At 44.9% G+C, this 72,089-nt stretch overlaps 1 long non-coding RNA gene across 3 annotated transcripts; it reads left to right on the plus strand.

Annotated features, from left to right (window-relative positions):
- The first annotated feature begins 23,629 nt into the window (after nucleotides 1–23,629).
- Nucleotides 23,630–35,417, plus strand: LOC142590695 (uncharacterized). Of its 3 annotated transcripts, none has more exons than XR_012830222.1 (4): nucleotides 23,630–23,989; nucleotides 24,747–24,860; nucleotides 27,231–27,324; nucleotides 33,963–35,417. It is a non-coding gene; the product is annotated as an uncharacterized LOC142590695 (long non-coding RNA). The 3 variants fall into 3 exon arrangements; XR_012830223.1 differs by having other exon boundaries at nucleotides 27,231–27,316; XR_012830221.1 differs by lacking the exon at nucleotides 33,963–35,417 and adding an exon at nucleotides 29,468–29,500.
- Nucleotides 35,418–72,089: the final 36,672 nt, after the last annotated feature.

The raw sequence follows: 72,089 nt of genomic DNA on the forward strand, positions 1-72,089 counted from the left end.
CTCCTCGGTGTTATCTTTTACGGGTACTACCCGCGCAAGCAACACTCCCCTGTTACCACTCTCGGCAATCGCCCGTCGCATTTTCGACAAGCGTGAGTACCTAAATAAGGTATATGCTGTTGCACGGCCATACAAAGCGTCACAAACTTGTCCCACTAAAATTCAGTACAGGCAAAACTAACCATGGGCGGCTTGCTTTTATGCGAAGCATATTACTAGAGCTCAACCCAGCTCCTCAGGCGCGGCGGTGTCGCCTTCAATACCACGTGAGACCGCGACGTCACGACCGAGGAGAAACGGGGCTCCAACTCGCGCCGTCGCTCGCAGCGTCGCCCCCGCATCGGACGCGGTGAGCGTCGAGCAACGCACACGTTCGGCGCGACAACGAAATGTGCGCCTGAGCAAGCGCCGCACGCCTGAGCCGACGCCGACGACACCGGCTTTTCTGCGACACGAGCTCCTTAACGCTGTCGCGTTAAAATAAAGGCTAGTATGCTTCGCATCCTGGGCTTAACCTTAGCTAAGCCACAGCCATTTTTTTGCTAACAGCTTCACAACCCCAGGCGCTGCGAGCATGCCTCAAAAGTATCCGAAAAGGTTACGAAATGGATTGCAATACTTCTTGGTGTCAGAGAATGCGTCAGGAACTTCTCACAGTAAGATTCAGTACACGCGAAACTAACTGCAGCAAACAGCCGAGCTGCTTTTTGCTAACTGCGCCACAACACCGAGTGCGGCCACTATGCTTGAAAAGCACCCCAACAAGTAGCGAAATTAGGTACAATAATGTCTAGGGTCAGAGAAAGTGCCAAAACTTGTCCCGGTAAGATTCAGTACACGTGAAACTGCGTCACACGGCAGAGGTGCTTTTTGTCACAAAGCCAGGTGCGGCGACCGTGCCCCAAAACTACCGAAATAAGTTATAATAAAGCTTGGGCTCATAGAAAGAGTCGCAAACATATCTCAGTACGAGTATAATTAACCCAAGTTAACTAGGCTTGCACGTCGGAGCTGTTTTTGGCTAACTGCGTCACTATATAGGATCAGTTCTGTGCAGTAAGTATAAATTTACTTGCAGCGCTGCGCAGACTGTCAAACAACATGTGTCACCTCGCTGTAGTTCAGTAGTACAGCGGTGCCGTGTCGAAATGCAGACGGAACATAAGAAAAAAAAACGCGGGGAGACCAAAAAACGGGCTACATCCAAAAGAGACGGGCCGCCGAGCAGGCGAGCTTCACATGCGCAGCCGGCTTCGCTCGCTCCTGCGGGTTGTCTGGCGCATGACGTATGCACGCGCGTCTGGCGGGCCGCTAGCTTGTTGCTAGGCCACGCAAGTAAAGTAAGTTGCAAAGTATAAGTTCATTTACATGCAAATTTTTTTTTAGTTTTAGTGGGAAAGAATAAAAAAAATAAGGCGTTGTCTGTAAGTTCATTTCGCATTCTTTTTTTCTGATGCTCGCGTCAACTAACGGATGGAGTTGAAACTAGGGGTGACGTGTTTCCTGTTGCCAGTTTTTGCCGAGTGTCCTCTCTTGTTTAATTTCTTTCTCTATGACTGAGGCACCAGATGTTCCCTCGCTCACTTCCGTGACTGCCGACTCCTCAGGTGACATCGACGGCGTTGTGGCGTCCTGCACTTTCACGACGGCGGTGGCATCGCCAGCTGCGTCAGTCTTTGGTGTGTGTGCGGCGCTGCCCCTTCGACGACTGGTACTTTAACGATCTCTCATAGAAGCCGTCTATCAATTAAACGTGACATTTTTTCTGGTGGAGGTGCGGGGTAATCTCGACCCATGCAACAGACCCCTCCTAGCAGCAGTAACGCTAGACCGATACCGGAGCTCGGGCCAATACACAGCGGCAGCCGGAGAGTCCTGACACTGGCCCCTGAGTTTGAGCCTTTACCTCTGAGGACAATGAAAACGACGGTATGTACTACGTTTTCTCACTCAATACAAAACACAATTTATTAAACAGAATTTACCAAAAATCCTTAATAATTACACTGACACTTCTAATTTTTCTCGCAGGGAATTGAACATGTTTTGTTCACATGTAAACATATGTATTTAATATATAATGATTCTAATCGTGTGGTGCCCTTTCATGATTCTTTGTCTTAATCTTATCAAATATTCTTGAATGTTGTTGTTTCTGTATCCTAAGACAGTTATCCTGTCAATAGGCTTATATTTGAAAATGTTACAATTGTTTTTGTTGGATGTTTGATGTTATATGTTTGATGTTTTAAAGTACTCTCTGTTATCACCCCGCCATGTACAACGCCTCTTGGGTCCAGTCAAGCTGCTTATGGCAGCTTTTAGCCCAGGAGGACGTTTGTAGTGTGTGTTAGAAGAATTATTAAAGTTGAAGTTGAGGGCAGGTGTTGGTGCTACATCCCATACTACCACAACTAAGACTGCGACGGCTGCTCGGTGCCTCCTCAGTACACGCTGCAAAAACCACGTGTGCAAGTCCCTTCCATGGCGACCTTCTTGAAGACGTGGAAGACTGGCTGGCTGATTTCGAGCGCCTAGCGGAGTTCAATGGATGGGACGACGAATCGAAGCTCCAAAACGTCAACTTCAGCCTTGTGGACGGTGCTCGCATGTGGTTCCAGAATCGCGAAAGTGTTCTAACATCATGGCGTGAGTTCTGTCGCAGCCTCTTGGACACCTACGTCAGCTCAGTTCGTCGGGATCGAGCAGAATGGGCCCTCCAATCTCACATTCAGAAACCCAATGAGAGTGCGGCTATGTACGTGGAAGATAAGGTGTGTCTATTGAGGCAAGCTGACCGTACCATGTATGAAGACAAGAGGCTGCGTCACTTGATGCGAGGCGTGAAAGAGCAGATTTTTGGTGGACTCGTTCGTAGCCCGCCCAAAACTGTTGCAGAGATTTTCACTGAAGCCGTCACCATGGAGAAGGCCCTGCACCAGCGCTCGCACCAGTACAATCAGAAAGTGAATCATCTCTCCTCTGCTACCAATGGACTATAAATTCTCACGACTGGCTTCGAGTCGCTTCGCGAGGTTATCCGATCGGTAGTTCGCGGTGAGCTGCGACAGCTACATCAGGTAAAGCAGCCTTCAGGCAACTTAATAGCAGCGTCGTGCGCGACGAAGTGCAGCATGCGCTCGGCTTATCACGTTGCGCAGCATCAATTCAGGCCGGTCCACTATATCAGGCCACTCCACCACTTCAGGCGTTCACAACTTCAACTGAACCATGACGCTTAACATACGCTGACGTAAACGTTTAAGAGGCACCGCACCGTCGCCGGTGACACCGCCTACCATGAGCGAATACCAGCGTGCGGCTTACGCCGGCTCATTCGGGCGGCCTATACCTGCTACAGCACCGCTACCTGCCATCGCCCCGTTATGCCATGCTTCAGTCAGCGCATGTGGTTAATTATTTTGCAGAGGCTCGACCAGCCGTACGTAAATCGGACATTTCGCGCATGCCCTACCGACGACCGCTCTGTTACCACTCTGGTGAGGCGGGTCATGTATACCGAGAGTGCCAGTACCTCCGCCTAGGACTCCAGGGGTTTCCTGTTCATTCCCCCCGGCGCAGTTCGGAACAACGGCCACCTGAGATTGCATATTTTATCTGGCGACAGCGTGCGCCACCTTCGTCATCAAGGCGCCAGTCGGTATCGCCGTCACCACGACCATTCTATTCGAGAGGTACAAGTCGGATGTCGCAAGGACGATCTCCGAGCCCTCGCCTGCAAAACTAACGCCAGCGACCTTTCGAAAGGAGGCCGCTGACACTCCACGTGCTCAAGACCTCCAATCGACACGACCTCTGGACCGACGGAGACTTGACGACACGGGTGTCTCAGGCTGGTGATAACATTTCAATGAACCTACCTGTGCTGATTGACGGTAGAAATGCTAGTGCTTTTATAGATAATGGCGGTGACTACTCGAGTATCAGCACAAATTTTTACGACTTGGACAGAGGCGTACGTACGGACAGCTGGCGGACATGTCGTCAAACCACTTGGTGTGTGCACTTCTCGCGTACAAATTCAAAATTCTGCATTTCCGATCCGTTCCCTTGTTCTGCGAGAATGCTCCCGTGCATTGATACTTGGAATCGACTTTCTTCGAGAGTATGGTGTCATCATCGATCTCCGCCGACGCTGTATATCGTTCTCTATAAAGAAAGCGGCGATGCGAGACGCCCGGCGCCATAAAGCCGCCCTTTGAATTTCCGATGACAGCGCCACGATACGACCTCGTGCTAGTGTTATGATTCCGGCAACATCCGAGGGCACATGCGAAGGCGCAGTGTCCGCAGAGTGCAACGTCTCCCTTCTACTTACCCTTGGAATTAGCGTGTCTCGGGCAATCATTGATGTTAGGGACGGCCACGCTGACATCTTGATCACCAATTTCACAAATGAACACCGACATTACTTCCGTGGCACTGCTGTCGCTTATGCTGAAGCTTTGGAGAACGTCATTGAGTGTTTCGCTTGCGAAAAAAGCGGCAGCGATGAAGAAAGCGGTCAAAATATAGATATCAACAACGAGCTGTCGGAGGAAAATAATGAGGCACTGCAAGCACTGTTGTTTGAATTCAAGGACTGCTTCGCTCGATCGTCTAAAGCCAGTCAGACACTGATCACGCAGCACAGGATAATTACTTACGACGATGCACCGCGTATTCACCAGCAACCGTACCGTGTTTCGCAGAAAGAACGCGAAGGAATTCGACAAGTCAAGGAGATGATTGGTGATGGCGTCATCCAACCTTCAAACCCTCCGTGTTCGTCTTCGGTTGCCCTGTTAAAGAAGAAGGGCGGCACTCTTCACTTCTGTGCTGATCACAGAAAACTGAATGACGTCACAAGGAAAGACGTCTATCCGTTGCCGCGCATAGATGACTCTCTCGCTCGGCTACGGCGAGCCAAGTATTTTTCCTCCCTTGACTTTAAAATTGTCTACTGGCAGATTGAGGTAGACAAGCCCGACCGAGAGAAAACAGCCTCTGTCACCCCGTATGGATTTTACGAGTTTCGAGTACTTCCGTTCGGGTTGTGCTCTGCTCCAGCAACATTCTAGCGGATGACGGACACTGTGCTAGACGACCTAAAATGGCAGACCTGCCTCGTCTACCTGGATGATGTGGTCGTAATTTAAGACAGCTTCTCAGGCCATCTTACGCGACTGCGGCAAGTGCTCAATGTAATCCGATCGTCCAACCTTAACTTAAAGCCTCAGAAATGTCACTTCGGTTATGTAGAACTGAAGTTCCAAGGGCATGTCTTGAGCGCTGAAGGCGTCCATACCGATTCCGAGAAAACTTCCGCTGTAGCTGCTTTCCCGACTCCTACCGACAAGAAAAGCGCTCGACGTTTCCCGGGACTCTGCGCATACTACCGGCGTTTTATACGCAATTTTTCTAAAATTGCCGAACCACTTATTCGTTTTACAAGAGATGACTCACCGTTCATCTGAAGCTCCGAGCAGAGAGTGGCTTTCACTGAGCTTCGACACCGCCTGGCATCGCCCCCTGTTCTTTGGCATTTCGACGAGGAAGCCGAAACGGAAATTCCTACCGACGCCAGTAACGTCGGTCTGGGTGCGGTGCTCGTACAGCGGCAGGAGAACGGTGATAGCGTCATAGCTTAAGCCAGTCGCACCCTATCCTGACCGCGTTCCAATTACACTACCACAGAGAAAGAGTGTCTTGCCGTCGCATGGGCACTTGCAAAGTGGCGACCTTATCTCTATGGCCGCCCATTCCGGGTCGTGACGGATCATCACACGTTATGCTGGCTGGCAAACCTAAGAGACCCTTCAGGTCGACTGGCACTTCGGAGCTTGCACTTGCAGGAATACGACATGACCATCGTGTACAAGTCAGACCGCACACACAAAGATGACATATTGTCGCACGCGCCTGTTGAACCTGCCGATCAACGCCCCGAAGAAGACAGCGCTTTTCTAGGCGCCATAAGCGAGGCAGACGTATCTACACAGCAGTGAGCAGATCGTGAATTGCGACTTATCGTTAAACACCTAGAAGGCAGCAACGCACGTCTACCCCGTGAAATTGCTCGCGTATTGTCGTCGTTTCGTTTGCGACAGGGAGTCTTATACGAGAAGCATTCTGCTGTCAGCAACAAAACCTATCTTTTGGTCGTACGAGCAGAGCTTCGTAACGAAATCTCGTTCGTATGCCACGACGAGCCTGCGTCCGGCCACTTGGGTTTCACTCGAACCTATGGTAGGGTACCGAAATCCTACTACTGGCCGAAACTCGCCAATTGTCTTTAAAGGTACGTCTAAGCCTCCCGTGAATGCCGGCGCCGCAAGTCACCCAATATGAAATCTGCAGGATCGCTGAATCTTATCAAGACGCCTCGAGGGCCTTTCGATCAAGTCGGCATGCCCCTCCTGGGCCCGTTTATCAACTTACTTATCAAAATCACTTTATTTCAGGGAATTTCCTGCGGAGACAGAGACTAAAGGCGGAAATAGCCTGACTGGGCCCCTGCCCCCGTTCAGTTCATACAGCATTTACGTGTACAATAACATATACAGTAAGGTGCACATTATATTAAAATTACAGTTGCACTCAATGTACATCTGATGAAGGAAAAAAAGTGACTTCTACTACATCAGATAAGTATGAAATGTATACATGTGTACACAGATCACGCAGATAGATGTACATATAGAAAAGGTCACACAGGATTCATGTGTTAAATAGCTAGTAGACCCTTTATCATGTTAAAGATGTGTAGAGAACGATTATGTACCAGTACATTGTGCTTACAAAACAGAAAAAAAAACAGAAAACCAGGAATGTCATGGACATAGTAGAAAGTAATGTAAAACAGTCTACAATACACAGGCTGTTCAGACAAGGAACGTTTTGTACATTCTTTTAAGTTTACCACGGCTGTCTGCGCAATTTATTATGTCTTTCTGTTTATTTAGAATTTGTATAGCTTGATACGTTACCGATTGTTTCCCGTAATTTGTCCTAATCTTCGGAAGCGTCCTCCTATGCTGCCTAAACCCGTACTTATGTTCAACCACCATATCACTGTCTTTGTATATGTTTGTGGTGTCTATATGTTGCACTAATTTATAGAGATAAATTTGATTGGCCATTAGCATGTTGTGTTTCATAAATAACTCCCTGGTACGTAATCACGGATATCTCCTGCATAATTTTCAAAAATACGTAGCACGCGCTTTTGTAGTACCATTAATCTATTATAGTTGCACTGAGTGGTGCTGCCCCATACTAGCGAAAAGTAGGTAATCTTAGAATATACTAGAGTGTAATAAAGAGTTTTTTTTAGCCGAAGAAGTATTAATGTAGAAATCTCTTTAATAGATGCTATTGATCGAGCTATATCGACTACCGAATGGTCGACGTGACATGACCATACCAAAGACTCTTGGAACCAAACGCCTAGGAATTTTACTTCAGGTGTTTGCTGAATAATCTCGGTTCTATACGTAATATGCATGTCATGTAGGTCGCGTTTATTTGGAGGAGAAAAAATTATGTATTTAGTTTTAGCGGCATTTATTTGAAGACAATTATCATTTAGCCATTTGGATAGGTTTTGTAGATAATGATTAGTGTTTTCTTTAAGTTCACGTTTGGTCCGTGAATAAAAAATACGTTTATCGTGTTGTCAAGGGTGTTGTCAACCTGAGTTATGTCATTAATGTATAACAAAAACTTATAACTTGTTCTTCCGTTGTCTAAACAAGTGGATCATCATCGCCACAGATTATTTAAACCGCTATGCTGAAACCAAGGCTCTTTCTAAGGTGCAGCTTCTGAGGTTGCACAGTTTTTCGTACGGAACATCGTACTACGTCATGACGTCCCAACATATGTCATCACAGATCGACGGGTGGCGTTTACGGCAAGACTGCTTAAAGAAGTTTTTCAACTGAGTTACGACACGCACCGAAAGACGGCTGCATATCATCCGCAAACAGATGGCTTGACTGAAAGGCTTAACAAAACGACAACCGACATGCTGTCGATGTACATAGACGTGCAGCATAAGACGTGGGACGAGGTACTACCGTACCTCACGTTTGCGTGCAATACCGCTACGCAAGAGACCACACGCTTCATGCCATTTCCTCTTGCTTACGGTCGTGAAGATCAGACGATGTTAGAAGCCATGCTACCGTGTGACAATTCTGACAGTCTTTATGAACACAGCGAGACGTTTGTGGAGCGTGCCGAGGAAGCACGTGAACTGGGTGGTGTGAATATCAGGAAACAAAACTGTATTGACGCGTAACACTAAAACCTCTGCTGCCGACATGTTGACTACCAACCGGGTGACCAAGTGTTAGTTTGGACCCCCGTCCACCGTAAAGGCCTTTCGGAAAACTTCTTAGTCGGTACTTCGGCCCTTACAATGTTCTTCGGCGAGCGAGTGACCTCAACTATGAAGTTCTTCTGGACGGCATCCAGCCAGCACGCCGCCGACAACCGTGGCCCGAGGTTGTGCCCGTCGTGCGGTTAAAACCATATTGCACACCATAATATTCATGGTGTTCGGACCATTGCGTTTTCCTGGGACAAGTCTTTCTTCTCGTCAACAATTTGTTTAGCATCGAGTCGATGCTCTTATGGGAGGAGGGGCAATGCCACGCGCTGGCGCCATGCGCTTGGGCCACTTAATCCCAGAAGAAGACGAGGACAGGCTGGCTCACGAGCTCACGTCCTGGTATTTGATCGGTGCTGCGCTGCCCCTTCGATGACTCGTACTTTGACGGCCTCTGTTAGAAGTCGTCTACTAAATAAACGCTACAATATGAAGTATTTGCTAAAATAATATCTAATAGATTAGGGGCAACACTGGACTTTAGTCAACCAAGGGAACAGGCTGGCTTCAGGAAGGGATAATCTTCAATGGATCACATGCATGCCATTAATCAGGTTATCGGGAAATCAGCATAGTACAATAAGCCACTTTATATGGGTTTCATAGATTACTAAAAAAGCATTTGATTAGGTAGAGATACCAGCAGTCATAGAGGCATTGCGTAATCAAGGATACAGACCGCTTACGTAAATACCCTGGAAAATATCTAGAGCCACGTATGTATAAAGAAAGGGGTCAGAAAATGAGACACAATCTCTCCAAAGCTATTCATTGCGTGGTTGGAAGAAGTATTCAAGCTATTAAACTGGGAAGGCTTAGGAGTAAGGATCGATGGCGAATACTTCAGCAACTGTCGGTTTGCCCGATGACATTATTCTATTCCGCAACACTGCAGACGAGCTACAACAAATGAATGAGGACCTTAGCAGGGAGAGTGTAAGAGTGGCGTTGAATGTTATTTTGCAGAAGACGAAGATGATGAATAACCGGCCAAGGAAACAAGATTGAGGATCGTGCGTCAGCCTCTGGAGTTTGTGAAGGAGTAAGAAGTAAGAAGCCAATCAATGAGTTAGCGGTAAGAGGGAAACTAGAGGAATTCCGGATCAAGCTACAGAACAGGTATTCGGCTTTAACTCAGGAAGAGGACCTTAGTGTTGAAGCAATGAACGACTATCTCATGGGCATCATTAAGGAGTGCGCAATAGAAGTCGGTGGTAACGCCGTTAGACAGGAAACCAGTAAGCTATCGCAGGAGACGAAAGATCTGATCAAGAAACGCCAATGTATGAAAGCCTCTAACCCTACAGCTAGAATAGAACTGGCAGAACTTTCTAAGTTAATCAACAAGCGTAAGGCAGCGGACATCAGGAACTATAATATGGATAGAATTGAACAGGCTCTCAGGAACGGAGGAAGCCTAAAAACAGTGAAGAAGAAACTAGGAATAGGCAAGAATCAGATGTGTGCGTTAAGAGACAAAGCCGGCAATATCGTTACTAATATGGATGAGATAGTTCAAGTGGCTGAGGAGTTCTATAGAGATTTATGCAGTACCAGTGGCACCCACGACGATAGTGAAAGAGAGAATAGCCAAGAGGAATTCGAATTCTCACAGGTAACGCCAGAAGAAGTAAAGAAAGCCTTAGGAGCTATGCAAAGGGGGAAGGCAGCTGGGGAGGATCAGGTAACAGCATATTTGTTGAAGGATGGTGGTCAGATTGTTCTAGAGAAACTGGCCACCCTGTATGCGCAATGCCTCATAACCTCGAGCGTACCGGAATCTTGGAAGAACGCTAACATAATCCTAATCCATAAGAAAGGGGACGCCAAAGACTTGAAAAATTATAGACCGATCAGCTTACTGTCCGTTGCCTACAAAGTATTTACTAAGGTCATCGCAAATAGAATCAGGAACACCTTAGACTTCTGTCAACCAAAGGACCAGGCAGGATTCCGTAAAGGCTACTCAACAATAGACCATATTCACACTATCAATCGAGTGATAGAGAAATGTGCAGAATATAACCAACCCTTATATATAGCTTTCATTGATTACGAGAAAGCGTTTGATTCAGTCGAAACCTCAGCAGTCATGGAGGCATTACGGAATCAGGGTGTAGATGAGCCATATGTAAAGATACTGGAAGATATCTATAGCGGCTCCACAGCCACCGTAGTCCTCCACAAAGAAAGCAACAAAATCCCTATAAAGAAAGGCGTCACACAGGGAGATACGATATCTCCAATGCTATTCACAGCATGTTTACAGGAGGTATTCAGAGGCCTGGAGTGGGAAGAATTGGGGATAAAAGTTGATGGAGAATACCTTAGCAACTTGCGATTCGCTGATGATATTGCCTTGCTTAGTAACTCAGGAGACCAATTGCAATGCATGCTCACTGACCTGGAGAGGCAAAGCAGAAGGGTGGGTGTGAAAATTAATCTGCAGAAAACTAAAGTATTGTTTAACAGTCTCGGAAGAGAACAGCAGTTTACGATAGGTAGCGAAGCACTGGAAGTGGTAAGGGAATACATCTACTTAGGGCAGGTAGTGACCACGGATCCGGATCATGAGACTGAAATAACCAGAAGAATAAGAATGGGCTGGGGTGCGTTTGGCAGGCATTGTCAAATCATGAACAGCAGGTTGCCACTATCCCTCAAAAGGAAAGTGTATAACAGCTGTGTGTTACCAGTGCTCACATATGGGGCAGAAACCTGGAGGCTTACGAAAATGGTTCTGCTGAAATTGAGGACGACGCAACGAGCTATGGAAAGAAGAATGATGGGTGTATCATTAAAGGATAAGAAAAGAGCAGATTGGGTGAGGCAACAAACGCGGGTAAACGACATCTTAGTTGAAATCAAGAAAAAGAAATGGGCATGGGCCGGACATGTAATGAGGAGGAAGATAACCGATGGTCACTAAGGGTTACGGACTGGATTCCAAGGGAAGGGATGCGTAGCAGGAGGCGGCAGAAAGTTAGGTGGGCGGATAACATTAAGACGTTTGCAGGGACAACATGGCCACAATTAGTACATGACCGGGGTAGTTGGAGAAGTATGGGAGAGGCCTTTGCCCTCCATTGGGCGTAACTAGGCTGATGATGATGATGATGACGTTCACGTAGCTCAACTAATCACATTGGAATCCTGAACATGAGAAGGAAATTCATACAAGTATAATACTGAGTTGGATCGCATACGGCAGACATCGTGAGCTCCTGAGTGGAAGCTTACCGTTATCGTTGAAAAGGAAGATATACAATCAGTGCATTTTACCTGTGCTGACATATGGGGCAGAGACTTGGAGGCTGACAAGGAAGCTGAAGAACAAGTTAAGGACTGCGCAAAGAGCGATGAAACGAAGGATGCTAACCATAATTTTAAGAGACAGAAAGAGAGTGGTTTGGATCAGAGAGGAAACAGGTATAGACGGTATTGTAATTGACATTAAGAGTAAGAAATGGCGCTGGGCAGGTCCAGTAATGCGCAGAGTAGATAACCGTTGGACCATTAGTGTGCCAGAATGGGCACCAAGTGAAGGGAAACGCAGTGGAGGATGGTGGAAGACTAGTTGGGGGTGACGAAATTAGGAAACTTGCGGGTGCCAGTTCGAATCGGTTGGCGCAGGACAGGGGTAATAGGAGACCGTAGGGAGAGGGCTTCGTCCTGCAGTTGGCATAAAATAAGTTTATTATTATTATTATTATTATTATTATTATTATTATTATTATTATTATTATTATTATTATTATTATTATTATTATTATTATTATTATATAGGTGCACCCGAGCTAAAGCTTCCTCTTAAGGGCTTCTTTGCCCACTATCGTGCCGCGTGTAGAACAAAATCCCGAAGATAGTGCAAGAATGGGGCGACCCATTGGGGAGGTGAAGAAAGCATTAAGCACTCCCCATACGTTGGGCGATCCCGAAGGTACTGGAATACCTCGCTGACCGGCGGCGTAAGTGCAGTTCGCCATTGAGGGGCCCACACACACAGCTTTGCTGGTCATACTTCTTCATAGAGTGGAAAGGAGGTGCGTTTTCTTTTTCTTGGATTGATTTCGCTTTTAAAGAGACATTGCTATAAATACAATGTCATTCGTTCTTGTCTCGTTGATCTTAATATGGGTTTAAATAAACTTTACACCCAATTCATCCACAAAATTAGATGTACGCGGGGAATTGCTCGCTCGCTCACCTCCCCCACCCCACGCACACGCGCGCAGGCACGTTCGCACACACTGACACAATCGCAAACACACAGAGATACGGCATATGCTTGCCCGAATACACATAGACACGAGCCCACACACGCACACACACAAAAATATTTACGCACGCACACAGAACTGCACGCACACACAAAGACGCGTATGCGCGCACACGCATACACACACTCGTGCGCACGCACATTCAAATACTCAAGTTGTGCACACCCATATACACTCGCTCTCCTTTCCTGTTGCGTCACAAAAATACGCGCCTGCAAACAGACTGAATGACACTCTCTCTGGGATTACCGTTCATAACTACAGATGTGATAAATCGCGTTAAGGTTTAAACTTCACGCTTCTGCAAATCAACGTGTCCTGTGCGGAGAGGGTGCAAAACCATTTGCTCCTGTCATGTTACATTACGGCCATCCCCGACCAAAGCACTGGTTTAAGGCACCACCAAAGTTCCGATAAGGTGTCATAAATGCATATGTTGTTACAAAATGACCCCCTTGGCACATACAGTTGAAAATAAAATTGTTTAAATTTTTGCCCATTTAGTTACGCATGTAAATTGCTGTGAAGTTGCACAGGATGGTGAAGGGGCAATGTCCCGAATTCCTGAGTATGGGTGCTATGCAGGATGCGCCGAGTTTCTCGTTCACCCGAGTTTTACCCGAGTTTGCTCGACGGCAGTCAGTGAACGGAGATAGCGTGAAACGCGCCGAAGCTGCAGGCAAAAAAATATGTAGACAAAAAGCCGCGTATGACAACATGAGCGCACCCTGCGCGGCACACTGCTTCCACGTTTCAAGCGCAGAAGGCTGCACAACGAAACGCGCCAGCGCCGCGTATTGTTATCAACGGATTATCGCAACCTAGCGATTCTGTGACTGTCCCGCTGTCTGTCTGCACACTTGCCGTGAGCCGCTTGCCACGCCTTTCCCGGGCGCGTCAAGGGCGTGCCTCCTCTTTCTGGTGCTATCTTTCTTTCCTACGTCGAATGCGAACAGGGTACGTGCGGTGCATTTTTGCACCTACACTTCCACTCAAACGAATACGTTAAAATACAACAAATAAAATAACGAACATTTTTATTTCTTTACGTATCTGTTTTTCGTTTCCAATGCTACAAATTTGTGATGATAAACGGAGATCGAACAAATTATTAAATTTTGCACTTCTTGCCGCGAGTGGCGACAGTGAGGCGAAAGCTCAGAAGTGGTACATTGAAGCGGGTGGCACGCACGAGGGCGTTCATATGGTGATAAGTCGCCTAGGGGCGCTGCAGTGCTATTCTCAATAAAGTCGGTCATGTTCCATGGAGGGTCATGGCCACTCTTTCTCTATTAGGGGAATAGACACGCAGCGCCGCGGTACGGCTGTTCATCGCAGGCGCTTCACTAGGCTATTAAGGCCCCCGCTTTACCAACTAAAAACGACACAACGGCTGTCTCTGCAAAATGGCGGCATGTTATTTTAGAGTGCGTAGTGACGCAGTTCAGTGAAAATGTACCAGTTTATCTTTGTGCGCGAAGCCTCTGCGATACTTTGCGAAAAGTGCGTGCTTCCCAGCGACACAATTCATCGCTTGTCATCGCTTGCCCAGTGAAGGTGCCTCTGAGCGCATGTACGCAGTATATGAGTGTGTTGTGCAGTCGAAGGTGCTTGCGGATTACCTCTGCTGGAGCCCGCAGCGATCGCAGATGGATATCGTAACGACACCGCAGCACTCGCATTTTGGCAGGTGAGGGCTCTTGTGTGCAGTTATGAAATCAGACTTCGAACGGAGAAAGGTGTTGGAACTGTTGAGTGCGCAGTGCTTGTGATGAAGAAATGCCATTGCACTGGGTCTAGGAGAGCGAGCGATTCTCGGACGCTGATCGTGTTTACGACGCTGTGGCTCCGTTTCATCACCGATGACAGAGCAGCCATCTCAAACTACTGCTGCAATACGCACTCCTCAGCATCGTCGTCCCCCTCGGCGCATCGACGCCTTGCAAGCAGCTACAGTGACGTGCCGATAATTATTTAGTGTGTGCTACGCGCCACAATGCAGGCAATGAAACCGTGTTGTGGGGCCATCTCAGCCCGAGAAGATGTATGCATACGCCAGCGACAGTCAACGCTTTGTTTTTGATAGTGGTGCTCAGTACATCACCGATGACAGTGCGTTGTGCGTGTTTTATGTCGGCGGTCAAGATTGTTGATGCCTCTCAGCTCGACACCGCGTCGCTGTTGCCGGAAGATAAGTTGGGCGTGGCCCAACTGTAGTGGGTGCGCGCACAAGAGTTACACGCCTCGCGGGGGGCGTGACCTCTGGTTTTGATTGACAGGCGAACTCGTGCTAAACTCGTACATCGCGAAACCCCCTCCGAGTTCAACTCGGGAACATGGCGGCGGCAGCAGCAGCCTGTTTCATTGCATCCAGCGGCAGCAAGCGGCAGTATGACCGTCCGGACCCGTTCACCTACATGACCGACGGGGAGTTTCAGCGTCATTTTCGCCTGTCGAAGACATCAATGCGCTGGCTGTGTGACGAGCAAGGCGAAGACTCTCGTCTGCGGAGACAGCGTGGCGGGCTTCATTCGCTCACCGTCGTAGAGCAAGTCATCTGTGCCTTCCGTTTCTACGGGACTGGGAGTTTTCAGGGAAGCGTCGGCGCCGAGCGTTGCATTGGACGCCATCAAACTACTGTTAGCCACTGTGTCAGAGATGTGTCTGACGCGCTTATCGATGCGGCAGTGCGTAAGCGGTGGCTAGCTTTCCAGAATACTGCGGCTGAGCGGGCATATATAGAAGAATGCTTCCTACTTCGTGGGAACATTACGAACGTAGTCGGGTGTGTCGACGGAACGTACGTAGGAATTAAGGCGCCTTCAGTGTCAGCGTTACTGTGATTAACATTGAAGCAATGTTTAGACACGCCATATTGCCAAATTTGTCACTTCTCTGTAGCCGACTTAAATTTTGTGTTAGCGACATCTCACATGCGGCTGCTTATGATACTAACTTTTTCGCTGGTTGATGACTTTTTGCCGATTGTACTACTTGTCTGTCAGGGTGCCTTCCAAATGGCTCATTTTCTTGGGAAAGAGGTTAATTAAGTACAAATAGATAAATAGATATCACAAATTGTGTGAAGTAACCTATGAATCCTAATCTCATAATGAACTTGGGGTTCTTCATTGGTGAAGTTACTTAGTATGCACAATGCTGAATTTTGGTTATGCGTAATCTATCGGCCGCACTATGAAACAGCGAGGCATTGCACAATTTGTTGCAGCGCGAGATGTGGATGTTGCACCAAGATGTTGCACCAAGCCGGTTGTGCCTATGCATGTGTGGCGAAATGAAAATGCATTGAGAATCTTAGTGTGTTGGCTTGCATGAAGAGAATACTTCAGATTGTTTGCTCTGTTCACTGTCGATGCATGTGCCAGAGGTTCAATGTATCTTCTTTTTTTTGGGGGGGCGGCGTTATTCTGGATGGATAAATTGTATATTTTCGTCTCATAATTGGGCTCTTAATTCTTAAGCTGTAGAGCAACGCACATCCAATGCTCTGCAGAACTCTCGGTACTTGAAGATGTCATGAACCACCAAGGCAAAATTACATATCGGGAGAAATGTGGTGCAGATGCCAATGAAAAGTGGGTCTTTAACCCACCATGATAAAAATCAAAATTGCCGAGCAAATAGACCATTTGTACAGCTTTAGAGCAATGATTACAGAAAACGTGATATGCTCAAATGAGTAAATGCTCGCCGCAGTGCCAAAGTAGGATGAGTGACATGCAGCATATATTGGCATTGAACATGTCTCGTAACCGTTATTTTTATTGTAAGCCCTCACTGTCACACCTTTCCCTTCGGCACTCCCTTTGCCGAAACGTGGCACTGTCTTTCCATTGGTGTCATGATGATAATGGTAACGGCAGCAGCAAGGCTGGTTAATGCTTGCCCCTTTGATTCCTGTGAGTTTAGTGGTAAAGAATATGGCACGTGCGTACATACACCTGTGCTGCAAAATTTAACACTTGTGATTTTTTGGAGAGCTAATTTGTGTTAGGAAATTTCAAAGATGTGCACCATTGTGGCCTAATAACTAGAGCATTGGTGAGGTTGAAGACTGGGTGTATTGGTATGGAAGCTTGAAGTTTAATTGCACAACAATTCGATGGGACACAAAGAAGAAAAATACACAGCAGAATGCTTTGCTGTGTGTGTTACTCTTCTTTGTGTGCCGTTGAATTGTTGTGCGATCCAACTTCAAATATAGCATTCGGCTTCTTTAGTGCAGGACCGAGGAAGTGTGAGCTATTCGACAACATGCCAGTGCCTTGCCACACAATTATGGAAGTCAGAAGGTTTGCAAACAAAGCTTTGCTTTCAAATCCACCTGCTCATGTAATACAAGCACTGATTGAAAGAACCATCATACAAAAATAATGGTGAAATCAATGGCCTGTGAAAAGTGTAATTTGTATATTGACGCTGTTGACATAGTAGGTGCCATACTGGCCTCAAAATTGTACTGGACAGAGCAGTTTGTATCCTATGTGAAGCACAACCTCCCATTACATGCTGTGCAGATAACCAAGCTCAGTTTGTTTTGACGTGCTACACAACATTCACTGTAATCTGTTTTTGATTCTAAAGAAGTGCCAAACACCACCTCTTTTTCAAGAACGTCATGGGAATATTTGGCGAGACCTTTTTACAGCCCCTCATAATGGAAGTGTGGCCAGCCAGCTTTGCTGGGATGCCTTTATAGATTTCTGCTCCTGATCATTGTGTGCTATCAAGTTGCAGAAGTCTATGCAACTGGTGCAAGGCATTACGTGTTTCTATAGTGGGATGCAACTTTAGGAGGCTGCGGAATCTGCACTTTAAGGCAGGTGAACACAAGCTTGCACCAATGGGCACGCACTCTTGACTAACATCGTGCCGCCGGACAGACTAATACCTGCTCGTTGGAGAGGGACTATTTCTTTAGACGTGGAGGCAATCAGCTGCTGCGCTTTGGTCATCTGGGCGGGGCCTCTCTTGTCTTCTGAAGTTTTATCCGACTGTAAAGGATGCTGCTTTTCATACAACACAAAAGGACAAAGTGTACAATTATTTGGCCTATGAAATGGATACATCAGAAGTGTGCTATGGAAGGGCTTAAGATGTGTGAAATATAGTACATGCAATTATAAGACAATGTTAAAGAATATGTGGTATCGAACATGCGTGTAATGGCACATTTGAATCGGGGAGTGTTGCAGTCATATGCACAGTCTATAGGTGATAGCATTATTAAGGTCCTGCTGTTTCCTGTCTTCATTGTGAATTACACACACCGTTCATCTTGTGGCTAGTCAACACACACTGTATTCTTGCACATAGAAAGAACAAACAGCACAATGTGTATGCTGCATTAGTGTATTTTTTATTTACATGGTCCAAGAGTGGCACAGGTTGTCTTACGTTTTTGCCTATTTTGAAGGGACACCAAGTGCATGTTACAAGTCTCCTAATATGCACAGCACAATGTTTACTGCAATAATTTTATTCTTGTTCTTGAATAATAAACAAAATATTAAACTGAAAGCTCCTTTATAAGGTGCCTTTTGTGGTTTCAACAGGAGAGCAGTGAGGGCACCGATAGTACTGTTGCAGAGCAGCCCTTTGGACCTCTGCCACACTCTCAAGAGCACGTGCCTGGCGCTCGCCTACCGCCACCAGGCAGTTGAGTGCCTCCAGCAGCAGAATGTTTTGCTGCAAAAAAAGTGTATTGGAATGAATCAGCCGCATACAAACCATTATTTACAAAGAAAAGTGCTCGTTGCACTATTAGTACTAAGTGCCCTTAACTGTGGAAACCTTTATGTAGTATGCATAATAAAACAATGTGTCGGGACAACGTTGCTTTATTTTTCATCACTGGGGTTTTCTTTTTCAGAGCCAATTGTCATGTTGATTAGTGTGCCAGCAGCTGAGGTGGCCCCGCACCTTCACGAGTCTCTGCTGTCGGCACCACAAACCTATTTTTGTTCGCTGCAGAACAAATGCCTCACCCTACAATCCCGTCTTATACGAGCTGATTGCATCCTATGCCTACAAACATCATATTTTTGTCCCATTACGCAATTTTCTGCCATCCTCGGCTGTAGTTCTCTCTCCTTGACATCCATTCTGTCATGCTTATGTAATCACCTGTTATGAATTGGCAACAAGTGATTGAAGACATGCATGGCCTGCCTGCCGATTCCATTTTTTTTTTTCTTAATCTCAGCTAGCATATCAGTTCCCACGGTTTACTACGCCACTGTATTCCTGCCTTAATGCTATCTCTAACAATTTTTGTTACTTCGCTTTCTCCACAGTCCTCGACTTCTCAAGTTCCTTTGCTAACCTCCAGGTTTATGTCCCATATTGCATAACCGGTAAAATGGAATGATTCTAAACTTTTTTTCAAGGATATCGGTAATTGGCGATCACGATTCGGTAATGCTTTCCGTGTGTTGTTCAACCCATGAAATTTTTGCATAAGTTTCCTGCTTTATATCAGTACCTGCTATTGATATTTCACTTGCATAAAGATACTCTTCCGTAGACTCTGCGGGCTTAATGTCACTCATGAATTTCTGTTCTCTCACCAAGTTAGTGAAGGTTACCTTCATCTTTTCCATATTTTCGCGGGCCCACTTGCATGTAAAAGCACAAACACTCATTGGTTCTCACTGCCTTCTTTAAACTGCTGGACATTCAGTTCGTTACTACGAAAGTGACTTAATCCGTGCACTCTTATTATGCTAAATATGAAACAGTAGAAATATACTTATCTGCAGTTTGTCGATGTCTCCTTCACTGTGTTGGTAGCGAGATCTATCGTCGCTACCACCTCCTTGTCGCATCGTAGCTATATAGGCTGTCTGCCTTTTGCCCACACTATGTAATGTTCGTGACGCTCGCAGTCACGCAGATTGGAGGAACTCGGCGCACTCGCAGAAGCAACACCGGACAAGTTGTTTCTTCAGCACTGCGTCGTGAACAGTAGGTGCGCGTTGCGATCTGTAAAATCGCCGAAGCTATTGGGAGTCTTACGGGGTGCACGGAAAGATTGCTGACGGAGGAACAGAACTATCCAAGAAATAGTAGTCATCGTCGAGCCTGATCACTAAGTCGCACACTGCAAGCTCGTTGTACGAGTTTGTTTACACTGGGCCTGTTCGATGTTTAGCCGCCATGCTCGCCCGGTGAATGGATGTGATGACGCCACCACAGCGTTCCCTCGCGGTATAATGCGAAGCGTACTAAATTACAAATTAGTCTAATGCACATTCAGTGTACATGTTGTAAGCTTTAAAATGCTTCTAAACCACGTTAGACTAACTAATAATATTGTACTAAATGCGTTTGTTTTATAACTCGCTTGTGCATGTAATGCACTCGGTGGAACGACAAATAAGTGAAAGAAGGCACGACCATGCACCGACGGCATGATCACGTGAGCCCCAGTTTGTCGACCGCCCAGAAGGCAACGCCCAAGGAACGATAGCCAGCCAGAGTGAATCTAGATAAACCAATGAAACTGGACGCTTGTCGAAAGATAAACTGTGTCTCGGTACCATTCGTGCTTTCATCTTGGGGTGTCGCCAGAGCTCGTGAAGATCCCGAGTTTCGCCAAACTCGGCGCATCCTGCATAGCACCCTATGACCATGCTACAAGGCTCGATAGTATATTTTTTTTACTGTAACACAAACAAATGCGCATGCTTGTCATGATGTTGTCGAAGGAACAAAACCTGATAATAAAAGCGATGACTTAAGAAATAAGCCACTCATTAGTACGTTTTAGAAAGCAAAAATGGAGAATATAATATTTGAAGAGCACTCCTGTAGAAACCAAAACTGAAACCAAATCATGAGTTTTGTCTTTCGCCCATTTGGTGGGAGACTGTCGAACTGAGTCCTTTGTGGCGTTAAATAAAAACAAGAGTTACCATGCCGCACGGCATCGAAGCGCTACGAGCATGACGCGTAACGATAGAGGCAAGCAATTAAGGCCGATGCACACGACGGACCAAGTCTGCGGTCCGATCGGTCACGTGATGCGACGTTACGGCCCGCCGCGGTCCGGTCTGGCACAGAGCACACCCACACGGCGGACCGCCATAGCAGACGACAAAGCAGACCAACCAGCTGCACTAACGCTTTTTCGCGTTATTATTGTAATCATTCCGGCTCGAGTCCGGCAAAGCCGGTAACTGGTCAACGAGGGATGCAAAATAAAAAACCTCCTCCTCACTCCCGGAGGACACGGTGTTTAAAAATATATCTGCTGCACGCACGTGTGGGCGAAACGGCGGACATGAAACGACTGGCTTTTGCTGAGCCGAAAACTAAATTGCATTTGGCTGAATACACTCGGTTGCCGGACAACATTCGTTGGCTACGCCAAAACCGCTGCGGTTTGGATGCGGTCCGCCGCCAAAACTGAAGCGGGAAAAGCCTCGGCGATTTGTTGGACTGCGAGGGCCGTGGTCTTGCGTGGGCCAACGGTGGTACGCACGAAGTGGTGACGTCCTATCACGTGATGCGTGGAGCGCGGTCCAAATGAGCAATTTGATCCGTCGTGTGGATCGGCCTTTAACGACTCGGCTACGGCTTGCAACGTTTCAGCAAGAGATACGCTCAGGTTTTTATAGATAGCACGCCAACTTGCATGACTATCTTAAAAACCGCTTTTTAGAACAGTGTTAGGCCATGTGTAGAGAGTTGAGATAAACATGAATCGAAAGCTGAGTGTCTGGACTACATACGCTGCAGCGGTTTTTCCGATAGACGCCGTTGCTTTGTCATAGCTACCGTTTTTGTCTCGAAAATTGAGCACAAATTTTTGTCGTTTCCATAGGCGTCTATTGCTGAATCTTTAACCGTGGAGGGAACGAAATTCTTGCTTAGCACAGCGTGATCGCTGCATTTGCCTCGTGTGTATTGTCTGCCAGAACATGTCTCTCACCTGGCGTTTGGAATAAACAACCTGCTGCTTTTTTTATTCGCGAAGATCCTACTCGTTCCATTGAACACGCGCTAGCTTGATGCCGGGGCCGCTTGGGGCGCTAGTTGGTACGGGCGGATACGCTAGGCCTAAGCTTCGATGGGGACCGATCTCGGCGCGGGTAGCTGACGAAAGCTAAAATGTGTGTATTTGAGCCTCAGAACTCTTTATAGTACAATAGGAAAAATGGAAGCGCATGAATCGCCTCAGCTTTGTTATCGGTGCGATAATATCAAGCAGCGGTAGCCTTCGAACTCGGGGTCCGTTCGAGCGCGCCTGAACGACTTCTCGATTTCATGTCCACTCCACGACACTGCGACAATGGCGATAACTCCCAGCCATACGTTACCTGCGAACTACTAAAAAAGCGGCGTCCTCTGCGTTTGCGTGGTTTCGTTCAAGAATTTAGCTATCCATTTTGTCAAAAGGGAAAATGCAAAAAACGAACTTGATCTTCAGTGTCAGATGTGCAGGAATAAACAAGGCAGCTCACGCACCTTTATTCCATGCTGCGACAGGAAATAGTTCTATGACCCCAAGATATAGCGTTATTTAGGACAAGAGACTAGTATCAAATGATGAAATTTTATAAAGCATTTAATGTTCAGCAGCGCTCGTCCTTGCGTACTGGAGCCAGCGCGGCACAAACATAACCAGCGCAGTTTCCAATGCGAACCAGCGCCTGTACGGCACAAACCAGTGCGTCCCAGCGTCATGGCAGTGGAACCAGCGTCTCTTCCAGTGCGACCCAGCTCTTACCCAGCGTTCTCACTGGTCTCGAGTGAGTCCCAGCCATCGCCAGCGTACCCAGTGCGATCCAGTGCCAAAAAAAAAACGCGCAGGTTTTACACTGGAAGGCACTGGAAGACGCTGGTTCTTGCAATCGGCATTTCAGAGGTTTTTTTTACTATCAAGCAAGAGCACCGTTAAAAAGACACTCATTGACGAAGGCGAAGATCACGCTAATCGAAATTAGGAAAACCGAAGAAATATAATGGAAGCGCGCATTGTGGTTTCTATCGCATATGCAGGTAAATCACAAAGATATATACCAAGAAACACTAAGCAAAAGTGCGCGTTAGCAGCCGCGTCATATCTATTTGCTGGCATGCAGTGACTGCAGCACTTGGGGCAAGAAGACATCGAACGCCGCCGCACATTTCTGGCACACAATACTCAAATGCGACGAATGCACGCTGCAGAAACGAAGTTTCGTTTTTTTTTTTCGAGGAATCTTCGTGGGTCCCACAATGTACAGAGAAGGCACAGACCACTTGAGCGCGATCTGCGCACGATAAGCACATCGCCACGAAAGGAAGCTACGGAACACATAAACGTAACCTGTGCCTGACGGGTAAAATTAAAAATCATCGTATATTTGTTGCTGTGCGACGGACACAAGCGCACGGAAACATCACACACTGCACATGTGTACCTCCGAGGTTGGGTCGATAATTTCTGGGCTACATTTAAACGACAGCAGGAAGTTACTTCAATGAGAAACGAAGTGAGGGCGCAGGTAGTGCAGGTAACGGCTGCGCATAAAGTCAGTAAGGGCTTTAAGGCTAGTGAACCAGGTTGAAATCGTTAAAATCATACCCCAACGATAGCTTACTCAGGGTAAATTGTTTCAAATCTTGAAGGCCATGCTTTTTGCTGACTGAATGCGGCACAAGCGATTCAAAAAGCAAGAATACTGCATGTAATTTATTTCTTCCCTAAACTATAGCACAGAATATGAGCATGTCAATGTTTCTTCTTGTCTCGCAACATATGTATGTAGTTCGGCCGAAAATGGCACAAGATCTTCTGTAGTGGATATTATTGTAGGAATCACGGAGGCCACAAGAGCCGCACTATTATACAGGCGGCGCTGGCGGCGCCGGTATTTTCGTATTCTATGCGAACGGTAAAATACGAAGGTACGGCTTGTTGTTATTGCTCCGTCTTCAACGATTGTTGTGCGAGCTGCTTCGATGTGTTTGTTTGATCGTGTGTTATTAGGTTTTCTGTAATGAAATGAGACGTAGTTCGCGAGCACGAAAGTGCCAGAAGATGGCTTGAGTCTCGCTTTAAACACGTAGTATGCGTGGCGCGCCAGCTAAATGTGGACCAACGATTTTCATGCCGTAAAGTGCGTTCCCTTTGTCTCCGCTGGTTGTCGTGGAAAGTTTGGTGGACGGCGCAAAGAAGTAATGTGTATTATTAGCGTGCCTCAGCTCGTCCACTACCCCTCGGCTTGTATGCTGCAAGTAACATCGCAGACGCATCACTGGAAACTTGGAGAGCGCCCTTCGACCTCCTCGAACTGTTGAAACGGTAAGCAATCGTGCTCGCCAACTACACGTGCGTTCATGCGTGTTGTGTGTGCTTCCCGTGTGTGTATAGAGTGCCTTGCGGATGTAGCAAGTGGAACACCCATGACAACAGTGAACCCTGTGCTGATACTTGCTACGCACTCGTTGTAAGAATTGTGTACGCAACTCTATTGCCACAGTGCGGAATTGATAATCCTGATAAGCGTTTGCTTCCGCTGAGAAAAGTTTCGGAAATTGTGCTCACCTTGTGCAGCTGTGCGTGAGCTCCCGCTTGTCTGCTAAAGTTGCATAGTCATGACCCGCCCACCTCTTCATCGATTCCTTTTTTAATGACGTTTCGTCACTTATAAATGCTTCGACGTGGTGCACAATCTCTGCTTACGAGTTTTTGGTTAACGAATAGTTCTAGGGAAAAATGTCAGCCAATCACAGCTTGCTACTAGTACAGTTTTATTTCCAAGACAAGATGTGTTGACATAACTGACTTAACTAAACATGACAGGGGAAAGTTGCCTATACTAAGCAATGGAAAAAAAAGCATTAAGTATAGATTGTAATCTGCTGCTGCGGCGCGTCCAAAATTTTATTTGATGTATAGAGGACCCTATTATGACATTCGGTGATTTCAAGCATTTGCTGTCTTTCCACATTAGTGCAGACATTGTTTCATGACTCTTTTAGGTGCTCATTGCATGTTTTCACGATATCACAGCTTTATTGTGCCAATGCTATAAGCTAACATAGAACTCATATTGTAGTGGCGAGGCCGTGACCCACAACATAAACTACAAGATCGAGAAGCCCCCAGAAATGCAGACCCTGTGGATATATGGCTGCAGCAGCATGGCGTGTGATCTGGATGGTCATGTCAGGTGCGTATGAAATGTACGTGTTCCGCAAAGTGGGCTTGGTGTCATTCATGGTGAAGTTTATCAACACATTACTTAATGCAGCTTACTAAAGAGACTAAATATTTATGCAACTTTATTGAACTTGCTACCTATTTGTCTGCATAGCCATTATGGCCACATTACTGTGTTCTGTACAAAACTATACCTAACCTTTCCTGATGTTTAGTATTTCATTTGCGTAAGTTGCTTACCTGCAAGCTAAATATAATTTTTGCTTTGTACGTAGTATATTTGTGACTTTTTATTGTGGTTTTATTCTTTGAAAACTATTTCCTATGCAGTACCCCTTATTTCCATAACTTTTTTCTGCTTGTGCTACAATCTCGTGCAGTTTTCTGTGCATGTAGGAATTCGAAGTGTAGTGGGCTAAATATGTCACAGGTCTAAGCACGTAGTGTGCACACCATTGTTTATCATTGATATCTTTACAGTTACTTCTCTGTTCCCATAGTAACAGCCACTGCAAAATACATATGTGATGAGCTTTAATCTCTTGAAAATTAATATGAAGGTGAGTATTTACTATGCCGCATTTACTTCAGTAGTACGTACATAGGCACAGATTGATATGGATCCCTTGTGACCTACACAGGATGCCTTTTTTGTTTGTTGCATTAAAAATGGGGGCTCACCCACGTCTTACTATATATGTGGTATGCCTCATCGATTTCACTTGTCAATTTTCACGGTGGATGAAAACAGATGAACGATTGTAATCCAACATGAAGCCCGGTTGTGGAAATGTACGGCCAAGTTGGATGACCATACTGGTCTTTTGAATGACATATGGTGATCTCTTATACACATAAGATACCGGCCAGTTTGCCCTATGTACGCTTGACCACATGTGAAAGGGATACAGTACACTGCCTGTGACACACACGACAAATTTGGTGGTATCTTTCACCGAGCAAGCCTCCCTTGCCTGCTTGCCTTTCTCATTTCTCTTGCACACTGCTATGCATATAGGCATGCTGACAAGAAAGGCTTGCTTAGGTAGCACTAAATTTGTCTTGTGTCTGTCAGGGGTAGTGTAGTCTATTCTTGTGATCGTGTATATGTGGTCAAGTGTACATGCAGCAAATTGGCCGGTGCCTCAACACGTGCCTAAGACAGCACCATAATTCACTCCCCGGACCAGTATGTTCGTCCCACTTGACCGTGCAACGATAGGACTGGGGCTGCGTGCCAGATTGAGACTGTTCATCTGTTTTGTTCAGCTACGGCAACCAATTGACCAAGAAAATCGCTGAGGAATGCCACATTAAAAGACTGGATCACAATCTGCTTACTGAATTGTCCGCAACATTCGTAGTAACAAATTTGTTTGTTGCAACTAGTTTTAGGCACATTATTTCTTGTCAAATTTTCTGCTTGACCTATAGAGCAGTTATGCAATGAATTTTCAAAGTTACATAATTAGCATAATTATTGTTTTCTGTTTGTCGCATGCTATGTTGCAAGAAGGACCCTTTTTAATTAAAACTGAATTAACTTTTCAATTTCAATTGGGAAGTCTTATCATTGCGTTTAGGATACCTATCAGTGTACATACCCGTACTAGATTAGAAACTAATTGTTTCAATAACTCAAAAAGCATGAATATACTGTGTCCATTGTATCTGACAGTGACACTGCGACTGTGTTCCAAATAGCACAAATTGGCAGTTATCCATCATAATTTGCAAAAACAACTTCAAAATATTGTTGGTCCACATACAATGGATACTTACATGCATCATCATGATTGCCCAAGCTCCATGTAAGAAATTTATTATTGGCATATTAAGCATAGTACATACCAACTATGGCTAACAGCAGATGGAATATTAATTTTGTCTACCGCTCATCAATAGAAGCCAGTAGGTCATTCCCTTTTCAAAAAAATTGTTTCCAATGCATAGTTTGATGTCTGTATAGGACTCTTAGCTCATGGGTGTTCCTGCTTGCTTATGTTGTAAATGGGAATGGGTTGTCATTGCAAGATGAGATTAATGTTTAACTAGGCTGTTGTCGTTTGGAGATACTTTTTGTCATCAGCAATGATATTCTAGTGCCATGCACATTGGCCCAGTGCTGATGTCACAAAATCTTGGGAAAGTAAAAATATTCTCAAGAGTGATCCGCAAGAGAACCCCCGCTGTTTGGCAGAGTGGTGGGGAGGTGGGGCGTTCTGCCACTTTTCTGTTATATTTTTTTCTGAAATACTGAAATGAAACTTAGCATAATACTGCAACTATATAGATATTTGGGGCATGTTTGTGTCTGCTAATACGTTATCACTGAATGTTCATTACACCTTTTGAAAATAATTTCAATTGGATTTTCTAGGCTCCACCGTCGCCGATTACTAGACGGACCAAATGAGGCCAAAAACTAGCCTTTCCTCGCACCTTTCCTGGGAAGTTAAATAGAAGGTGATCATGTAAGAATGAACTTGCAACATGTGGCCAATGATCCATACAGGTCATGCTGGTGGTGGAATGATAAGACAAACCGCAATGTTTATTTGTTTACTTATTCACCAAACATTTATTCATATCTCATGAATACTGTGCAGTTTTCCAGCAAGGAATCAGGTAAAATAAAGAAATATTGTTGCATCAAAGTAAAGATGTTATTTGAAAAAGCATAATTCACGTAGCAAAGTACCATGATGAAACATTTTTAGACAACTAGTCTGCTTTTGATACGAATTCATAAAAACTGCAAATTTTGAAGGAACAGAGCAGTAAGGTTAACAAATCTTACTGATAACTAAAAAATGAAATCACATTTCTGTTGGACCTAATACCATAATTTAATCTGGCACATTTGAGATACCATATGCTGCTCTAATATACAATCACTAATTTATGAGTAGATGCGTGAAACACTCAAACATTGCAACAATTTCATGTAAGCTGTAAGTTCATATATAAAATTTGTTGACTGTAGACATAGCAGATGGAGTCTGCAGAACTGTGATATTTCTATCTGGCACAGAGAGGTGGATTATTAAGCTTTGTGGTGTTATTTTTCTTAAACCTGCCAAATAGTTCTTCCTGCAACAAGTAGAATTGTCAAATGCCTCAAGGTTACTTCAAATTAGTGCTGTGGTTGTCTCAAAAGTGTTTATGTATTTTGGATGTATGTCAGTAGGAAAATTAACAGAATAAGTGAACTTGTGCTAGTTCTTTTTTTTTAATTTACAGTTGCAAACTGCGCGAGTTCTTTTCCTTCAAGTTTTGCTATTTTCAGCAAATATTAATAAAAATTGATGGTGTTAATGTAAAAACTATGATTTAAACATTTTTCAATGTATCAACCTCATCAAATTTGGTTCCATAACTGCCAAAGAAAAACGATTTTACTGTTCATGTGCATTACATAGGAGCTCCCGAGCTAAATCTTTTTTAGTCATTGCGTGTGTCGGTCTGGTTTGTATTTCTCACCCTAATTTCAGAATATTGGCTCTGATCTCAAAATTGTTTCCCTCACAACGAAATGCACGCTTTTAAACTTTGTACGATATATGGTTTACTGCTCTACAAAAAACACTGTTTGCCACATTTTCGCAAGGCCTGCCAGTGCTAATGTTACACATACACGGACTAAAATGCTGTGTGGTTTCGGTATATGGTGTACTTATCTGTGAAAGCCAGCCACTATTTGTCACATATTTGCAGGGACTGACAGTGTGATTTTTGCACTGAAACAGACTAAAATGCTGTGTCGTTTCGTCAGGTTGACACAACATTGCAGTGCACATTCATATCAGTCTATTCTCAGGCTTTAGTATCCAACCATTTAATGCGCAGTGCTGGAACAGGCACTCATTTAGTAGTTTTAATGGTATGGTTTCTTGTCCTAGTCAAGCCTGTTATTGTCAGGCGTCAACTGTAATCAAGTCTGCCACTGATTTTTTTATCTCATGTTCGCGTTCCTGTGTGGAATTCTGATACTGATAAGAACATAGTAGTGTCTTTCAATCGTCGGTCGAAACGTGATGCTGTGATCAAAAAAGCGCGAAAAGCAAGGATCAGTGCAGAAGACATCGGTTTTTCTTCCAAGCAGTCTGTCTTCGTGAACGAGCATTTGTGCCCTCAAATAAAGCAACTGCTTGGCATGACTGTGGCAAAGAAAAAGGAAATGAAATGGCGCTTTGTATGGGTGAGGGACGGAAAAGTATTCGCGCCAAAAACGGAAGAGTCTAGTGTCGTTAAAGTTACATGCGAGGCAGACCTAGCTAAAATCTGCTAGTGGCGATTGGCAACGAACACTTTTTGTATCTTATTTTGCTATGATCGTGCCACGCAACCTTGTTCGTCCTGGTTACGCCGACTCTATTACCTTTTTGCATTTTAATGTTCAGTCTGCCCGTAATAAACACAATCAGACAGAAGCATTTCTTAACGAATTCACGTTCAGGTTTGACATAATAATGATAAGTGAGACATGGTACAACTCGGAAGATGATGTCGTTTCCTTGCCCGGATACCAAAGCTTCTTTCTAAATAGACCAAACCGCCGAGGCGGAGGTGTGGTGCAGATGGTGTCAGAAAGGCTTTCATGCGACTTGATTGCAGATCTCTCAAAAACCACACCAGACTACGAAGCGCTTACGGTACGATGTGGATCCTATATCTTCGCTGTTTTGTATCGACCACCTGATGGTAATAGTGAAAGATTTCTTGTCTTTTTAGAGCAATTACTGTGTTATGCTTTCCAGAATAGACTTTGCATAAACATAGGCGGTGACTGTAACATAAACTTACTGCAATCGAATACAGTTTCCCGCAATCTGATCTTTCTCCTTGATTCTTTTGGTTGTGCGAACGTGATAAAAACACCCACTCGAGTCACGTGCCTGTCTGAATCCCTTATCGACTTATTTATTACGAACAGCCCAATGCTAGATATCAATGCTGGTACCACTGCCGCCGATCTAGGTGATCACTTGCCGATATACGTGTTTTCTAAACGAAATAACACACTTTTCTTTAAAGTATGGGGTTTTACGTGCCAATACCATTTTCTGATTATGAGGCACGCCGTAGTGGAGGACTCCGGAAATTTTGACCACCTCGCGTTCTTTAACGTGCACCTAAATCTAAATACACGCGTGTTTTCGCATTTCGCCTCCATCTAAATGCGGCCGCCGTGGCCGGGATTTGATCCCGCGACCTCGTGCTTAGCAGCCCAAAAAGTAACACACTTAAAGCGAGCCGAAACCAATGTAAATCTTTCGTCATGCAGGAAATAAATCCAAGAACAATGACTGACTTTCGAAACCAACTTCGAAGTGCAAACTGGGCACCAGTATTCGAGTGTAACGATGCTGATACGGCCTATGATACGCTCATGCATATCATTAAAAATGCGTACACTAGTTGTTTTAAATTAAAAAACGTAAAAACATCTAGGAAGATACGGAAACCATGGTTAACAAATGAGTGTTTAAAGCTAATTCGTTAAAAAAAAGCAATTGTACTCTCATTTTGTGCAGCCTAGAAGCCCTGACGATGTTTTTGCATTTAAGAAATACAGAAACTTCGTAACTAAGTTTCTTCGAGATACAAAAAAAGAGTATCTGGAAAAGCTATATAGTGATTGATACCAAAGGCGACCTAGTTTGGCGTGCGCTTAATAAGCTCCTAAATCGCGACAGAAGTCGTTATGAAGAACTCGAGATTACAGAGAATGGGAAGCAGCTAAAGGGTATAGAATTAGCAAATCGTCTCAATAAACACTTTACAAATTTAGTTATTAGCGCTCACAATATATATGCTCTCAATTACTTGGGTGCGCCTAGTGTAAATACAGCGTTTCTTGAGCCTACGACACCGGACGAGGTTTACTCTGTTTTTATATCCTTAGAGAACACTAAGGCACGTGACATCGATGGTCTCCAGATTAAACCAATTAAATTTGCAATAGACTTGTTAGTGCCCGCTTTCACCCACGTAGTCAATGTTTGCTTGTCTACTGGTGTTTTCCCTAAAAAAATGCAACAGGCAAAGGTTACTGCTCTGTTCAAATCAGGGGACAGAAATGACATGTCAAATTATCGGCCGGTGTCAGTGCTCCCTGTCATATCAAAAGGCTTAGAGAAGGTTATCTGTAAAAGGGTTATGTCGTTTTGTGAAAAATATCAGTAATTATCTCCGCATCAATTTGGGTTTCGTAAGGGCCGAGCAACCGAATTAGCTCTGTTAACACAGAAGGATTTAATCTTGAACGGCTATGAAGAAAAAAGATTAACATCAGGTGTATTTATCGACTTTTCCAAAGCCTTTGACAGGATCAATTATATTACTCTACTAAATAAACTCGAACATTACGGATTCCGTGGATTACCCCTGGACATTCTAAAGTCATACTTAACCCATAGGAAACAATGCGTTTACATCTCAGGAGAATACTCAGAGCCCTTGAATTTAGAAGCTGCTGTTCCCCTAGGGAGCATATTAGTACCTATATTGTTTAACATCTATATAAATGATTTAACAAACATCAGTAACTTACCACACTATATAATATACGCAGGTGACACCAGTCTTTTCTTCCAATCAAGCAATGCTGATACCTTATCACAACTAGCAAACACCGTCCTTGATAAACTATATTGGTGGAGCAAGGCAAATTCTTCACAGATTAACTCTAAAGAAACCAAAGCTGTTCTTTTTGCACCCGCCCAAAAAATGTAAATCGTAATCTAAGCATATTCTATCGATCAGAACGAATTGACGTCACCGCGGACGTGAAAACACTGGGAGTGATTTTTGATCAGCATTTAAGTTGGGACAAACATGTAGAATGTGTGGCAACAAGTATGGCAAAAGCATGCGGTGCACTTTGTAGGCTTCGAGATGTTCAGATTCAGATTCAGATTTATTCGTTCCAAAAAAAGAAGTAATTACATGAGAAATATACAGACGAGGGTCCCAAAGTGAAAGAACTGTAGTGGGACCCTCGGTTATTAATAACAACATTGATGGTGATATCAATAGTCAGCAAATTAGCGTATTATAAACAACATCTACAGATCAAATACATCATTAGACATGTCATTTACAATCAAACACGAAAAAGCACGTTATAACAGAAAGTCGGAAAAAAGCATGGATGAAATACAACAAATGACATGTGAGATAAATGTCAGAGGTACACCGCTAGATCATAGTTATCGCAGCAAATGATGCTTAAGGTGATTTTTAAAAATTTCAAGAGAAGTACAGGATTTTATGGTTGATGGTAATTCATTCCAAAGAGAAATTGCAGCGAAGGAAGATGTTTTTTTGCCGTAATTGGTATGAACCATGGGTAACAAGAAATTGTTGTTAGCTGCAAATCTGGTCATATTCTGCAAAAGGTCAGTTGCAATGAACGGATACATGAGGTTATTATGAAGCAACTTGTGGAGTAAGACGAGTATTTTAAACTGGAACAAATTATTAATAGACAAGATATTATACGCGCGAAGTAACAAAGAGGCATTGGATTGCATGGAGCTAGAAGTGATAATGCGTATTGACTGATTTTGGATATGTTGAATTGATGATAAGTGACAAGCGTACGTGTTGCCCCATGAAACAATGCCGTAATTAATGTGACTATGAATGAACGCATAATACAACGCTAGCAGAGCCTCACGAGAAAAAAAAGGGCGAGCTTTAATTAATGCACGTATACCAAACGCAGTCTTGTGCTTGTGATGTTGGAGGTGAGAGCGAAATGTAAGGTTAGGCTCAAGATATATGCCAAGAAAAGTGATATCGGTGCTAACGGGAATTGAATGACTTCCAAGCTTTACTTCAGGAATAGAAGTTAAGGCCCTTTGAGCAGTTTTGAATAACATAAATTTAGTTTTTAAAGTATTAAGAACTAAGTAATGGTTCCTACACCATTTTATGATGTCACTTAATGCAATATTTAATTTAGAAGTAAGAGTAGTCACAGATTTGTCATATGAAGCTATGGTTGTGTCATCTGCGTATAAAATGCAATGAGCGTAGTTGGTGGAGTTAAGAAAATCCGGAAGATCATTAATATATAAAAGGGAAAGCAAAGGGCCCAGAGCTGATCCCTGCGGTACACCTTGGTCAATACATTTTGTTACTGAGAAAGCATTTGCTGCATGTACTGTGTATGGCCGGTCAAGTAAATAATTTTTTATGAATGTTAGCGCAGGACCGGTTATACCATAAGAATCAAGTTTATTAAACAGGACTTGATGGTTAACCGTGTCATAAGCTTTACTGAAGTCTAAAAATACAGATCCGACTAAGTTTCCCGAATCAATATATTTTTTTATGTAGTCACTTAGACATAGAACAGCTAGATTCGTAGAACTTCCTGGGCGGAAACCAAATTAATTGCCCTTTAGCAATTTAAACTTGAAGTAGTTAAGACGGTTAACAAATAATTTCTCAATGAGTTTACTAAGGCAGGAAAGAATTGCAATTGGTCGGTAATTATTAACTGTGTGTTTGTCGCCTTTTTTAAAAACAGGAATAATCTTGGCATTTTTTAAAAATAAAGGGAATGCACCTTCTTTGAACATAAGGTTGATAATATTACAGAGCGTGTCACAAACTAAATGCGCAACCAGTTTTAAATGCCTCACACAAATATTGTCTAAGCCAGGCCCTGTATTTTTAAGGTTAGCAATCGTGGAGCACACTTCATTTGGTGTAGCTGGTAACAAAAAGAATGATTGTGTCGTACGGCTCAAAGTATTATGAAACTGCGCATGTATGTTATTAGTGTAAACAGAAGAAAAGTAGTCCGAAAACGCGTTAGCAATTTCGTTGGGCTCAGAAAGAGTGAGACCATTGTAATTTATTTTGGTTATAGAGGCATCAGCAGACGATTTGTTTAGAAAAGAGTTCAATAACTGCCATTGCTTTTTGGGGTTGTCCTTATTCTGATCAAATTTATTTTCATAGTACCTTTTTTTGCCTGTTTAAGTAAAACATTCAGTAATTTACAGTACCTACTATAGCGTCTAGCTAGTCTAGTATTAAAGGGCTGACGGTTAGTTTTCTTGTACATGTTTTCCTTCTTTCTTAAACTTTGCAGAAGACCGTCCGTCATCCATGGGTTGCACGGATATTTAAACTTTTTCCCACATTTAACAGTGCGTGCATTAGTTGAAACGGCCAATAAAAATGAACTGCAGAATTTGTTTAGTGCTTCTTCGGGATCAGACATAGAATTCATTGGCGACCAATCAGTTTTACTGATGGCTTCAATAAAGGTACCTGCACTAAATACGGAAGAAAAGTAGCTATTAACGTTCTCATGTATTTCATTGTTAAATGTAAGAAAAACAGGAAAGTGATCGGTTATGTCAGTATTAATAACCCCGGAGCAAGGCGGTGGTGATATGTTAGATAACACGTGATCAATAAGCGTACTGCTCCCACGAGAGGCTACCCTAGTTGGGCAGTCAATGAGTGATTCAAAACCGAATCCGTTAAAACTACGGCTATTGCTGCATAACACCATATTTATTTCTCATGCAAATAATTGTAGTCTTGTATGGGGGACAACGTCACAAAAAATATTCTGACATTATCTCTTTTACAAAAAAAGCATTGCGTCATGTTGCTTGTATTTCTTACGGCAGTCATACAAGTACATTCTTTTCAAGGTTTCATGTTCTTCCATTTCATTACAGTTATGAGTTTAATCTTGCTATGAAATATAAAGAAAGCGTAAAACGAGGCCACACGGGATTTACTAGTCTTTGCAATCTAAGCAAATCTCATCACCTCAACTACGACATTCGGGAGCGAGAAACTTGGGCCGTGCCTTTTTCACGAACTAATCATGGAAAGGACAGACTACCGTGCCGCATATCGGTATTACTGAACAGTCTTGAAAAAGAAAACATGGATCTTAGGACTGTTTCACGTCGAATTTTGAAGGAATATTTCATTAGCCGTGCGACTGCATGTGATTAGTCTGTTGTATTTGCATTTCCTTTTCTTGGTTGTAACTTAAGTATGGAATTGTTTTTGTATTTGTCTCGTATGTGAAAATGCTTTTATATATTGTTATGTAATTGGGAAATTTTGTTTCACCACGTTACATAAATCTGTATTTCTCTGTTAAGAGAAGGCATGTATTGCTGGTAAAAAAAATCTTGGTTATAGTGTGTTTTCAAAAACGCACGTTATCATTCCCTTAGACGTGTTTTTCAAGATTTATTTCATGTACCGGTGTATTGTTGCGTGAAAAGCGTTCACAAACTGTCTGCTGCCAAATACTGTAGGGGCAGGGGCCTTTGTCAAGCCGCTTAAAATAGCGGCTTTTTGCCCCTGTCCTAGCATTTGTACATTTAAAGTTGAATGCTGAAATAAAGGAATGGAATGAATGGAATGAATGTTTCATGTGTTCGCACCACCAGCTTGACCTGAGAAGCATGTTGGCAGCTACAGTTTGTGTGTTGCAAGTTCTAGTCTGAAGTGTGTATGTCACATATATGAAGCATGTATCTAGTCTGAAGTCCAATAAACATTTCAAACCGAATACTTTGTGGTTGTAGCACCAATTATTTTGCCACTGCATTTACTGTAGTCCTTATTGTCTACAGTACAACTTTGGTAAATTGCAAGTACTTTACACACATCGGCCTAGCTTTTATAGGCATTTGCTTGTAGGAACTCGAAAACAACTGCATAGAAATATTCTATAGAATTTTGTCTTTAGCATCTCTAAAGCAACTCGATAGAAATATTCTATAGAAATTTGCCTTAAGCATCTTTAAAGAAACTCGATAGAAATATTCTATAGAAATGTGTCTTTAGCATCTCCAAAGAAACTCGATAGAAATATTTTATAAAAATTTGTCTTTAGCATCTCTAAAGCAACTCGATAGAAATATTCTATAGAAATTTGTCTTTAGCATCTCTAAAGAAACTTGATAGTAATATTCTATAGAAATTTGTCTTTAGCATCTCTAAAGCAACTCGATAGAAACGTTCTATAGAAATGTGTCTTTAGAGTTCCTATAAGAATGCGGTGGCCAAATAACTTTTGGAACTCTATAGGAAAATTTTATAGGCAGTCAAAATAAACAGAATAAAGTTCTATAGAGAAGATTCAAAAGACTTTCTAAAAAGACACATTAAAAATTTTTGTAAGGGCCGAGTCCGTCTGCACGCTATCGGCGGGTCTAAACAAAATAATCAAGAAGTCTAACAAGGATAAATCACTCTATATTTCAGATTTCGCATCGGTGCTTTTAAATAAACAACTTTTTCATGTCTACAGTGCCAGCACAAGAAGGGAGGAGCGCCGATGTGACGCGTCATAAACGCAGGTATATGTGCTGTCGCCGAAGGCTCCCAGCACTAGCCTGCGCTTCTCTGACGAATATGTACGACTAGACAGACGTGTAGACTGAAAGGCATCTCTGAACTAAGAAAACGTAGCATACCCCTCGCGTGAAGAACGAGAAACGGCTATGGAAATCGGCAGTAAGAGCCCATTCATGCAGCGTCTGGGGTCGGTGGTTCATTTAGGACTTTTTTCGAAGTTAAAATACCAATCGCAACTGAAAGTCGATGTTATGGAACTTCCAAGCACGCTATTGAATACAGAGAGCCAATTTTTCTTTGTGGTACAGGCGTGACTTTTAGTTGCCGGGCGACAGCGCATATACCACGTCTCTGCAAGACTTCTCTCTGTGAAATTAAAACTGTTTCTCGAGTTTGGTAGGCTAAATTATCCGCGCACGTCCGTCTGCTGGCGTGGCGTGCGCGGATAATTTAGCCTACCAAACTCGAGAAACAGTTTTAATTTCACAGAGAGAAGTCTTGCACAAACGAGGTATATGCGCTGTCGCCCGGCAACTAAAACACGTCCGTCTGCTGGCGTGGCGTAGCGAGGCGACTTCCGACCGTCGAGCGTGACGGACGTGTGCTTCATGGGCTCCCAAGGAGCGGCTTTAGCGGCCCAGCCGGGTCGCGGTATCAGGAGCACTTAAATGCCTGCCCAGGATTATGAAATGGTTGTCCCGCATCTGCCATCAGGTTCGAGTGTGTTGAACACAGTATTTTTGCATGGTGATGTCACCGCCAGGCCGTATCGCGTCGAGCATTTTCGCGACGACCTAGCGCGTCTGTCATTGCTGCCGGATGTGGTTGCCCTTGGGGCATATCAGATGAACCATCTGTGGGCCGTTACTTTCAACAGTGAAGGAGCGAAGGCCAAGATTCTGCAGGCCGAAGATTTCAGTGTGAAAGACCACCGCCGCTACGTGGTTATTGACCCGACCAACCGAGGTGTCAGGCTGAAGCTGTTTTGGGTGCTCCAAGGTGTGCAAGACGACGACGTGCGAGTGGCATTAGCAGCGTTTGGAAAAGTCACTGATATAACCCGCGATAAATCGTAGGTTAAAGGCTGCGTTGACAAGGCTTCAACAACACGGTCGGTTACACTGAAACTGAAGGTGGGTGTTACCATCGAGGACTTGCCCCATGAGTTGCGTGTTGGTGAGGACGTTGCTCTCGTCCATGTTCCTGGTAGGGCTCCGCTTTGCCTTCGGTGCCGTGGAAAAGGACATATACGCCGTGAGTGTCGGGTGCCACGCTGCGGGCTATGCCGGCGTTTCGGCCACGATGAGAGCCAGTGCGTGCGCAGCTACGCCAATGTTACGGGCCAGGCACGAAGTGATGAAGTGGCCGAACACATCATGGATGAAGCAGACGCGGTCGAAGCAACCCACCGAAGTGGGAGAGATGATGCCATCAAGGAGTCAACATCCAAGGGGACGGAACCGCACCCCTTGCAGATACCAGCCAAGCCGGTAAGGACCAAACCCAGCCGGCCGTCGCATCAAAGCCAGCGTTCCTTCCGAAAAAAGCGGATAGCGTGACTGCTGTAAGCCTGGTTACGACTGGGCAGCAGGGCGACAACCAGGAAAACGCCGATACCGAGATGCCCGCCGCGTCAAGTGTACCAGTGAAGCGGGCTCACGAGGATTCGGATAATCAGGAACCGAGATTGGGTGGTGAACGCGGCGAGGAGCCTCCGCCGAAGGCAGCTTCAACGCGTGCGGACCGTTCAAGCCCAAACCGAAATTGCCACCGGAACGCAGTATTGCGTCTGCTCTCCCTCCGCCTTAGCGGAGGCTACTTTTGCCACAACGGTTGAAGCCCGGTCTTTGATCGGGTCAGTACTAAGCTGAAATGCCTTAATGGATATGGATTCACCCTGTTTGATGTGTGAGTAGACTGATCGGCGTCTCCCTTTTTTTTTAGATGGCTACCAACCTCACGTCCAGCCTACGTGTTGCTACGCTTAATGTAAGGGGCCTGCCGGCGCGTAGAAGGCAACTGCAACTGAACCGCCTTCTGCTAGAAAACGAAATCGATTTGCTCGCGGTTCAGGAAACTAAAATTGAAGACGAAGAACAAACAGACAGAATGGTAGCGGTATATCGTAGCAGATACAGCGTTTGCGTATGTCATGCTGTTCGAAGAGCGGGTGGATCCGTTATTTTTTTAAGAAATGGTATTGGGGCTGTTGATACTGTGTTCTCGTGTGAAAGTTGGCGTTTTGTAATGTGTGATTTTGAATCGGATGGAGTGGCTTGGAGAGCTATGTGTGTATACGCTCCGAATGAAATTGCTGAGAGGGAGAGTTTCTTCCTACAGGTGAAGCCTGTCCTGCTTACTGAAAGGCGGGTGATCTTGCTTGGTGATTTCAATTGCGTCTGTAGACCAGAGGATAGGACAACATACCGTTCCTTTCGAGATCGGAGCGCCGAGTTACTTTCCGAAATTGTAGGTGAGCACGACCTTGAAGATGTAGGCTTGATATCGACGCATGAAGGCCGGGCAATGTACACTCACTTTCAGGGAGGCAGTCATGCTAGATTGGACCGTATATATGTACCTGTCGAATGTTCGCTGTTATGTTCTGACTACCAGACGATCTATGTCTCTTTTAGTGATCACTTACCCGCCGTGGTTGCTCAGTGGCTATGGTGTTCGGCTGCTGAGCACGAGGTCGCGGGATCGAATCCCGGCCACGGCGGCCGCATTTCGATGGGGGCGAAATGCGAAAACACCCGTGTGCTTAGATTTAGGTGCACGTTAAAGAACCCCAGGTGGTCAAAATTTCCGGAGTCCTCCACTACGGCGTGCCTCATAACCAGAAAGTGGTTTTGGCACGTAAAACCCCAAATATTATATTATTTAGTGATCACTGCTTAGCCATGGTTACAATCGGTACGAAGAGAATAGCTGCGAAATTTAATTGGGACTTGTGGAAGTTTAATGATAAATTACTGGAAGATGAAGAGTACGTGACTAAAGTCAAGGATTATATAGCGAACATGCTGCGAAGTAACTCCGGAAGTTTTATGCAAGTATGGGAGCAGTTTAAATGTGACATTAAAATAGCCGCTATTGATAGATCATGTGCGCTTCGGCGAAAAGAAAAACAACGAGTTAGAGAGCTGCAGAGTGCCCTAGATTTTATGCTAAGTACGGACTGCTACGAGCCGGGATTGTTCACAAAAGAAATTAAAGAGACTAAAACTAAGCTCGAGGCAATAGACGAAGAAATGTACCGGGGCGCAGTGCTAAGGGCGCGTAACGAAAAACTGTGCTCCGGAGAGACGCCTACCAAACGCGCGCTCAGTGATGAAAAAAGGCACGCTCTGTTGAAAGAGATAACGGAAATATGCTATTAAAACGAAATCACAAATCGAAGAGAAATAATCAAGCAGGCATTCGTCGAACATTACACAGATATTTTCAGCCTTAATACTCCGAACACTGACTACTTCCGAACAGATTTCCTACCGCTGATGCCGAGGTTAGAAGATGATCTTGCGCACGCTCTAGAAGCCAGTAATACGGCGGAGGAAATTGAATCAGCGATACTGAAGCTTAGTTCAAACAAGCCGCCTGGGCCAGACGGTCTCGGTGAATCTCTATATAAAGCCTTTGGAACAGAAATGGCAGTCGCACTTGAAGGGCTGATTACCGTAGTCCATGAAATGAAAGCAAGTCCTCCATCCTTCCAAGCGTCCCACGTAGTACTAATTCCTAAAACGAATGATCCGATTAAGTTACAGTCTGTTGAATCATACCGTCCCATCAGTCTAACAAACGTGGACTATGAGATATTCATGAAGATTTTAGCTCGACGCCTTCAAAGCGTTATTAAGTCACTTGTAGGGCCACATCAGACATGCGGCATAAAAGGCAGGTCTATCTTTACCAATGTTCACACAGCTAGAACTGTCCTTGAATGCTGTGACGGAATGTATGGGCGCGTGGCCATGTTGCAATTAGATCTGCACAAGGCGTTCGATAAAGTCGTACACGAAGTTCTGTTCTCCATCCTAGACCATATCAATGTTGGATCTGTTATTACAGAAGGTGTTAAAATGATGTACAATGGTTGTATAGCGAAGCTGATAATTAATAGGCAGTTAAGTGATGGTATTCCTGTGCAGTCGTCTGTGAGACAAGGCTGCCCTTTATCCGCCCTGCTTTTCGCTCTCTACCTCGAGCCCTTTTGTTTGCGGCTGCTGAAGAGCCCAAACATCCGGGGTTACACTTTTCATAAAACTGAAGTTCGAGTTTTAGCATATGCTGATGATGTAGCAGTGTTTTGTACGGACCATGACAGTGTTAAAGCAGTTGTACAAGATGCTGTAAAATTTTGTACTGCAAGTGGAAGTGCTATTCACTGGAACAAGTGTCGGTTTTTGGCATGGGAATTGGCAATACAAGCCTGAGACTTTTTGTAACATGCAATGGGCGGTAACTCCAGGCACCTGCCTAGGTGTCCCCCTCGAACATTATTGAGATAGCAAAGATTATTGGGACAATGAAGTAGTGCGAATGAAAACCCACACCGGCAAATGGGGATGACATAATTTTTCAATGTTTGCAAGAGCCACCGTGTGTAATTTGTTTTTAGTCGCTAAAATCTTTATTGTGATGCAAGCGTTATGTCTGACGAGGATGTCTGTGCAAAAGCTGCATAGAATATTTGCGATGTTTATTTGGGCCTCAACATGGGTACGTACAAGTCGTAGTAATCTGTTCCATAGTGTGTTGAATAGGGGGCTGGGGTTATCACATTTGTTCCTCAAACAGATTGTAAGCAGGTTTGTTTTTTTGCGTGACCAAAAGGATGCTTTTCTGAGAACAAGGATTCAAGCTAGACTGCGCGATTCATTGCCTGATTATGTAGTTTCGTCCATGTATACGGGGCCAATGCTTTTAAGGGCTTTTTTGCGGGAAGTGGTCGCGTCTTTCCGAATACTAAAAGCAAGATTTTCTAGTGAATATCTGGCCGCTGTTACTAGTAAGCAGTTGTACAATGATCTTGTTGATGTATTCTTGCCTGTACCGTTGTATTGTACAGTAATTGTTTTAGGTTCAGGACGAGGTGTTCTTAACAGAGTTAAACGAATGCCGGTAAGAGCTTCTGTTAAATCTTTCTTTATTCAACTACATACAGGCACTCTCCCAGTGAAACCGTGGCTGCAAAGCAAAGGCATTTTTGTACCTTGGTCTGCGAATTGCTTTATATGCAAAAAACCGGAGACGATTGAGCATATCTTTTGGGACTGTCATGACGCAGTGTTATTGTGGGATATTCTAAAACGTAGCCTTAAAAAGGAATTGCCGTTAAGTGCTTTTGGGATTCGCTTCCTGCCATGCGCGGAACCAGAGGGAGTGCCCGTCGATCTGTTAATGCTTCTGTGCATGCACAGTGTGTGGCGAACGCGTATGGATATTAGACATGAGCGCATTGTTCAGACCCCAGCACATTAATACTTCATTGAAAGTGTGTTATATATACGCGAATTTTTCTGTGCACAGAGTAATCCTCCTGATTGGCTAAGTGCTTTGGACAAAGTGACTAGCCTACATCGTTCTTATCACACCTCACTGATCCGGCATTGACTAGTTGTTTTTTTTATGGCCATGTAATACTCACATTGTATTTTCGTTTGCCAAACCGGTTTAAAAAAGAAAGCTGTCGTGGCGTAGCGGTAATGAGCCGGGCTGGGGATCTGCAGGTACGACGATCGAACCCTGGTCAGAGCATTTTTATTTATCGTTTTTCTTTTCGTTTTTTATTGCACTAAAACGCTCTCTGTTGCTTTCTGTATTCAAAAAATAAATACCGGGTCCAGTCACCGCGTATTTAACGCGCTAGAGCTGTTTTTCGCACCAGTAACCAGCGCCTCCCAGTACGCCGCGCCTGCCCAGCGCGCTGCCCTGCACCCATAATCCGGCGATGCACTGGACACTGGTACTGTTTATAGAGTGAAAATATAGAACCGTTCTTAGACGGGCCGCACTTTAGCTTCTTTAATGTCCTATAAACGTTCCTTTATAGAACTCAGTACATATGTCATAAGATGGCATATTTTTTAGAACGGGAGTGGAGAGCCAGTCTAGAGAAAGGCTGCATTAGAAGATCTGAAAACGTTCTATGAATTTCTCTATAGAATTTGGTACATAACATGTCAATACGACCTCTATAGAACTTTTATCGTGGATGTAGAGCCATTCTATACACAGGCCTCATTAGAAGTTCTGAAAAGGTTCTATCAACATTTTTCTATAGAATTTGGCACATAAGATGTCAATACGACCTCTATAGAACGTTTCTGAAAACGTTTTATGAAAAAATTTTCGATAGAATTTGGTACATAAGATGCCAATACGACCTCTATAGAACATTTATGGAGGTTGAATGGAGAGTCAGTCTATAGACAAGCCGCATTAGAAGTGTTAAAAACTTTCTATAGACATTATTTTATAGAATTTAGTACATATTATGTCAATACATTCTCTATAGAACATTTATAGAGAACGAATGAAGAGTCATTCTATAGCCAGGTAGCGCTAGAAGCTTTAAAGACATTCTATAAAAATTACTTTATAGAATTCAGTACATAGCACGTCAATACACCCTCTATTGCACATCTATTGTGCGTGAAATGACTTGTTTCTATAGACAGGTTTCTATAGACTTATAGAGATTCTATGCAGACAACTCTATAGATCGCGAGTTCCTATAGAGTCACCTTTTGACGCCATAGGAACTCAATAGGAGTTCTAAAGGAAGTCTAAATCCATTTTCATAAGGGTGGCCAGAAAAGCTGGGTATGATAACGTCAAACTCCTGCTTTGCTTCGAGTTGTTGACAAATTCGACTTCGCCCTGCCATCTGTCACCGACCTGGTTAGTTCAGATGCTGCGGCTGCCCCGGAAAGGCGGTGGTTCCGGGCTCGAGTCCCCGACCAGGACGAATTTCGCTTCAACTGCGAGGCTTTTCTTTCGAGGAACCCGTATGGGCTTCCTTTGTAGCAAGTGCTACGATTGGGTGGATGTCTCATTTTACCGTAACTAAATTTTGTCGTTTGAAGGAACTTAGGGAAATGTCCTGGAGGACTCCGGCGTGGTGTTTTTATTGAACGCCGACAGCCAAACCTAGGAGGAGTGCGCTGCGTTATCCCTCAGACTATGCAAGTGAGGCGCTTGCAACAGATGGTGACTCCGTAAGTTCTCATTGCCAACAGCCGAAGCAATGAAAGTCTTAGAATTACCACTACATATGTTAAATGAGCGGGACTTCAGGGGCATAGTGTGCCATTACATTGCTGGATTGCTATTCGCATTACCGTCGACAGGCATGGTGAGATGAGTTCTAGCGTATTTCATGGAGCTTTTTTATATTGCACGATTCTTGTCCCTTAGATCATTGAATGAATAGTTTTTCCTCAGCAAAAAGTAAAAAAGAGAGGTACAGACATGTATGTGATGCAATTATCCTGTTAAGAATGCACAGAGCCATATACAGTGGAAGCCAAGGGCAAAACAAGCTTAAGCGGTTGAAAAATATTGAAGTAACTGATTAACTTAGTCTGTTTCTTTAGCTCTACATTTGTAAATTGCCTAACAAACCTTTTTAGAAGATCGTGCCTTGGCGGTCGCACAAGAAACTATAGATCACGCACTTCTACGTTTCCAGGAGGACGTCTATTTTTAGGACGTGCTTCAGAGGACCGGTAATGAAGATCTTATGTTAGATTCATGGAGTATCAGATATTTGGTTATAGAAAACCATGGTGGATTGCCGTGTTCACCTAATGTTACTGGCCTTCGCTGCCTATGGCGCTCCCTAATGGCTGAGTTTCATTGCGAGCCAGATGCTCGGTCTGCCTGAATGTATTTTCGATAATGGATGTCGAGATTCGCAGAAATTCCGAAAGCGCAAGGGAATGTACCTTCGTGACTATCAGGGTAGAACCCTCGACACCGCTCAACGAATGCTATTATTGTCCAGTAAGGCTGGCACTTGTTGAAAAATTACTGCTTTATGTTCGTTTACCAAAAGCTTTGTTGTTGATGTAATAATACAACACCGGCAATAAAAGAAATATAGCATGTGTGGCTTAATCATTAGAGCAGCGGGTTTCTGTCCTGGTGGTAGCGTGAACGAATACTGCCGGTGGATATTTATGTTTTATTCATTTACCTAAATAAATATGTACATACATACACATTATGTAAACAATTCGTTTGACGTGAAAAATATGTGCAACAAAATTCTTGTTTTAGTAACACAGCAGTTGTTACGAAAATCAGGGCAAATGGCCCGCTGTTTGCGCAGCTCGAAATGGCTACTCGTCGAAATTCATGCGATGTTGTGTCTTGCTTCTTTTTTTTTTGGCAAAGGCGCAAGCATCGAGTGCGCGCAACGAAACGACAGGAAAGTGGCTTTCTGGAAGTGCGCTAGTAGTCTGCATCGTGCTCTTGCTAACAAGCAATGGTCAACACCTCTCATTCACTTGTAGCCCCGCAGGGACAGCTAAGCGAGGACCGTCGACAAAGCCATCCAATCAGTGACGCCCATTTGGCGCCAGTCGTCTTCGACGTCCTGGCTGGCTCACTTATGCTAAGCCTGTGAGGGCAGTTAAACGTAATTATCGCGCCCACTCTGATGACACTTCCTCGTAGATTGCCTTCCCTCGTTCCGCACTGCATACAAACACAGCCATGCTTGGGTCAGCGATGTGCACATGCAGTTCAGTGGGATGGATGAAAGGCCGGGGAGGGGGTGGGCGGGAAGTGGCGAGACCGGGCTAGCAAATAAAGCTGCCCAATTTTTCACGTGCTAATGAGCACAGCGCTTCCATCTTCATTCGCCGCAGCCAGCAGTCAGTGCTGAAGTGATCCCCAGGGCCCGCGAATCGGTGCTCAGGCACCCCTAATTCTGTGCAGCATGGTTCCGACTTGGCGGGCCAGGAAATCCTGCAAGAACAATTGCCTACGAAGAGAGTGTTGCACGTGCTGAGCAATATATTGCCTACTTCCATCTCTATAGGGCATCTACTGCAATATTATAAATATATGTTACGAACAAATAGAAACACAATCAACAGGCGCAGGTATACTTGGGTGGTTGTGAGGAATAGAAAAAGCACCGAAACGCTCCGCTCTTTAAAACCAGGCTAACGCAATGAATTAGGCTGATTACATGGAGACGTTTCCGTATGCGCTGGTACTTTATGACTGTGGTGGTTCTAATGAGACGTGTAAATTATGCTTATATTATGTTCATTCGAAAGTAGTGGTACAGTCAAAAGAAGGACGTTTACGCTACACATATTTTTTCAGCAATTGGCGCTGGCAGCGCTTAAAGCTCTGCCTTCAAGCTGCTTCTTTGTACATTAGTACTGAACGTTACTTCTAATAAAAATATCTGTGCAACAGGGTTTCGGTACAGGGAAGCTGCCGCGTTGCAAGAAAACATGTTGCAGGTGCCTGAATTTCCTTCGAGTAGTTTGTGTCTTATGTGTTCGCGTTCAGGTAAAGCTATATTTGAGGGCATTCAAGGCCTGAATGAAGGTTTTTGCATATCGTAGCACAAATTTCTTCCACTTGGCCAGGGCCTAATTGACTTCGGCTAATTAAAATAATGGCTGGAGCGTGCATAAAGCGAAACGTGCCGTGCCCAAGCTAGACTGAGTAAAAGTAGGCGTTACCTTTCCTGCACGTATAATGGTAACGCGTGCTTTCCTATTCACTCACTTTTCCTTTTTGTTTCATTCTGGTGAAGAGGAAATATACGTAATTTTGTGAATCGGAAGGCCTTAGTTGATTGCAACTGTGCTGCCACATCGCTTTCGAAATCGTTGTTCGCTGCTGCTGCTGAAGAAGAGTTTGCAATGGCCTGCTGCATATGAGTTTAGCACAATTCCTTGTCCAGTTGTATTGAAGGTACAGTGAGCCACTCATCTTTTTTTTTTGTCGGGAGAGTGGGAATTCCATCTGATTGTGTGGGCGAGCAGTCTGTTTAAACCACGTGCTGTGTTTAGATGTCCTTAACAGCGAATGCACTGTGGATGGCACTCAGTTTCAAAGCCACGAATCAAATTAATTTGTGCCCAAATAGGAAACATGTTTGGGTATTCGTCCGCTCGTACGTAAAAGTGGGCGCCTACAATGAAAGAAGTTATCTTAACCACGTGGCATTTCTAAAGGTCATTAGTGACGTAGTATTGGAAACAGTGCTCAAAGACAAAGATTAAGAGCACACACGATACGGGGCTGTGCCCGTGTGGGTGCTTTGTCAGCGCCCGCTTCATGCATTCTCTTGTTTTCTGACACGTTCTCAGGCTGTTTCGATAGTATGTCATCGTACCAACAAGCGCTGCTCACCACCATGTTGAATACACCAGTGAAGAAGGACAAGAAAACAGCTTGCGTCATGATAAACCCGAGATGGAAATGATTACAGTGGACGTTGAACTATGGCTGAGTGTTAGTTACCACAACCATAAAAATGAAACTGCAGTCCCTGAAGACCCACTTCGCAAGTTGTCACCGCTTTTCAAAAATGTGCAGAAAGCATGAGCTCGTTCAAACAAAGACATCGAATGGTAGATCATTCCCATGTAGAAAATGTAATCAGCACTGCCTCTTACAATATCTGTACACCGTGTCTTGGTCTACATTTGGTGAAAAGGATACGATTGTGGCTCTCATATTTGTTTCCCGGGCACGAATTAAGGACTTGTGTTTTCCAAAATTTAGCAGTGTAGGGAATCACGCTCTGGCATATTCTGTGAAAGCACAGAACAAAAGTACTTGTTAGCTCTTTGATCATTTTGCACGGACGCCTGTGCAAGTGTTGAAATGCTTTGATACGCTTAATTCACAATGCAATTCCATAGACGCTCCAGCTGCGTTTGCGGCACCGGCGTCTACGCGACGTTCACCATAAAGCTCGAGTGCGAGAGCATCGTGGCCACGCGTTGCATGCTGTGAGCGAAGGTGAGGCGAGGATGGTGACTCGATCTGGCGTGCACAAGAGATAAAGGCGGGGAGCAAATGCGGCATCTTCCGTGACGCGCCAGGCGCAAGAGAAAGAGGAGGGGGGGATGCTACGCGTTTTTCACCGGCAATGGTTAGGGTGCCTTGATGCCAGCACCACGTCTCACCGTTCAACGTAGTGACATCCTTTGAGGACGCCGCACCACACCTGCGCCATAGGGTGGCCTAGGCGTTGAAGCGGCTGATCCTGTGCGTGCATTAGTCAGTGTAACGCGGTCGTGTTGCCTGATGTTCGCAATTTCCACAGTTCTGCGCACGTATTTTCAAAGTTGACTTCCCGGGCCTGTGACGTGGGCTGAAAGGTGCGTGACAGTTTTATTGCTAAAAATACTTCGTCATGCCTGTTTGCTGCGTGCCTGTGTGCACCAGCTCAACGGAAATGCGGCAAATAAGTCTTAGATTTCACCACAACCGCGAAACACAGAGACAAATCGACAAGAACATTGGTCATCTAAGACACGATGCTGGAAATTGTGCCTTTCTGTGAAATGTTCTTCAGGAAAACTTCTGATGCACTAGGAATATGTCGTCTAATTTATAATTTATTCAAAGTGACGAGAAGCCTGCTCAAACCAAATGTGTCACTTCCAACAATACCATACACCGAGCGTCGACGTGTTAGCAAAATTCTTTTGTGGAGTTTTGTCCTGTAGCGACTCAGCATTTATACTTGCACTGATTGTACTACCCAGATGTAGCGAGGAGAATAGAATATAGGAGTAAAACCACAGCTAGCGTACTTGGAATGTTATGTTTCGCATGCTTATAGGAAGCACAACATTTAAGCATTACTTCGTCTATGCTCTCAAGCTTATGTGCGTCGCCTGCTATGTCTATAGGCAGATGAATGCATTGATGAGCTGCCTTGAGCTTTCCAAGCCGCCCTCCTTTGGTTTTACACAAGTTACAGCTAAGTACTTTGGCAACAAACATTCCCATTTCTTTTACAAAGATGTGTCAGTGTGCATCTCTTTCTCATATTTTTGCGCTCATCTTTGGGTCCTTGCATAATAGAACGTGAAGTAAATATGTTTTGTGGCAAACAATTTAGGCACTATACTTATACCGGCAGGAATCAATATACTATATACTACAGGCAGGAACTTTTCACAAGCCGAATGGATAGGTTTATAGTTTAGGCTGGACGGCTATAATGACCGTTTTCATCTATCAGCGTTTAAACTTGGTACAATGTATCTTGCTATTGCTTCTTACTCATTAAATGAAATAAATTATGAGATATTACGGGGCAAAACCACGATCCAATTATTAGGCGTAGTGATATACTACGAACTGATTTTGGCCGCCTGCATTCTTTAAGGTGAATAAAGGGAAAATCAGACATCCATCCACCCGTTCGTAGCAATAGCTACAAAGGAAACCCATACGGGTTCCTCGAAAGAAAAGCCTCATAGTTGAAGAAAAATTCGTCCTGGTCGAACCCGGGACCACCGCCTTTCCGGGGCAGCCGCTCTATCATCTGAGCTAACCAGGCGGCTAGCAGATGGCAGGGCGAAGTCGAATTTGTCAACAACTCGAAGCAAAGGCAATAGTTTGATTTAGTAGTTCTGCCGAAACCCGCAATGTGGATAGAAGTAATGAATAAAGGATTTGAATAAAGAATAATGAATTTGTATGCCAAAAAGCAACCAATATGAGATTCCTACCTATAAACAAGCCTATAAGTAATATACGTGTCACATTTGAAGGAAATTGTCTTACGCACGTTAGGGAAAAAAAAATTTCTTGGTGTGTGGTTTCAGGAGGAATTAAACTGGAACACACATGTAAATCATCTGATTACCACATTAGAGCGAATAGATGGTAGTTTTCACAAAACAGTACACTTAATCCCATTAAGGTTAAAACTAAATTTGTACTATGCACTCTTTCATTCTAAGGGAACCTATGGGATATTAGTATGGGGTACAACATCGCAAAGAAATTACCATAGACTTATTACTTTGGAGAAGAAAATATTGCACCGTTTAGAATAGTACAGGGGAAAATACAAGACCTGCCAACCGCTCCACTGTTCATAAAGCATTCCATGCTCAGCGTTCATCAGTTGTACTATATTAAATTGCTCCAAGTAATTCAACAAAATAAATTATATGAACAAAGCCGCATGGAAAAACCATACTACTGTTTAGGGGAACAAAGGATACGAGCACCTATAGTAAGAACTAATTACGGAAAACAAAGTGCTGCGTACCAGACACATTATCTTTTGAATATCCTTGCAGATCGATTGAACTTTAAAGCGAGTAGTGCTGTATTTAAAAAAAACAAAGAACTTATTAATTACCACATGTATACAGTATCAACATTAACCTGTGGATTTTCATGCCTCGACCAATGCTTAGGTCATTCAAGAATCAGTATTCTGAGTGTTTACATGTCTAATATAATTTTAGTGCATCCTCATGCGTTCTAAGTTTCCAGTTTTTTGGAATTTATTTTGCGTAGCTATATATTTGGCGTGTGCGACCTCTTCTGTGCGATTATTTAGAGTTGTTATGTAAATTTTTCTCTTGTTTATGTGATTTGTTAAGTGTACTCTTGCAAGTTGCGAGTTGTCTATTTTCCTGAAACTGATGTAGTGCAATCATTTTCTTTTTTCTCTGTTCAACTCGAGGCGTGTGAGCTGCACGAACTGCGGCGGGACAGGGACCATTGTCAGGCTAGATTGCCTTTAGCCCCTGCCCCTGCAGTAAGCTTTGTGTATTGCTTACTGTAAATCAAACACTTACTTACTTGCTTACGTACTTATAATCAAAAAAATGATTATGAAAATGCTTAATGTCGTATCTTTACACTTAACTCGTGCCGATGGCATACTCCTGTCGCTACTCGCCGCACTGACTTAGCGGCTATGCTGTCGTGCTGCTAAGCGTTAGGGTGCGATGTTAAAATGCGGCGACGGCCGCATTTCGATGAGGGCGAAATGCAAGAACGCCCATTGGAGCACGTTAAGAGCCCTTGGTGCTCAATATTAGCCCGGAGTCCCCCAGTAAGGCGTGACTCATAATCGAATCATGGCTATGGCAAGTAAAACCAGAGAATTAATTCATTTATACTCCTGTCGGTTCAAATGTTCTTTTTTTCGCTTTCTTTCCCTAAGCTCCGGTCTATCCCTTCCCTTTCCTGGCCAATTGCTTTATATTGTGCACGGCTACCCGCAGTGCACATTCTTTCTTGTTTTCTTTTTTCTGGAAGCACGTGGTCGTTTCAGTGGCGACGAGGGTGGGACGAGCCGCCCAACCGACTCACCCCCTCCCCCACGGGAAGCCACAGCACCGCACTCCGAGGAAGCTGCAGACGTATGGCTGATATGGAAGCCGCCATATGAATTACAGTTAGAAGCTTTCTTCGAAAGTAGTGGCACCATGAACCAAAATAAAGAAGCGAGCGCTGCTCGTAGTAGAGCTTAGTACCCACACCGTGGCCGTCGTTAGTGGACGCTGCGCGCCAATGAAGGTGAACGAACTTACGTACAACGAAGCGCTCGTCTTACGGCAGGAACATTGAGCACCCAGCAAGAACTAAATAGCCAAATCCTACAAATTTCTCTCACATAACCAGATGCCAAGACAACCAGTCAAAGATTTCTTTGTGGCCATTAGGCACATAGCGGAGACCTGGAACTTCGGCTCTGCATTAGACAGGATGCTCGGGAACGGATAGTTGGTGGCTAGGAAGGTTACGCGGTTCGTCGTTGGTTGATCGCGAGGGTATCCTTAATGGATGGATGGATGGATGTTATGAGCGTTCACTTTGAAACGGGGCGGTGGGTTGTGCCACCAAGCTTTTGCTAATAAACAGCCTAATGTTCTACCTAGGTTAAACAATGAAAAAATAAAAAAGAACTAGGAACTACCACGCCCAAATTTTCTGATCCCCTATTGCGAACTGTGCTTTTGTACGTCTCCGCCTTTTGTCGTTTCCCTGCATTTGTTACACCAATCCTCCAATCGCCTCTTACTATTGCCCATTGCGGGCATGTTTGCTTTACCACTGCTCCCGCTGGACCCAAGGGCTTCTAAGAGGCCAGTGGTGCCTAAATTGACCGCTGGGTAGACGTCTTCGCATTATAATAAAACATGCTCCGTCGTTTCCCTAGCTTTACCGCAGCGAGCACATGCGTCTTCTTCCTTCTTGTATCTCGCTTTATAGGTGCGTGTTCTAAGGCATCCCGATCTCACTTCGAAAAGTAATGCGCTTCCCTTTGGGTTATCATAAATGGTTTCTTTCCTGATTTCGTTTTTTCCTCTTAAGTAGTTACTCATGGCAGGTTTCTTTTCCATTGCCGCCACCCATGAGATTATTTCAGCCTCTCTGACTTTCCGCTTGACCTTCTTTGTTCCTGTGCTGTCCAGCCTATAGGCCGCATACTTGCTGGTAAGCTTCCTAGTTCTTTTCTTCCACTGTGAATCAATGTTTTTCCTGTACGGATACATGAACACTCTCCCAGCGCATTTACTTTCTTCGATATTCCTCAGCCGTTCCTCATACGGAATTTTACTGCGAGCTTCCCTCACTTCAAAACAAGTCCAGCCCATATCACCCTGCACAGCTTCATTTGCAGTCTTCCCGTGAGCGCCGAATGCGAGGCGACCCAATGACTTTTGATTCCAGTCGAGTCCTGACTGTACCCCTGATTTAAAGCAAACAGCCGCATTTCCAAAAGTAAGTCCTGGAACCATTACACCTTTCCACGTACCTCGGAGGACCTCGTACCTATTGTATCCCCATAGCGCTCTAGCTGTGCTTCATTATGGCTGTGTTTCTCTTCCCTTTTACTGTTATGCTTTTTCCTGTGTTTCCATATATCTATTGCCTTCGTTTATCCATATACCAAGGTATTTATAGTCTGTTATCCGAGGTATTTATTGGCCCTGTACCTCCACTGTCTGTTCACTGTTTTCATTGAATACCATAACACCTGATTTTCTAACATTAAATTTCAAACCTAAATTGTTGCCTTCCTGCCCACAGATATTAGCCAGACGTTGCAAATCACTTTGATTATTAGCTAGCAACACTATGTCGTCCGCACAAAAAAACCTGGGAGTTGCTGCTCTACTATTGTACCCGCCTGTTTGTATGAGATATTAAACCCGATATTGCTTCTTTCTAGCGCCCTCTCCATTCTCACCATGTACATCATAAACAGCAGCGGGGATAAAGGGTACCGCTGCCTCAGTCCCTTGTTGATATGAACTTTCTCCGCGCTCCTCATCCCTTCCCATTCAACGCAAACGGTATTTTCTAGGTAAATCTCTCTCAAAAGCTATAGACAATCGTTACCTAAGCCTTCCTCTTACCGAATATCCGACAAAACGTTGCGGTCTACGTTGTCGTGGGCTCTTGTAATGTCTAAAAAGGCCACATACAACAGTCTGCTTTCTGCTTTTGACATTTCAATACGCTAAGTAAGAACAAACAAGTTATCATCCAAACGCCTACCTATTCTGAAGCCATTCTGAAGCTCTCCCAAAATGCCATTATTATCTGCCCCTGCTTGAAGCTTTAATTTGATTGCCTGCATTGCTAGCCTGTATATTACCGATGTAATGGTCAACGGTGTATGCGAGTGAATTGTGTCTTTCTCCCCCTTACCTTTATAAATTAAATTCATTCTACTTTGTCGCCAACTGTCTGGTATTCGTCCATCTTTTAAAGTTCTTTCCACTGCTTTCACCAGAGCTTCCTTACTTTTAGGTCCTAGTTAATTTATCAGCCTAACGGGAACCTGTTCTAGCCCTGTGGCTGTGCGCTTAGGAATTTTTTCTTACGCTTTCTTCCAGTTTAAATTTGTCAGCACCAGCTGCTCTTCCACTTGGCTCTCTTTCATGCTCTTTTTTTTCTCCAAATACAACCTTGTCATTGCCTTGGAAAGATTCGGATGTTACTTTTCGGATGTAATTTATTGCCGCTTCTCCTTCCAGTCTGTTTTCATCTTCGTCTAGGATATGTTGTTGTATTGTTTGTCTTCCTGCTTAATAATTTTATATCGCTACTAAATATTGTAGGTGCGGCCTTCTTTCTCTCACACATTTCTGACAACCAACGTTCACTTTCGCCTTTTCATTTTGCTTGCACCAGTATTTGAGCCATAGACTTTTTCTCCCGTTACATTTCCCATTTACTGTTTACTTCATCCTGCGGCAACTGCGCCTTCTTTGCTTGCCTGTGCTCTCGAGAAGCTTTCTCTAGTTCGGCGATCGCTTCTCGTATCTCCTTGTTCCACCAGCTTTCCGGTTTCTTTTTTTCTTTTTTAACGAACATGTTGTTTCTCTTTCCGTATTTCTGTCGTTATTACACTTAGAAGCTCACCATATTCCCACTCTTGGCCATTTGCCAAGTTCTTCGTCAACTGAGCGTTCCTCAACTGAGCGTTGAGCGTTCAAATTTGGACTGGCGATTTTGCTGTCCTTGCTTTCTTTCCCAATTACATATCCCATTTTCAAAATAATGCGTTTATGGTCACTCCCTATGCTTCTAAACCCTTCCTCATCGATCACCATTTCTCTCAACTTAGCATGAATTCCTTCTGTCATCAGACAGTAATCAATGGTCGATTGCCGGTTTCCTAGTTCCCACGTGATCTTTCCTTCACACTTATGCCCTGTATTCACGCTAACGAGGTTATGTTGTTCACAAAGGTCTAGCATTGACTTCCCTTTATTGTCGGTATAGCCATCTAAATCCTGTATGTGGGCATTCATGTCCCCTAATAGGACAATTTCAGCACCATTCCCGAAACCCTTAATATCAGCGCTTATGCATTCCACTAACTCTGTATTCTTCTGTGTGCAATTTTTTCCGATCCACAAATACTTAACGCCCAGCCAAGTTTCTTTCCCAGTCATTTCCCACTGATGACCAAAGATGCTCTTCACATTGTGAATTTACTCTTTTCCATTTGGCTCCCTGATGGATGAGCATTCCAACTCCCCCTCCCTTTCTTTCCAACTTAGCTCTGTGGCGCCCTTTCCAAACACAATTCTCAATAACTGGCAGCTCTTCTGAGTCTCTAAGGTGCGTTTCTGTAACAGCATACACCCCTATTTTGTTCTCTATGTAACTGATCCTCAATCTCTGTCCACTTTTCCTTTTTTTTGCGGCCCTGCATGTTTATGTAGCCTTTTGCATGGCGAGCTCTTTTCCTTGCTTTTTCTCCTTTTTCTGTTATCGACAGCGATGCTCTTCTGATGTTCCCCTAGGGGACCTTCTTCATTACTATCTACTCTGACCTCTTGAGCGCCCGCGAGCACCTTAAAGAAGCAACAGCGCGACCACCAAGTCGCCAGCCCACTTCTCGTGCCAGCCTGTAATTGAAGTGGATCCCGTCTCGTTTTAAACCACCACAACTTCTCGCTTCCCTGTTTACTTCGACAACCTCGAAGCCTTTCTCTCGGCTCATTTTCCATATTGCCTCATTAGCAGCCACTACGGCTCTTTGTACGTGGCTGTCACGCACAGGCACTTCCGGCACCGTGCACACCACGATCTGCACCTGAGGGGACAGCTCGCACAAGTCGTGCACCCCCTTCGCCAAGCGCTGGGCTAGTCCTGGCTCTTTCCTCTTTAGGACGTCATTTAGCTCACCTGCTACTACGACAAGGTTGCGCACGTGGACATTTTCCGCGAGCTCCTCTTTTGCTCGCTCCAAGACAGAACCCAGTGTCCGCCCTGGAAATGTCCCTACCACCACTCTTTTGTCGCCTTTCACCCTCTCCACAATTGCTTTTGAGCACCCAGCCAGATTTGAGTTGCCAGCAATAATAACCCTTTCACACTCTCCTACCTCGCCCTGCTTCCCTTTGTCCTTTTCCGCGTGATTCGGACTCTACAAGGGGGATTGCCCCTGGGGGCCTGGCGGCCTCAAGGTAGGTGCCGCTCTTTGCAACTAACCCTTCATCACGCTGCATGCATTCCAAGTATTTGGCCGACCCGCCGTCGCCTGTCGCGTAGGGGGTCTGCGTTCCACTGTCACGCATATTCTCGTTCACAATGGCGGGCCTGTTCAGCTTTTCCTCGATTGCTTCAAGTCTCAACTACCTTCCGTGCATTACGCTCCCTGTTTAGCTCATTTTTGAGCTCTTGCACCTGTTTGAGAAGCTCTTTCTGGAAAGTCTCCATTTTCTGCAGCCTAGTATCGACATGACATTGTGTACCGGTTGATTCGATTCCCTCTCCATTCTCATCCGTCTCCTCATCTGCCATGAGGGACCCCCATGCACTGCTTCCTTTCCCGTCTTTCTCGCCATGTATGGCACGGCTTTTTGCAAATACTACAATACTATAATAATACTACTGCTGATGCAAATACTATAATGCTATAATACTGTATCAATGCAGAGCGCGTCCCTTTTAGCAAAGACCGATACGCACAGGATCCAAATGCTCAAAATGTCGCAAAGCAACTCTCACCACTGTTTCAAAAACAATGAATGCCACGGATACCGAAGGTATGACACGCTCTACTACGCGCTCAACCACGCGGCCGCGCTCTCACTTTCCTACCAAAACACGCAAGGTAAAACCACTAATAGCTATTTGTCTTGCCCCTTTCAAGCTACCATTTAAAGACTACAAACACTCAATGCCCCACCCGGATGCACGTGTTGGAGCTAGTGGCACGAGAGGACGCTCTAACCATCCTGCAAAACAAATGTACACCAAGCACACTCGCGCACCCTAAATACGAGATACAAAAAAGGAAATAAAAAGAAACCCACCCAATCAATATTTGAAGACAAAAAATCAGCAAATAAAAAACAGAAGCAAGCTCAAAGCACGCACAAAAACTTATAATTTCGTCGCCACCACGGAGCCCCGAAAAGCACGTCCATTCGCCTCATTGGAACTGAAGATCATCTTGTAAGAAATATTCACACCTTAAAGCAAAAAATTTTTAGGTAGCCTAAGCTTCGCTTTGAACATTGGCAGGCCTCTCGATTGCATTCAAAGATCGCTTACTATGTTTCACGCTTCCAAGCAACTGTATGCTTATGCAACTGTCTCAACTTGTCACGCGTATGCCGTCGGCGTGAAGTCGTCGACAGAAAAAACAAGCCGGCTGGTCGTTACGTACTCAAGCAAACACAGTGAAGGGTCATAGTAGGCTGAGTGACTGATCAACCCCCAACGACACACAAATAAAAAACTGACAAAGATACTTGGCCCATAGCCAACTGCAGGCCTTCAGAAAAGACCACTTGTTGCTCTGAAAAAGGTTTTAGAGGACACCAACATTTTGGGAAAATAATAAGTTTCAGATGTTCCGAATACGCTAAATGAATAACATAAATGTTGTTCGTGGTTCATAACTGGTTTGTGTGGTGATCGCAACTTTTACGCAATATGTATAATTTTGTTCTGTACTTGCAGTGTATTGCATGTGTTGTGTATTTTGGCGGTTTAGACTATCTGACTTTATAATGCGTACGTGTACTGAACTCATGCACAAAGCTTTGCTATTAGTGTACTGTTGGACTGTATATTTTTTATTCATCTAATGTTCTACTGAGTATCATATTTTGTGGCTCTATTCTCCCTTTTTACGCAAATTTGTTTCCTTTGCCAAGTGACAATGCGTAGCCGGTGCCACCATAATGGCACCAACCTAACATAATATTTATTTCAATAAAAAAAATGAGCACTAACACACAAGCACTCATTACAGATCAAGGATGAGGACCAACCAACTACAACCAGTGGTTAAAATGGGACATAAAAACTAACGCTACACAAAAATGCACTTAAATGTGGTCTAATAAAGCAGAGCTCAAAATAAAACAAATAATAGCACACGTATGGTCGGGCAGCAGCAGCCACTCCATAAACCGTGTAGTCGACGGCACAGCTTTCCCGAAGAACGCTGGTTAGCGGGTCTTGTTGCAGTGGATGCGATTGATGGGCTGGGTTTCCTGGGAGTTTAGATCTCACGAACGCCCTTTGGCAGGTTTAGCTACCTTGAGGGGAACCACCGCGAGCTTCGTTGCATACGTTGGTTTATCGTCTCCTACGTCAGCTAATCACTCGAAGTTCAGACGCAGCTAGGTGGTAAAGGAGATACTAGACGGCACTAGCCCCTCTACGCTTCTCAGCAGATCATAGACTCAGCTTATAGGCTGCTTAGTTCAGTCTAAAACCTGCGTTTAAGTGACTTCTCTTTTTGAAAGTTTGCTGGGTCGGGAAAAAGCAGATATTGTTTACGATCCAATCAAGTTCACTCGGATCTATCACGACTTCTCTCAATGTCTAGGTCACGCTTTGTTGCGGCTTATGGTGGCGCTAGGGCAAAGAATCCACCAAGCCCATCGACTGCTACGTCAGGTTGTAGAAAATGTAGTCAAAGTGTTGTTTGGCTTATTTACACGGCTCCAGTACGGGAGCCCACGTCATGCAGGAGGAAGGTAAACGTCCAGTTTCACATCACGACCCTCTGTTCTCACTCTCGAAAAGTCTGCGCTTTTAATCCCGTCATCTTCCCTAAGCGAGTTGAGAAGGGAATCTGAAGACTGTCTAGCAGCAAATCAAACTGCTCGACTTCTTGGCGATACCACGTCCATGCTTGCAAAACCCGCAGTAACTCCGTCTCCAAAGAGACTGGTTTGAAATATGTGGCAAGAAAGCAACCTGTGTCTCTCAGGTCGTCGTCGTTTGTCTCCGGCTTTTCATTTTTCGCTCAGGCTGCCAGGTAAAGAATGGGGTGAGGGACTTTCGTGGGACCCGTTGAGAGTCGGTGTCCACGGTGCGCTGACGTCTCGATAGGTACTGGTGAGATGGTGGTGGTTTGACTTGTGGTAAACGTCCAATTAACAACTTTCTGGTGGTGAAACGTAAGAAACACCTCCTCCGCCAAGACATTCGACCTGAGGGTGAGCAGATATCAGTTGCCCGAAGCGGCAATTTTCTGTTGCGGCCTCGGGGATCGTTCTGGTATTGCTGGCAGCTGTCACAAGGCAGCTCGAGGGCGCAGTCCTCGCTTCGGTGTGTCCACCTGACACACACACACACACGCACACGCACGCACGCACACACACACACACACACACACACACACACACACACACACACACACACACACACACACACACACACACACACACACACACACACACACACATACACACGCACACACACACACACACACTCGTCTGCGACCCGCCTGCCGGACGCTATGACCCCCGTATCGCTTTACGACGTTTCACCCCTTTCTCTGTCCCTGTCATTTCTAGTCGTTGTCAGCCCTCGACAAGGCGCATATAGGTTGCCTAACTCCGTAACATCAGTAGCGATACGTACGCCAATTTACTCTGTGCTGGCGTCCCCGGTCCAGCTCGTCTGCATTCCTGTACAGGCCAAATGCGACCAGCTCATCCGTCTCCCGTTTCTTTCCGACATTTGCTTCAGCCATGCAAGAGGGCCATGTTCGCTCTGGACTCTCAACTTGGCAGCTTGAATACCGCATTCTAGCTTTCTAATGGCCCCTACTATGCACAAACACTCTTTCTACGAGGTGCGAGGTGCCTCTTCTCACGGCGTCAGTTTTCGATTGGGTTACTACAGCACAAGGTGCCCTTCTACGCGTTCATTGAGTTGGGCAAGGATGACACCTAGACCACGGTTGCTGGCGTCACACCAGAGAATGCACTCTGTGAAGAAGTCTGGAGAGACAAGTTCAAACCACGAAGACAAAGCTTCCTTCTCGAGCAATCAACCTTTTCCAATAAGCTCCGCTAATCTTCAACTATCGTGCGACTCGCGCACTAACACTGTATTTCGCTATTCGACAAAGGACACGGACTAATGAAAGGACAAAAATATGTTGCGTAACTTACGCACTTGAAATTTCACAAAGATTCTAGCTGAATTCTAATTTCTAGCACTCGCACTCTAAGTGATACTGAAACACTGCTGTCTTATGAATACGCGTGCGAGACACGAACTAACTCGTTGCTTCTTTGGGCTCGAGTGAGACATGTCTCTGCATGTCTCTCAACCACTTCCGAAAAGCGAACTTATACTTAAGCGCACCACTGCAGGTTTCAAACAACTCACCTAGACTTGGCGGTGCAAGCGTATCTAAAATAAGAAAGCCTAACTGCTAAACAAACGACACATCGAAAAACAAAGTTTCCTAACTATACGCGGGTGAAAACCGTCTCCTTAAACGATACTCGTGGTGGGCGCTGTGTGAAAGCTCCTGTCAAACTTGTCAGCCCGGGAATACAACAGACACGTATGTCATTCCCCTCGCTGCAGAGCCCGATACCTTTCGTACTGTCCACCTGCCTTTTTCGTATTGCCCTAGGAATGCCCTGCTTGGTATAACCCTGTCGCGTCGTCTGACCGCCGGGTTCTCCCGTATCATACAAGCTACGGCTCGAGAATTAAACTATGGGGAACTAATTGCCCCCCTGAATTTGTCCTCCTCCACGCCGAACGTTGCTTTCTTTTCAAGCTCGTCTGATGACTCGGACCTGCTCTGACTTGGAACACTCCAACGGACAAACGCGCCTTTCTAAATCTTTCTCGGCGCTTCCAACAGGGTTTAGTGGTTGTATATTTCCTCGGCCGCGTTGATTTCTCTACCACAATTCTGAATTTGCGACGCCTCTTTCCCTTGGCACGGTTTCTGCTGCTCCGTTCCAAGCGCCTTTATTTTCTTTTTGTTGGCGGCTCCTCGCCCTAGCCAACTTTCTGGATTTCTGTCGGGGAAATCAGCAACATTTCCTCCCTTGACAAAAAATGCAATATTACATATTGCAGCTGTCCCACATGGTGTTCATACATCTAAGTCATTCAAAACATTTAATCTACTTTAAATAGAACCGCTGTGCATTTATAACCTTTTCGTTAGCCTTGTCGCAAAAATAAAAGCGACTGCTTTCTGACACTATGCCAACAGAGAAAATCACATGAAACCCCTTATAGCATCAGGCAAAGAGCCACACAGTATATACATTTTTCACGAACAGGCTATGGTTTAAAAAGTCTGCAGCACATTATGCCATTTTTTAATTGCTTATACAGCCAGAGTATTAACATTGATACAATAACAAGGAAAGCATGGAAATACTATTTATTTGGAAATGCCGTGTAGCACCGCTGAATCAGCTCAATCATTACAGTGAAGTTTTTTTTTGTTTTTTACAAGTATGTGTTTTTCTTCAATATGTGGTATATTTTTATGCGCTTTTATTTTTATACTTTCCCTGTTTATTGGTTACACATTTTGCTCATTTCATTTTTATGTACCTGTATTTTATTTCACTGTTTGCTGACAAACTGCTCTAAAATGTCAGGGTCAGGACTCCCGTCAAGCCGTTACTTTCAGCAGCTTTTAATTCCTGTCCTTGCATCTTTTTCGATGTTTGATTCTTTCTCTGCATTTTATTGCCTATGAAACCAATATCATTGTAAATGAAAATTGGATAATTGTATTTTAACATATTGCGTGAAAGAGAATTCTCAATAAACTGAAATTGCAGCTGTGCCTTCCAAGCTAGCTGTTTCATCCTCTTTCTTCACACTGAGTTCTGCATCGTAACTTAGCATATGATTTTCTTCCCGAATTTCGGGAGGAAAATCGGACAGATTTCCTCCTCCGGCTGAACTACCTCTACCGAGATCACCGTTTATAAAGCGTTTTTAGTTTCGAAACTGCTCCTCCGAAAGCGGGCGCGTTTTGCGCCTAGACACTGAGATGGTGCTGAGGTCGAAGTTTGCGCTACGCTAGCCACGTTGCCGTGCAGCAACGCTGCCGACGCTGCAGTAGCCGTAAGCATTTACATTGCGTTTTCTTGTCGAGTGGTCCTAATTTTCCCCCGTAAGTGTGTGTGCATTATCGTGAGTAGTGTGCAAGTTGTGCTTCAGCAGCTTTCGGTGTGTGGTATGGTGTGGTCGGTGTGGGCGCTCATGTTGCCCTTGGGACCTGAGAGGTAGCGTGAGCTACCACTCTTGAACTCCAGATTTTTTTAGTTTTCGCTGTCAGAAGGTAGGTAGTGCGCGTGATTTATCTTCGTTACAATGGGTTAGGACTAGGCAACCAAATACCAACGTGTTTCATGTCGGGATGTACCAGCGGGTACCGGCGCAACGCAGAGAAGAGGCACTTCTCTTCGCCGACTAACCCGCGTCTCCTTGCAAAGTGGGAGAGAGCTATACCCCGCGCAGACGAAGTGTTGGGGGAAACATCCGAAGTGTGCAACACCCACTTCCAAGAAGGGGGCATTGTGAAGTCGTACAAACTTATAATCAACGGAAAAGTGATTGAAATCGAGCACGTATGGTCTTTCACGAGTGATGCATTTCATACCATATTTCCTAATCTCCAGCAGTACTTATTCTCAAATCGTAAACGGAGAAAATCTCAGAAAAAGAGAGCTAGTGTGGCAACAAACGCAAGGGCAAGAGCGACGCAGCAGAGGGCACCGTACAAGAGCAACCGTAGCCCGTGTAAATCAGCTGTTTGAATATTAATGAGTTGGTGGAGAATAGCCCGTCTTTGCGGTTGCCTCGACAGTGGAGATAGGCAGCTCTTGAAGACTAAGTGGACAGCGATCACAGATTGTTTTTTGCGAGTCAGTAATGGAGAGAGAGGTACACACAATACTGAAGAGTGTTGTAGTTGGCAAAGACATGAGCTGTGTAGTACCTGCCCGCGGAAAACTGGTGCCGGCGTTGCCCATGGATATGGCAATCACTTAAAATCGCATGAAATGATGAACGTGACCTCGTGCATGAAGTGCAAAAGATACAAAGGTTCCACAAGACTCTCTACCTCCTGAAGCATTGATTGTGATTGAACGCGAGTTTGTGACTGGCAACCTTGTTTGTCCTTCAGGGAAACTGTTTAGCTACATGAAAAGCATAGAACAGACCACTTTGCAAGCATAAAAAAAAGAAGCCTTTGGGAACCTTTTCTGGAGGGCTTTAGATGTCCTTGCAATACAGGGACAAACTATCGGTTGCCCAGAGTATAGCTGTGATTTTACAGCACAGATTGTACACTTCTATTTGGTCACACGAATGCACTTTTTTCCCCGAAAGAAGAGCCAGGAGAACGACAGTGCCAATAGAGCTCGGAGGAAACGTAAAAAAAGCAAAGCTCGCGTGAACGGTAAATGAAGTGATAAGAAGGGTCTCTGAAATTGTGTGAAGAGTTCTAATAAACTATAATATGCCAATACAAGTCCACTAAAACATCCCTGTAATGTTTCTTATTTTATAACTATTTACCAGAGGTAGCAGAGCAATATCACCATGGCATGTATTTATCAGGGAGCCCTCTATACGTGCCTTGAAAACTGAGAGGTTGCTTTATGGAACCTCTCTAAAAGACCCTGGAGGGTGTATTTCATCCTTACTAATATCGGGGGAAATGTTCAAGCTTCGTTGTTTCAATTTTTGTAAAGCCTGGCTTGCGCGATTTCGCGTTCGGAAAACAGGAATAAAAATTATTGGCGGTCAGCGTGATTGATAGGGAGAGGTAGCGTCAACTAAACGCAAGTGCGAAGTAAACTCCTCATTTCGCCATACAGATGCGGGAGGTATGAAACGCCAGCGCCGAGATGCAGAGAGGATCAAGTAGATTCTCACGATTTATAACTTTGTCTATAGATGTTTTGATCAATATACGTTGATTTATACGCCATGCATGCGACAGCGTAGTTTTCTACAGCAGGTTTAAGGCGTTTAAACGCATTCAAAACCAAAAGCGCGAAATGCACACGCACAAAAGCGACTATTCTGCCAAAAAGAAAGGTAATCGCCAATGCCCACTTTTTTCTAAATCACCTATCGTTTATACGCTTACGTGGGCTAACTCCTAAACCTTGTATTGCGCAGATAACGACGCCGTGTAGCCTGAGCAATGCCGTCAGTTAAGCGCCGCTGCGAAAGCACAACGCAACGCTACGCGCCCGTAGCAGACGATGCGCTTCCTTGGCGCAAAATTCGACAGCAGCGCATCGGTGGCGGGTACAGAGGCGGGCCGCATACTCGCTGCAGGCGCGGCGAGGAGACGCGGAACTGAAAAGGATCTATAAACGGTGACCGAGATAGCTGCTTCAACCTCCTTTTCTGCACTGTGTTCCGCGTCACAACACAGCGCCTGCTCGTCTTTCTGAATTTTTGTCGAGAAAATCGGAAGGATTCCCTCCTAGATCTTAACTATGCCTCTGCAGATAGCGGTTTCAGCCTCTTTGCACTGTCTTCTGCGTGGCAACACAGCGCCAGACCTTCTGCCTGAATTTCTGTCGAGGAAATCAGTTCCTCCCGAAATTCCTCTGCGGATAGCCTCTATTTAGCGATCAAACTTGCCTTCGCTAAAGTGTACCTGCCTGCCTCGGCTGCGCTCCGTCGGACTACTGCCGTCGGACTGCCGACTTCTTCCGGCATCACCTCAAACAACCGCCCCAGCCATGTCTCTTGGTGAAATCATCGCTTCTCACACATCTGGTCAAAACTAATCAGGTCTTGCTCTTGATTGCAAGAGCAAGAGTTTTTCTTGAGCATATTTGTTCTACATTGGGTCCTTTCTATCAACAAAGATTTCGCACCGTTCCTGCCATTTTGTGTGTCAAACTGATCGCTGTCTCAGTTTGCCAGTCTCGAGTGGCGCCGGTCCTTTCATTTGTGTTCTTCTTGAGTCGTGGTCTTCTGTCCATTGCCTTTACTAATTCGAGAGAAGGTAATTGTGCTCTGAAAACCTAGTACTGTTTTTGTTGATGCGCTTACCACAGGAAGACTATCTGATCATATTTCCCGATGAAAGAGAAGAAATGTAATGAGAGACAACCTATGATAGAACAGCTGTTGAGTGTAAGATGCGAAGATGTTGATAGACAGGTAAAGAATGTTAACGAAAAAAAGTCATTAATTTTATTGCTTGGTTTTGAAGAAGTTCAAGTGGTTTGAGATGAACGGGATATGTATTACCACATGAAGATAAACAGTACGAGAAATAACGAATAGTATAAGCATAGTACAACGAGCTAGTGACTTGAGGTTGGAAAAATTCACGTGTTTTTAAGATAATGCGGATGCCAAATGAAACCTTTTTACTAGCGAGTTGACATGGCTATTGTATCTAAGGCGTTTGTCACGAGTAATGCCCAGGAGTTTGACAGTATCAGACTCCGGTATAAGGTGATGATTTAGCGAGTTGGTTATGGAAGAGGCAATTAAATTTTGTGATTTAGGAAATAGTATGAAGGTTCTTTTCGAAGAATTGTTTTGCAGTTGATTGTTTCTACACCTAGAATACACATTGTTAAGTTTGGTGTTAAGTGTGTCTTCAAGCGCGGTAAACGATTTCTGCAATGAATAAACGGTCGGGTCTTCACCATATAACAAACAGTTAGAAGTGGTGAGTACAATAGGTAGATAATTTAGGGATAGCAACAGAAACAATGGACCTAGTATACAGCCTTGGGGAACGCCACACTTAATTTAGTGGAAGAGAACCGGCCACTAGGACACACTACTTGAGGCCATTTATTTTGAATTCCAATGGCGGAGTCGGAGCAAGTTTTTCTGCTCATTTCGGAGCCAATTTGTTCCAATTACAGAATGAGCCGGGAGTAAGGTGTTCCAATGAGAGAGCCGAAGTGGATTCAGAGCGGGAGTCACTCCATGGAGCATAAAAAATTGCTCCGTCAAAATCGGGGGAGTGGACCGGAGCTCTGTGTGCCGTATTTCCTTTACCATGTTTGTCTGCTGGGAGGCGCCACCGGTCACGACGCGCGAGGAAGCAAAAGCTGCTGCACGCTTGGCGAGATATCCATTCCGCATTTCAAAAAAAACAACAGATGAACGGCGCTGAAGAGACAAGTGACCGGTGCAGCGGTGCTGGGAGCAAACAGCGGAAGGAAATGACAACACGCAAGGTATCCTGGGTAACTCGGCGCTAGAAGTTCCGCTTCCGCCCCGAGTATAGGCTTAAGTGCAAAGGACGGAGTTTGCAAGGGCTTGCGGAGTATAATGGGAGCATTTGACCGCGAGGTTTTGAGTGAGGTGCTAAAACACGTTGTTTTAAACTCCCTATGAATGGTTTGCATTCACGTGATCTAAAACTCCATATATCGTAAAGTCAGCTACTGATATCCTTTACTTTTCTTAGTGGAGGTAGTAAAATGATTTAATGCAGCACTTTGTACTTCAGCGCTCCAAGTGTCGCTCTTTAGTACAAGGAAGATTTCAAAGCGCAGGAGTGGCGAAAACGCCAATCTGGGCAAATTTTTGCTAACAATGCACGACATTCTGCAACACCAGTGCAAAATTGCCATAGATTGGGTTCCGAGATATCGTGCTTTCCCCGGAAACATTGCCGCGGAATTACTCCACAGACAGCCTACAATCAAGTCAAATGAACCCTAACATATCCCCCTATACTGTTGACTCCTGACTTGGCCTCCTAAACTGCAAAAATCACTTCCGCCTTCAGACACGTGCCGCTCTTCTACCATGTTCTCTGACCATGCGTCGCTGGCTGACCAGGAAAGATGAGGTCATGCTAAGTACCCTTCCGTTGGGCGTCGCCCTAAGACCTCCAGCCATGAGAAAGCGGAAGAAAAGCGGCAGTACCGCAGAACCCGGCCAATCGACCAAGAGCTGCCTTCTCTGTCGTCACCATGATAAGCCTAAGGGCACATCTCACATACTGTAGAGTTGCCCAGCTAGAACTAATCGTTAGGCATCTTCATGCCACCCTAACCGCGAACCTCCTATCACAAGCTCCTCTTTTACGTCTGGGCGCATGGAGTAAACGAGAGTAGAGAAATTCTTACCTCAACCCCCTCACAGGCCTTCAGGTCATTCACATAATAAAGTCGCTTTTCCTACTACTTAACAAGCAAACATCATCATCATCGTCTGCCTGCTTCATCTCCACTGCAGGACGAAGGCCGGTCCCTGCGATCTCTAAATACACCAGTCTTGCGCCGACCAGCGCCCACGAATTTCCCAATTTAATCGCTCACCCTAGTCTTCTGTCGACGTCGATTGCATTTCCCCTTTTTTGGTACCAATCTGTAACGCTAATGGTCCAACGGTTATCTAACCTGCGCAGTATATGACCTGCCCAGCTGCATATTACTCTTGATATGTCAATTAGAATACTCTCTATACCCGTTCCTCTCTGATCCAAACCGCTATCTTTTTGTCTCTTAACTTTGCGCCTAGCAATCTTCGTTCGATCGCTCTTTGCGTGGTCCATAATTTGTTCTCAAGCTTCTTTGTCAGTCTCCAAGCCTCTGCCCCATTGTCAGCTGTGGTAAAATACACTGATTATACACCTTCCATTTCAGTGATACTTGTAAGCTTCCAGTCAGGAGCTGGCAATGTCTGCCGTATGGCATCCAACCCATTTTTATTCTTCTGTGAATTTCCTTCTCATGATCAGGGTTCCCTGTGATTAATTGATCTAGGTAAATGTACTCCTTCACAGACTCTTGAGGCCGACTGGCGATCCTGAACTCTTGTTCTTTGCCCGGCTATTTACCATTATCTTTGTCTTTTGCATATTAATCTTCAATCCCACTCTTACACTCTCTCTTGTTGTCCTCAATCATTTCTTGTAGGTCGTCCGCATTGTTGCTGAATAGAACAGTGCTATCGTCAAACTGAAGGTTGCTCAGGTATTTGCCGTCGATCCTTACTCCTAAGGCTTCCCAGATTAATAGCTTAAATACTTCTTCCAAGCACGCAGTGAATAGCATCGGAAAGATTGTGTCTGCCTGCCAGACGCCTTTCTTTATTGCTATCTTCCTGCTTTTCTGGTGTAGAATTAAGGTAGCTGTAGAACCTCTGTAGATATTTTTCAAGGTACTTACGTAAGCATTCTGCACTCCCTGATTACGTAATGCTGCTGTGACTGTTGGTATCTCTACTTAATCAAATGCCTTTTCGCCATCTAAGAAAGCCATATAGAGATCCTTATTATACTCTGCGGATTTCTCCATAACTTGATTATTGACATGGATGCGATCAATTGTAGAGTACCCCTTCCTGAAGCCCGCCTGTTCCCTTGGTTGAGCGAAGTCCAGTGTTGCCCTTATTCCATTGGTGCATATGTTGGTAAATATTTTATATAATACGCTATTACATACATATTTTATATAATAAGATACTGGGCCTATAATTTTTCAATTTCTTAATGTCTCTCTTTTTGTGGATTAGTATTGACACGTGTACATGATCTTTCTCGGGTGACCACGTTTCACCACTTAACAAACGTTATCGCACAGCGCAGGAAGCGCCTGAATTTATAGGAAGTTTCTGGAATGCTATCGATGCTTCTATCCGCTGTCTGTTAGCCGAACCTTGTAGTATCTGGTTTCATCGCCTGACGCGAATTGTGTAGAACTTTGTCGAAGACACGCAGGTCCCAGTGATTAGTATGGAACATTCGACGACTGCTGTGTAAAAGCCGACGCGCTTGACCCGCTGATCAGATTTTTCGACGTTCGCCGACTGTGTTCGCCGCTCTCGTTCAGCTTTAAATGTAGCCTGTTTTGCGGGCACAGGTTCGCCCAATAAAGGCTAGTTTTATCTTTCACAGTATTGCTATTGCGTTCTTTACGTCACTACCACGTGACATCTGGTGGAGGTGCGTAGCGTCCACGCACCAGACGCCCCACAAAGCCGTCACTCAAGCCCACACGCGGAAGACAACACCAACGTCGCCAAGAACAAGCAAGGTAGCAGCAGGCTGCAAGGATTGCCCCCGGAGCACGGACTTTTAACTGAGATGACCAGGAAGACACTCGAAAAGACACTCGACATGCGAAACCGGCAATTCGACCGTCGCACGAACTCGACAAACTACGCCGGAGTTCAGTCACTGGCCACCTAAGACCTGCGCGAGACTATCTGAGCGGTCGTGCGGGAGGAGCTACAGAAACTGTTCCCATCATCACAGCCTCAAGTGGCTTCGATTTCCGACTCCGTACTTGAGCAGCTCCAACAACTCGGAGTAGCCCCTGAATCACCGCAGCCTCAGCCGTAAGCGATGATATACGCCGCTGTAGCCCGCCGTCACGTTCACCCTCCGCGCCCACGGCAGGGCCCAGCGACGACACAGTTCCGTCGTCCACCACTACCCCCGCTGCCAGCACTCCAACCGGTCACCTTACTCGGCGTTCCAAAGAAGACTGACGGTTGGCGCGCCCCCATTCACCCGCCGCCGCAAGATGACGAGACTGACGACGCCTTCCTCGGAATAATAAGCGCCGAAGATTTGGCTGAACAGCAACGAGGAGACCCGGAGCTAAAAGGCCTCGTCGATTATTTGGAAGGGTACACCGACGTTGTCCATAGGACATTTAGGCGCCGATTGTCTTCATTCACGCTTCAAAACAAGCTACTCGTGAAGAAGAACGTCTCACCAGTCCGCGAGAACTACCTTCTTGTCGTTCTGTCGGCGCTGCGTCCAGAAGTACTGCAAGCCCTACATGACGATCCGACCGCTGGGCACCTCGGTCTCTCCCGGGCGCTATCGAGGATACAAGAAAGGGATTACTGGCCGCGCCTAACCGCCGACGTCAGCCGTTACATCAAGACTTGTAGGGACTGTCGGCGACACAAGACACCATCGACAAGGCCAGCGGAATTACTTCAGCCGATCAAGCCTCCTTGCCAACCTTTTCAGCAGATCGGGATGGTCTTGCTGGGACTGTTTCGGACATCAACTTCTGGAAATAAGTGGATCGTCGTGGCGACGGACTATCTGACCGGCTTCGCTGAAACTTAAGCTCTAGCGAAAGGCAGCGCAGCCGAAGTGGCGAAATTTTTCGTCGAGAACATCCTGCTGCGACTTGGTGCTTCAGAAGTCCTCATCACCGACAGAGGAACGGCTTTTACAGCAGAGCTCACCCAAGCCATGCTGCAATACAGTCAGACAAGCCACAGGAGGACAACTGCCTACCACCCGCAGACGAATGGTCTCACGGAGCGCCTGACCAAGAGCATCGCCGACATGCTAGCAATGTAAGTCGACGTCGAGCACAGAATGTGGGATGTCGTCCTGCCGCACGTAACCCTCGCTTACATCACGGCGGTGCAAGAAAGAACACAGATCACGCCGTTCAAGCTGGTTTGCAGCAGGTACCCGAAGACGACTCTCGACGCCATGCTGCCGCACGTGACCAACGAAGAGAATCTTGACGTCCCTACCTATCTCCAGCGCGCCAAAGAAGCCCGGCAGCTCGCCCGCCTACTGATCAAGAACCAGCAGCGTACTGACCCGACACTACAACCTCCGACGACGCTACGTCCAGTACCAGCCTAGCGACCGTGTTTGGGTTTTGACCCAAATACGTCGACGAGGACTCAGTGAGAAACAATTGCGACGCTATTTCGGACCCTACAAGGTCACCCGACGTGTTGGCCAACTGGACTATGAGGTCGTGCCAGACGGCATTTCGCAGTCACAGCGGCGCCGCGCACTATCAGGAGTGGTCCACGTAGTGCGTCTTAAACCTTTTACGCATGCTTGCGAACTTTCTTATTTCGTTATTTCCTTGCTACGGGTGTTTTTGTTTATTACTTTCGTTTGTTTGTAGCATCGGGTCGATGCTTGTTTAAGAGGGGGGTATTGACACGTGTACATGATCTTTCTCGGGTGACCACATTTCACAGCTAAACAAATGTTATAGCACAGCGCAGGACGGCCCTGCATCTATAGGAAGTTTCTGTAATGTTATTGATTCTTCTATCCGCTGTCTATTGTAGCCAACCTTGTGGTATCTGATTTCATCGCGCGTCGCGAATGGTATAGTACTTTGTCGAAGACATGCGGGTCCAAGCGATTAGTCTGGATTATTCGACGACTGCTCTGTAAAAGCCGAGGCACATGACTCACTGATCAGATTTTTCGACGATCGCCGTCTGTGTTCGCCGCTCTCGTTGTACTTTAACTGCAGCCTGTTTTGCGGGCATTGGTTCACCCTATAAAAGCTAGCTTTGTCTTTCACAGTATTGCTACTGTGTTCTTGAACGTCAAAACCACGTGACAGTATCATGTTTGCATTCGTCCAGTTTTCTGGGGCCATTGCAGTCGATAGACACTTCGTATAAAGAGCCGCCAGTTTTCGAAGCATTATGTCCCCTCGTTCTTTCTACAAATTGACTGTTATTCCATCTTCTAGTGCCGCTCTTCCTCCTTTCATGTCTTGCAAGGCCCTTCTGACCTCATCGCTAGTTGTAGGAGATTCATTATCCTGCTCATTACTGTTTCAAATTGAGGTATCCTGACTCATCTGGGTACTGCACAGGTCCATACAGAATTTTCCGCTGCTTTTATTATATCTTCGTGATTACTAATTATATTACACTGCTTTTCTTTTACTGCGTACATCTTGGTTTATCCTATGCCAAGTTTCTTTTTCATTGATTTCAGGCTGCGTCCATTTTTTACGGCTTCTTCAGTCTTTTTCACGTTATAGTTTCGAATACGACCTATTTTCGCCTTGTTTATCAGTTCTGATAGTTCCGCGAATTATATCTTCTCTCTTGAGTTGGACACTTTCAATCTTTGTCGTTTCTTCATTAGGTCAAGATACCCTGCTGGTTTTCATTGGCCTATTTTTAGCAGATGACGTAGTAGTTCTGCGGGAACCCGCAAGGTGGAGATAAGTAATTAATCAGATGGTAAAGCGGCTGCCCCGGAAAGCCGGTGGTCCCGGGTTCGAGTCCCGCAGCCGGACGAATTTTTATTCAGCTCTGAGGCTTTTCTTTCGAGGTACCCGTATGGGTTTCCTTCGTAGCACTAGCTGCGAACGGGTGGATGTTTGATTTTCCCTTTATTAATTACTTCTCTCCACCTTGCGGGTTTCCGCAGAACTACTACGTGAAACACTTGCCTTTCTTTCGTGTTGTCGACAAATTCGACTTCGCCCTGCCATCCGCTAGCCGCCTGGTTAGCTCAGATGGTAGAGCGGCTGCCCAGGAAAGGCGGTGGACCCGGGTTCGAGCGCGGACCAGGACGAATTTTTCTTAAACTATGAGGCTTTTCTTTCGAGGAACCCGTATGGGTTTCCTTCGTAGCACTTGCTACGAACGGGTGGATGTTTGATTTTCGCTTTATTAATCTTTAGCAGATAATTTATATATAGGAACATCTTATGTTGGATAATCAAAATTGGAAGGGGCACCAGAAGCAATGAAGAAAAGCAAATGTTTAAATAACCCTGGCGAAAGAAATTTAAGAAGTACGTGGGACGTTCAGCACGCCGTCTGCCATAAGGACATTAGCAACTGCACCCAGCTAACGAAGGCACGAAGTCAGTTCTGAAGGAAGGCGTAGGAGAGGGAATCGCAATCTGACGACACCGCAGAAGGCCAAGTCGCGCATACTCTAGTCGGTTTGCGGGGCGGCGGTTTCCTCCCTGTAAATGACCCCACGATGAGTTTGGACCGAAAGTTTGCACTCGCTAATTGCGTCGTTTAGCCGCCGAAAAATGTTTGTTGCAGATGATTGCATTCGCTTAGCAACGAGCACAATTTTCACAGTTGTTGACGTGATAGTTGCTGGTTGTATGGATTTTTGTTGCAACTGTCCCGCACTTCAAGGCTTTCACGCTGTGTTCAGCGCATGAGCCAAAAGCGCCCGGTACGCATGTTTTCTTCAGTAAGAATATTTGTATTAGCTGCAATTAGAAGTGATCCAGCAGCGGATGTCACTGCAGGCAAGCGAATTTCTCTTCTTCAAGCTGCAAATGGCTCCAGCGGCAGTCCTTGTTAGACCACGGCGGACGCCTTCAAACATTCCTGCATTCAAGATCTACATTTGGTA

The sequence above is a fragment of the Dermacentor variabilis genome, chromosome 8 (assembly GCF_050947875.1).
Source record: "Dermacentor variabilis isolate Ectoservices chromosome 8, ASM5094787v1, whole genome shotgun sequence".
Taxonomy (NCBI): domain Eukaryota; kingdom Metazoa; phylum Arthropoda; class Arachnida; order Ixodida; family Ixodidae; genus Dermacentor; species Dermacentor variabilis.